This window comes from Monodon monoceros, unplaced genomic scaffold (genome assembly GCF_005190385.1).
Source record: "Monodon monoceros isolate NGI ecotype Baffin Bay Population unplaced genomic scaffold, NGI_Narwhal_1 Super_Scaffold_6, whole genome shotgun sequence".
NCBI lineage: Eukaryota > Metazoa > Chordata > Mammalia > Artiodactyla > Monodontidae > Monodon > Monodon monoceros.
Genome location: NW_021703783.1, coordinates 69917470 through 69989558, shown reverse-complemented (window position 1 = coordinate 69989558; position 72089 = coordinate 69917470). Strand labels below are relative to the sequence as shown.

The 72089-nt window shown below is 40.0% G+C and overlaps 1 pseudogene; it reads left to right on the top strand.

The window, feature by feature from the left end:
* The first annotated feature begins 38396 nt into the window (after positions 1 to 38396).
* LOC114886186 lies at positions 38397 to 67662 on the top strand (annotated as a pseudogene).
* The last annotated feature ends 4427 nt before the right edge of the window (positions 67663 to 72089 follow it).

Sequence of the window (72089 nt, the reverse complement as noted above, 5' to 3'; positions counted from 1 at the left end):
CATAAGCAGTGACTATTTGTAATTTCACAAGGTTCAACACAATGAAATTTGCATGAAATTTTCATGCTCACCCCACTGACATTGCAAAAATTTGCAAGAAAATACTATATTTTAGGCTCATTAAAAGTAACTTGCTCTTGCTTGAAACACACAGCTACAATATTGTGTTTTTTGGTGATTATATACAAAGAGTTAAAATCTTCTCAACCTTTATTCATTCATTTAATCTCAAATATTTACTAAGTATCTACTATCTGCCAAGATAGGTGGTGGCAAGGAAGATACAGGTTCAGCCATAAGGGACACACATTTTGCTGTACCTTCTTCTACCCTCTTTATTATTTTATAGCTTTGCAAAGTGTTTGCGTTTCCACCTTCAGCAAATTTATTAACTGATTAACTCTTGGTCCCTACTGCTTCACATGTAGGCCAAGCCCTCCCTTCCTCCTTGCAAACAAACTTCAGTTACACAGATGACCTTTTTTTTTTTTTACTGTAGTTCCCAAGTTCACTGAGTGGACACAATCTTCTGTCAGTGATGCAGTGTTTCCACATTGTTAAGGGATGTCATTTTGTGGTTTTCCCAAGTGTAATTACTACCTGCCTCGGTCTTAGCTGAATGTCACTGAGTCTCAATTCTTAAATTTTGGAAGTAGATTAAAGCATTTAATTTTCACAGCAAACACACACACACACACACACACACACACACACACAATCTTGAAGCGTGAAAATATAGTCCTCAGAATTCAAGTCTCATGTGTGATCAAAATCACCAATAATATAAAAGACACATACAAGTGATTTGTACACATTTCTAGGATATTGGTAATTTCCAATATATTTTAAATATTACATTGGCCTTTCAGAGATCCAGTGGATTTTACCAGTCCTGAATTAAGCTGGAGTGTACTCCTGGACTATTGACTTGGGGTGGAGAACTATTGATACTTGTATCTTTTGTTAATTTTCCTCTGCTCCCAAGTAGAGAAATAATTCTGGGAACTTTCTATCATCAGGTTTATACTGGAAATGTCATGATGCTCAGGAAACAATATGATGCTAATCAAGGATAATTAGTGTTAATTTTGTCCAGAACAGATAGAAGACAGAAGCTGTGAGTGGTGAAGAACATCTCATCCCATTACTTCATTTTACAAATGAGGAAATGGAATTCCAGAAAACTTAAATGACTAGTTCAAAGTTACTTAATTGTTAGCTAAAAATCCAAATCCACTGATTCAAATTCCCAGCACAATGCTCTTTCTACTAGAGCTTTTCCCATTTTACATGGGAAAGGGATTAAATTTATATTCTATTTCTCACATGAGCTTCCTTTTAAATCAAAGATCTATTTATTCAATTGTCTTTTTTCTGCCCTACCACTATCTGTCTTAAACTCCATTTAACCTCAGCTAGGGTTGGATGATCTACACCAGTGGTCCTCAAGGTCGAGCATGCATCAGAATCACCTGGAGGCCTGGTTAAAGCAGATTCCTGGGCTCAACCCTGAGTTTCTGATTCGGCAGGTCTGGAGTGTGTGTATGTGTGTGAGAATTTGCATTTCTAAGGAGTTTCCAGGTGATGCTTATGTTGCTGGTTGGGAATTACACTTTGAGAAAAACATGAAGCAGGCTTAACAATTCCTCTAAGGATTGTTAGAGGGTTTCTAATGGTTGTAACTCCTTTTGCTCACTCCTTTGGCCTCTAAAAGTATAATAAAAACACCCCATCCAGGGCTTCCCTAGTGGCACAGTGGTTGAGAGTCCTCCTGCCGATGCAGGGGACACGGGTTCGTGCCCCGGTCCGGGAAGATCCCACATGCCGCGGAGCGGCTGGGCCCGTGAGCCATGGCCGCTGAGCCTGCGCGTCCGGAGCCTGTGCACGGCAGCAGGAGAGGCCACAACAGTGAGAGGCCCGCGTACCACGAAAAAAAAAACCCAAAACAAAAAAACCCCCACCCCATCCAAAAGCTCTGTTGCTTTCTGTAGTCTCCCAGCATTTGCTTCCACATCAAGACTGGTGTGAAAATGACTCTGTGTCTTCGCAGAAGGCTAGCTGTGTCAGTCTGGAATAAGATGGTAGCTATTTAGCACTTCTGATTAGCACTCAGAGCTCCCAAGATCCAGCCTCCTGACTGGTGCTTCTTTCTCTTTCCCTCAACAAAATCATTGATGTTAAAAGTGCTGATGATAAGAAGATACCCATAAAAATATGTCTTATGTACCTCCTCATGTCTTCAATCCTTAAAGAGGGAGAGAATTAAAATACCACTGTTGTAGCAGTCAGGATTCTTAGTCACAGAAATAGAATTGAGGTTAGCCAGTGTAAACAGAAAGAGATTTAATGTAAGGTATCAGGTAGCTTACAGAATGTGAGTTGGCTGAGGAGAACCTGGATCCCATGCAGAACCCTCAGGGGAATGTGGGGTTTAGCTTTCCAGTTTTATTCCACAGCGAGGCATGTCAGAAGGAGATCAGGATGGCTGCCGAGTGAGCCACACTGCAGCATCTGCCACAATCACTATGACCAAGCTTTACTCTCAAGCTAGACGCTGATAAAAGATCAGGTCTTGGTTTTACAATACTCACATAATGATTTATGACGTAGCCTAATATTAAAGGAGAGATTGTAGGGAACTGACAAGTAAAGTGAAATTTTTGTAAATAATTCTGCTGGTACGCTGGCAGAAAGTTTAGGGATTTCTGGTCCTTGGGTTCCTGGGATTTCAGAATTCACAGAGACCTTTTATTTGAAGAAACACCTTTCTAAAGACAATCTGGTGGCTGTTACAACCCAATACTGACTAATTTCTTGGCTTATATTTTACACCGTGTTTATAGTTTATACTAGGTTTCTGTCGTGTGAGCGTATTTATTGAAATCGACATTTTTGAAAAGCACATTGGCTATAATATGTTCAGGGTAAAGATTCATTCTACCGTTATTTTACAGGATATGTTAGATTAAAAACATCATTGGCCTTAGTAATCAGCAGGTTTTATGAACTATGAAACTAGAGATGTCTTAGTTTATAATTAAAACTATTTCTCTGTAAATGGAACCTTAATGCTGTGGGCTAGGTCACTAATAAATAGAATCCGAGGCTGAAGCATCCTGCTTGGATTCCTCATTTTATTCCATGGCAGCATTCATTGATGGCTGTACCACTGGATAAACCATTTAAGCTGCTAAAACAAAGACTCACAATGCAGTGAGAAGTTATTTTTCTCTTATGTGCCTGTCTAGAAGTAGGCACTGCAAAGCTGGTATATTCACTCTGCTATATTTAACATACAGCTTCCATTTCTGTGTCCATGTTGGCTATAACAACTCTCTCCCAGACAGTAGGAAGGGAAAAAGAGGAAAGGCATATCCCTTCTAGTTAAGAATAAAACCTAGAAGTTATACATACCACTCATGGCTCACATGTCGTTCGTCAGAACTTAGGCACAGAGCCACGCTTAGTTGCAGTGGAGGTCAGAAATTGTCATCTATAGTTGGAAGGCCTTGAACCCATTGAAAATCTGGGTGGGGGATTTTAATACCAGAAAGAAGCAGCAAATGGAATTGGTGGATGTCTAGCAGTCTTTGCTGCAATGCCCTACTTGAAACTGTGGGTTGGTTTTCTGCGTATGGGGGTGGACTCGACTGTGGCCATCTGTGCTGGAAGTGAAATTCCTTGAAAGGGTCAATAAGGGGAGTGTATTAAACTGATTTCCTGGTAAATAGATCAGGAAATAATAGCATCTCAGTGTTGAAAGGGATCTCGATCACCACGCAGTCCAACCACTCACTTGAGAATCTCAACGGAAGCACCTCTCTTTTAGACTTGCCCAATATTACGTGTGAAAACTAAGGATTTATCCAAAGTCACAGAATTATTGGTGACAAGACTAGAATCTAGAGAACCTGGTAAATTTAATTTTCCTTCTATTGCTCCTGAATGGACCTTTCTGAGCTTGGTTTCCATCACGCCGTGGTCAGAGAAGAGATATTTGTGTTAATTATAAGCTACAACAATCTATGTATTTTTAGAGTACTGTGACATGCTGTAGAATAATTGAGCTAGTATACTGAATTGTAATGCCTCCTTTCAGTTATTGAAACAGTGGAGTCTTGTTAGAATGCAGTTCATGATTACACATCTCTGGATGAGCAAACAAGTTGGTGAAAAGGGTATTGAAGTAGAATTCAATGACAGGACCTAATCTTGGCTATCTACTATCTATATGACTCTGAGGAAATCATTTAACATCTTTGAGACCTGGCTTATTTTTAAGATAGGACTAAAATTGAACTAGATGGTAAATGACTTAACCATTGGCATAATGGTTCTGACCAGTCAGAACAGATGTCAGTCATGAAAAGCTTGACCGAGGGAACTGGTGTATCCTAGAAAGGCGTCACCCAGCTTTTAGCTCTATGAATTTTCTCTTGAAACTGAATGGTATACTGTAAAAAGCTGCCACATTAGTCTGCATCCCTAGTATGCACCCTCACCTTTGGTACTTATGTGGTAAAGAGTACATTGAGGCTTCCACCTAATGACTAGATGTTATTTTTCGACCTCAAATTTCAAATAAATATCAGAAAAAGTAACAAACCTCTGTAAGATTGTTATGGAACAATGAGCAAGTATCATCTGGTTAAAAACCCCAGAGTTTCCCAGGTCCTTTGTAAAATAAAGTATAAAATAATGTAGAGACTGGCTTCTAAAATGGCAAGAAATCCATTTGGCCATAAAAGGATAGAGCTCACTTCAAAATCCTGTCACATATCATTACATTTCTAAAGACCTCATCTCCAAAGAGAGGACAATTGTGGGCCTGTAGGTGAGCCTGAATATAATCTTTAGTAAGGTCTAGAGATAATTGTTGCAAAGAGAACAGAATCCGTTTAGGATAAATTGGACAGAGTAATCCTAAATTATGGCCTTGAAGTTCCCACTTCACTTATAGGAATGAGATAAGGCAAAACACTCCAGTTAATGGAACAGGAGCTACTAATTTCCTGAAAAAGACAAAAGGAGGGGAGTGTATTGCTCTTACATGGAACAAACAATTTTCTTCAGTCTCCACGCTAACAATAAGACTGTGTCAAGGGAGAAAGTGATAGGAGAGGTAGCCTCAGATCAAAACAAAGAATAAAGGAAAGCCAGACAATGACTCTTATCAGTTCCAAAGGTGAGTTCACCTTCCTGGCTTTCAGCTGTCTTGCTCATTGATGGCTCCTGACCACAGGGTTGAGTCTGTTCTCTGCTCTTCTGTATGCATGTGTGCATGCACCCATTTTAATCATTTGTAAATAGTGTTTCCTCTATGGTATTTTTTTCCTAGCTCCTGAAAAAGCAGTGCCTCTCTCCCATGAACATGGAACTGTCATCACCATCTCATCTTATTTACACGTGGAAAGTGGACATATGAATAGCACTGGCTTTTTTGGAACTGAAAACAAGCATTCTTCTATGCTATAGCAGCATTAAAGGTCAGATGATTTGCAGAGCTGGGGACGGTGCTCAAGTCCCAGAATCCCACTGATCAGGGCGGTGCTCCTGGGAGATGGAGCCCTTGTCAACCCAGCTCATCTTCTGGCCTTCCTAGCAATCCTAGCACCACCCCTACCCCTTTCCCAAGGCTCTTACCAGGCCTGTGCTTCTGCAGCCTGTGGAAGAAGTGGAATCTTTCTACTGGACAAAGAAAAAGAGGCAAAATTCTACCATGACCTCTGGCAGCACTTCATAGATCTTTCTTCTAGAACATCTAGAAAATAGTCTCTCAGTTTCTCCACTAATAGGCCTGATTTTCTGAGGCTTTTTCACTCTGGTCTGGATAAAGAGTACAGGAGAAAGATGGGACTCTTGTTAAGAGGCCAGGGTATCTGGCCTTGTTCACATCCAGGCTTCCTGGACCTATCACCTCCTTTCCCAGTATCCTTTGAATGTATCATGTAGATAGGTGGGGTCTTGTGTTTCCCTTGCAATTCTTTTGAGATGAAATGAACCCTCTCTCTCATGCTCTCCCTCCTTGCCTCCCTCCCTCTCTTCCTTCCATCCTCTCTTTCTGTGCATCTTTTTGTCACAGATTTTTCTTTGTCTTTCTCTTGCACATGCCACTGGGAAAAAGTCTTGATTGCCTTATTGAGTTCCTTCTACATTTCAGAACAATCTTGGGAAGCTGTGTTTTTGTGGGGCAACTCGGGAACTTGAGCTGTCTGCAAGGCCTTCCCTCCTCCAGAGTGGACCATAAATTCCATAATCAAGATGGCTTTGGGCCCTTTTCCCAGATCACTCTAAAACTATATGGTTCCATACTAGGCTTGGTCCATATTGTCAGGAAGGGACTGATATTAGCCTGACATTTAGGAGGTAAGTAGGATGACAGTTATGTAGAGGAAGAAGGAAAGGCTTTCAGAATATGCGTAATGTAGTAGTGGGACAGAAAGAAAGAGAGCTTTGGGATTATTCCACCCTGGGTTCACATCTCAAGTTTGTCACTTGCTATGACACTGGGAAGGTTACTGTAACTTCTCTGAGCATCGATTTCCTTATCTGAAAAATCGAGGCAATGATAGCTAATATCATAGGATTGTTAAAGGCCCAAACCCTGCCTTGAGAAGATGCGTAATCAATGTGAACACCTCAGTTCTCCCTCTTAATTCTCTTGTCACCTTTTTTCCTATTAATTGCACCTGCTACTTATTAAAGGCTTGCTTTTTGCCCCACTGCTCTGAGCATTTTGTCTGATTTAATTCTCAAAGCAATCCCATGAGCTAGCTATACTTTCAAGTGACTGGTAGAAAGCTGTGACTTTTGGGGGGTTAAATAATTTGCTTGAGGATACCCAGCTGGACTCCTCTTCCCTGTGGCAGGCTGATCCCAGAACTGTCATGCTGAGCCACCAGGCACACTGCCTGCTGCAGCATATTTGGGGCAAGCATTTCCTTTGGTACCTAAAAGCAGAGAGTCAAATGGGACAGCCGTAGCTTTCACACAGACATAAGAATTAAAATAGCTCTGTTGTGATCAATGTGAAGAAGTTAATGTTTCATCAAGGTCTGCTATTGAGTTGACCAAGTGCTCTGTACTTGAAGGAGTTGTTCTCAGCTTAGGCTCACTTTCTGCCGGTTGTGGGATCAGTCACCACAGGTGGAAGGCGTGATTGCTGGTGCTGCTATGTGAAAGCTGGGTGGCGCCCAGACCCAGGCACCTGGAGGAATTTTTTTCATGGGTTGATGCCTCAAGGTAACTTTCAAGTCTGTGAAAGTCAGACGATGATATGGACAACTTAGAAATAACTTTATTTATTGCAGATTGAAAAAACGGTTTGGAAACTGAGGGCTACTTTCTTTTTTTGAACTGCAAGACCTAGTATTTATAAGAAAAATTAAAATGTCTCCCAAGGAGGTAAATCCCTTTTCTAAATTTTCTCTGCTAATGCATTTATTATATCAACACAGGAGCTGATAAATCAAGAAGTATGAGACTACTAGTTGCTGTGCTAGTTTCTATGTTCTGTGATAACAGAAAATGCTCAAAGATCTGATTTCTGAACTATTACCTACATGGGGGAAAGAAGCAGCAATGACTTGTAGGCAGCAGTTTAATATGGTTCTTATGTCAGACTGCTGAAATTAAAGCTGAATCCCACTTCCACACTGTGCCCCGTAGTCTTAATTCTCTTTTCTGAATTTTCTCTCCTGGATTTCCCCCAGAATCTCTGTTCGAAGATGAAGATGAGTTTGTATGTGGTGTGTGCATGTATGCTGTGTGTGATGTGGTATGCATATGCATTTGTAAGTGGTTTGGGGTGTATATATGTGTGTTGTGTGTGTGAATGTGTGTCATGCTGTATATATTTGTATGTGGTGTGTGGTTATGTGTGTCATATGTATATGTATGTTTGTTGTGTGTGTATGTGGTGTGTGTTTGTATAGTATATTTGCATGCATTGTACGTCTGGTGTTTGTGTATTTGTACATGGGGCATATGACTGTGTGTGTGTGTGATGTATTAATATTTGTGCACAGTATGTATATGCTTGTGATGTGTATGTATATGTATCTGTATGTGGGGTTTGTGCATGTGTGTGTGGTTGTGTGTGGTGTGTAAGTGTGCATGTGTGGTCAATTTGTACGTATGCTTGTGTGTGGTGTAGGTGTGGGGTTGTGAACTTGTAAGGGCTGTGTGGGGTATGTCTATGTGCACTGTGGGTATGCTTATGTGTGTTATGTGTTTATATTTGCCTTTGGGGTGTGCATTTGCATTTGAGGTGGTGTGTATATGTGTGTGGTGAATTTATATGCAGTGTGTGTATATGTCTGTGGTGTGTGGTGTGTGTTTGCAAGTGTTGTATGTTCATGTGTATTATGTGAACAGATGTGTGGAAAGGATGGTGTGTATAATGTGTATGTGTATGCATTTGTATATAGTACATGTGTCTATAATGTATTTATATGTAGCCTGTGTATGCATGTGCCATGTGTTTGTGAGGGGGTATGTGTATATGATGTGCGTGGAATATATGTGGGTGTTTGCATACATATGTGGTGTCTCTTGGTGTGTATGTGTAGTATGTTTATATGTGGTGTGTGTGGTGTGTGCATTGTGTGTATGATGTATGTGTATGTGTGTGGTGGCACGCACACATTGTAGCTGTGTGTGTATGTGCGTTTGTGAGAGAGGGAGTATGTAGTAGAGCTACAGGTAGCCTTTTATCCTTTAGTTGTTGCAAGTTCACTGAAGGGCTATTCAAAACCATTGTTGCAATGGATTCTGTCTTGAAATAAGTTAAATAAGGTCATAGCCAAGAAATAAAAGCTCCTTTTTCTTGGCTCTTCCAAAGTCATGATAGGTTTTGGGCAGGAAGGTCTGACCAGTAGGCCTCCTTCCCCCACACCCTCACCCCGCCCATCCTCCGGAGCTGGGTTATGTTGGAAGGAAGTGGGGAGAGGGGAGGCCACTATAGAAGTGTTAAAAAAAAAATCACAGAGTTACTCATTGATTTGTATATGTGTTTCATTGCAAGTCGGAGACAACATTAGATTTGCATTGGCAATAGCCCTTCTTCCAAGTGGACCGATGCTTCGAAGTTGATTTTGTTTGGCTCAAATTGGGCCTTCAAAATTGGCTAGGGTCATATTTCCCAATCTGGAAATAAACTTGTCCGCCCGCAAGTGGCATAGCAAGGAACTCCCAACAGCCTCCTTTTAAGCTCCCTCATCTTAATATCTAAAAATAAAAATCCTACCTCTGGCAGTTAAAAACTCCAATTTCCATTTCTTAAGATCATTTTTTTTATTAGGCTTCTGAAAAATAAAGCTGTCATGGATCTGAGGCGCAGAGACAGAATGTGAAGACAAACACCGCTTGCTAAACATTTGTGCCATTTGTCCCTACATGCACTCTATTCGAAGAGTCGGTCTAAAATGTAATTTTGAAACTGAAGCAGCAAACCTTTTCTCAGAATTCTCTGGCAGAGAAGCTGAGGTAGCTTCAGTTAGCAGTGCACCAAATCCTAATTACTCCCTCCGGAGCCCATCATTAGGCAAAAACCTGCATAATGTTCTATCTCCTGAACGACGCAGATGCTGATATATTTCTTGTTTTGTTGTTTCCTGCCATTTGGAGAGGTTGCTATTTGTCACACACTGAGCCGAGGAGGAGAGGACAGCAAAGTGCATTTCAGTTACTTGGACAATTTTTGTAAATAACCAATAGACGTGGCTGTTTTGAAAGGCTTTCTTCTTCTGTGTCACTGCATCCTGAGGCTGCCTGACACTCTTATGACTCGCAGCCTCTCAGCTGTGGTTGTTCAAAAGGGCTTCAGGGGCCATGCCAGATGTATGGGAGCTGAATGGTCAGGGTTTGACTTCTACCTGCTCAAATTCCCATTATCTTCAGTAGAACAGCTTCATTTGAAATATATTTTATTATGCTGGGATTTTATGTAACATTTAATTCAAGGAAACAAGTAGATAAACCAACTTCACTATAACCTTAAAAGGTGTAGGGACTCTGTGAGTATTGCATAGTGACCTGGGGACTGCCTCATATGTAAGCATGGCCAGGGGCCAACTCATAAAATATTCCTAACAGTCACCAATGCCCTGACCCAGCAACAATAGCCATTCTCTGATTCAAAATCTCTTTACTGCCTCAATTCTTCGCTATCAGAAACTTGAGTAACTCACATGAAACTGGAAAGATAGACAAGAGGTAGACAATGAGGGGGCTTACAAACCAGGTTAAAAGGATGGAGTTTATCTTCAAAGTCATAAAGTTCCATAGGTGCAGTTTCAGCAGGTTTGAGTTTTAGGGAGATTATTGTGGCTGCTGGGTGGAAAATTAATTGAAGAACAGCAAGAATGGAGACGGAAAGACCAAATATGATGCTAGTGACTTTTTCTTTTCTCTCCATTTTTAATTAAAAAAATGTTATCTCTATGATGGATGGGAAGGGTAAGTAAGAATAGTGCCAACAGAGTACTTGTGAAAGAAAGTTATTTATTCATTCAGCTATTCATTTATTTACTCAATTTATTCAACAAATACTTGATACCTACTATATGTCTGGCATTTTTCTAGGTATTGGGGACAAAAGCTATCGACCTCGGGGAGCTTATATTCTAGAATGGAGGAGACAGGCAGTAAACAAATAAGTTAAATGTACAGTATGTTAGATGGTGATATCGACTGAAAAGAAAAGGAGAGATGCAGCATGCAAAGAGTGGGGAGGCTGGAATTTTTTAAAAGGTTATGATGGTCACTGAAGGCCTAAGAAGGTGAAATCTCAGCAAAGACCCGGTAGAGGTGAGATGGAGAGTTGGCTGTGTGATTATATAGAGACCATTTCAGGCAGTGGGAACAGCAGGATCACAGACTCCAAGAGAACTTCGGCCCTGGAGTGCTCAAGGAAGGGCAAAGAGCTCAGTAAGGCCGCAGTTGCAGATGCAAAGGGGCAAAGGGGTAGGAGATGAGCTCAGAGAAGTCAGGGAAGGGGTACACAGCATTTTGGCTTTACTCTGAGTGAGCTGGAGGTTGTCAGAGGGTTTTGAGTGGAGGAGAGACATGATCTAACATATGATTTCACAGGATCATTCTAGCTGCTGTGCTCAGAATAGATTTTTGGGGGCAAGAGTAAGTCGGGGAGATCGGTTAGGAGGAAATAGCAATAATATAGCTAAGAGGTGTTGGTGTTTTGGATCAGAGAAAATGAGAAATGGAAGTAGGATTCGGGATATACGTTACAGGTAGAGCTGACAGGATATACTAAAGGATTGGATTTAGGGTATGAGAGGAAAGGGGGGTCAGAAATGGAAGAATAGAATTGCCATTAATTGAGATGGGCAAGAGGGAGGGTGGATCGGGCTTGGTGGGAGGTGGGGAGATCAGAAATCCAGTTTGAGGGATGTTAAGTTTGAGACACCTATCATACAAGAAGGCATTGGGTTATCTGACTGGAGTTTAGCAGAGAGGTCTGAGCTGGAGTTTGAAATTTGTGAAATCTCAGCATATAGGTGATATTTAAAGCCACAAACTACCTGTGATCACTAGGGAGAGGTTGCAGCTTAGAGAAGAGGTGAAAGTGAGCCTAGGTAATGAGCTTCTGAAATTATTTCCTCATTTTTTCATCTTCCTATAAGTAATTCTTATTCCAGCATAACAGTTTTATTTTCTGATTCAAAATATAAATTAATATTATTTTTCTACATATTTGGTTTAAATAGAATTCATAGGTAACCTAGGAACCTAATGCACACTTTTCAACAATGTTTCTATAGGAACATATACTCTGAACTCCAAGTAAGTGTCTTTTAAATTACCTTTGGAACCTTATCCACTTTTAATCTGGAAACTGCCTGTTCCAATGAAGAAAAGAATATACATTTTTATCATCCTTTACATCTTTCCATTTGATCAAATATCCTTCATAGTCATCATTCATATTTCTAATACAAACAAAATATTTCTTTGAATTTTAATATAATATACTATTAATATTTTTGTTATCAGGTTTTTAAATTTTTATTATTTTCCTTTTCATTGGTCTTTGTCTGACCTCATACCCACCCCCACTGATGTACATTAGGTACTTTCTAATTTTACTGATAAAATAATTTCTATTTTAAGTGATGACTACTAATTTTTATATGTTATGGAAATATATCCACTTCCTCCCATTGCATGCCTATTTATCTCAAATTAATACCAGATCAGGCACTTGACTGGTGCAGTCTTTGGGGTGATGACTCTGTTTCCTCTTCTGTCGTTGGTTCCAGATTGTTCATGACTTGAGGAACAGGAAGAGGGATGAGTAGCCATTTAGGTGATGGAAATTGAATGAAGCAGCAATATAGTCTGTTTCTTATTCTTTGTTCAATTTTCTGGAACCCCTCAAAGACACTGCATCATCTCCTCTGGCTGAGCCTTTTTACACAAGGACTAGGTTGAATTGTTCCCTGTTCTCTGTAGGTAAACCATTTTGTTTTTAAAGTCCTTCTTCATAGTGCATTTCAGGGATGCCTTTTCTGATTGCCATTGTGGCAATGGGCTATCTAATCAAAAGGATCTCCCAGATTAGCTTTTTTCCTGTTAATCAGAAGCATGTTTTACCCTTATGCTATCAGGATTAATCTCTTTGAAAAGCACTGAGCTTCAGTATTTGCAAGGCATGTCTCCAAATCGCATCCTTTCAGTTACACCATTAACTGAGTTAATCTTTGGGTAGGGTGAAATGTCATCAGTTTCAACAGAGGATTTTGCAATCTCTTTCACTTGTTTCGGTCCAACAGTTTTCCTCCTGACTGGGGTAAATGATCACTAGGTCCTGCAGTAAAATTCTTTGGCTCCACTGAACTGGAAAGCTTTGATTTCTATTTGCACTTCTGGTTCACGTTTTCTTTGCCATTATTATTTTATATCTTCAGAAGTAATTGGAAAATATTGTATGAAGTGTTATTCTTTTGCAATAGAACATATGACAAGACATTTGGAGATCTGGAATGTAGCCCCATAAGTCAGGGTACAAATACCCTCTTTATGTTTCAGTTTAAGTGGGGCTTGCTTTGCCTTCTCTACTCCCATTATGGTGTAGGTTACATGAGGTGATTCAGGCTCAGATTTGGAAGAGCCTTAAGGGGTACTTTATCTCAATCTCTGAAGTAAGATCCCCTTTAGAACATCTTTCATTAGTGGTTGTCTGTTTTTGCTTGAACATCTTCAGACATGAAATTTTCCATTCAGTTAATGGAAAGCAATAATTGTTAATTACACATATTTTGAGAGGTAGGGGGGAAACTCAACCCAAGATTGCTCCTCCTAATTCACTTAGATATTCTTTGAGAAGCCAGTCACCAATGTAACAAGATATTGTTGCCACTGGTTGAAGGTCATCACAGGTAATGATGACTTGGGGAAGATGTGAGTACCTCTTTTTCCCAGAGAAAGTTGCACTCTTCACCACTTGTGGAATCAGGACTTGTCAGCGTTTTTCCCCATTATTTGGCACACTTATAATTTTTTGAATTTCCACATCACATGGAGATAGGAGTGCCCCTTCTAAAGGCAGAAATGACAGGTGAGTAAAGAAAATTGCTGGTGACACTTTAAAGAAAGAGGAAAGAGAAAGGAGGAAGAAAAGAACAGCAAAGGAAGAGATGAAGAGGAAAAAATGAGAAAAGAAAGATGTGTAAAGGAAAAGGAGGGAAAGAAAATAAAAAAATAGAAAATTAAAAGCAAAATGTCTCTTATATGCCAAGTTGGTCCCTTCCATCAGTGTTGCAATGAGAAGTACATGGAGGTGCGGTTCTTTGTTTGACCCTCTGGCTTGAGTGGCTATGACTCTGCTCAGATCTTCAAAAACTTTCTTTCCATGTTACTAAACCTTGGTATTTATGACTGCTCATTTCTTCTCCTTTTGGATAACAGGAAGGGAGCTGAGGGACTCTATCCACACTCTTTTCGGTCTACAACTTTAAAAATGTTACCTTGTATAAGCCTGTAGCATGAAAAGTAGCTACAACAAAAACTGGTCCCATTTCATGAGATAAAAATAAGGCATTTATTTGAAAATCTAATACTTAAGCTCTGGAAAATTCTGTACATTTTTTGGTGGTTCCATTGTTAGCCAGAATTGTTAAATTCTACAGTCACTTTGTTATGAAAGGAACTGGCTGTTTTTTGACAGAGTGTCGATGAGCATGTTATTGGTACTGGTCATTTCTAAGTTATTGACCACTTTTCTTTTCTGTGAATCTTTGTGGTTGGAAGGGCTGCTACATATTTCCCATGGCTTACTTTCCTAGGCAAGTCTCAGGTAGAGAAGTTATCTTTTCTTGGGCAGAATCATTTATTTATAGCTTAAGTTATCTGGTACTATATCCATCCATCCATCCATCCATTCATCCATTACGTATATTTATTTCACTCTCATTTCTTTTCAAAAGGACTGTGATTTTTTTTGGATGTCCTAAGCTTGTTGAGATCTGGACCTTCCATGTTTTATCTAATGATCCAACAAGAATTGTTTGTTACTTCTCTCTTCTATTATAAATGATCACCGTATAGATCAAACTCTTGAGCAAGTGTAAAGTTTGTGCAAGCTTAAAAAATACTAATTCTAATTCATTCATTCATTACTTTAATATATTTATTGACTGTATTTTATGTGACAGACACAGGTAAGATACAAAGATGCACAAGGTAATGTTTTGTCTGCTTAATGAACTTACAGGTTTCATGGCGTAGGGGTATGGAAATTGTTACTTATGAAATAATATAGTAAGAACTATTAAAAAATGAGTACAAGATGCTATGGAAAACAGAAAAGTAATTAACATGGACTTAGAGTAAAAATTTTTCCACAGAGATGACATTGAAGCTGAGATTTGAAAGATGAAGGATTTTCACTGATGACTCAAAAGGGTAAAGGGTTTCCCTGGTAGAAACATCATGACCAAAAAGTACAGAGGCAAGAGAGAGCATGGTGTGTTTGGAGAACAGCAAAAGGATGGCATGACTGGAGTGCTGGGTGCGCATGTAGATGAAAAATAAAACTTGACCTTTTATATCCTGCTGAAAACTAAAATTCTTATCCTACAAGTAATGAGGAACCATTACAATAATGAAGAAACATTGTTTTACCCAAGACAATGTCCTTATTAGATCTGTGTTTTAGAAAGATAATAAATGACGGTGTGGAAGATGAAATGATAAGTAAGAGGAGAGGCAAAATAGCCAGTTCATTCAGTCGCTATGAATGAGAGATGCTGAGGACTGAATTAAGAAGCAATGGAGATAAAGAGATGGATTCAAGAGATATCGAGGAGGTGGACTTTTTACTTAATTAAATATAGGTAGTGGAAAAGAGGGAGGGGATGCCATTTGATTACCAGGTGGGGTGGTGGGTAGGGAAATAAAAATAAGGAATACAACTGGGTAGAGTTGAGAAAAGACAGAGTTGAGTTCAGCCTTGAAATGTTGAGTTCAGGGTGTTGGTTGAATATCTAAGTGGAGATGCCCAGGAGCCAGTAGTTTTATTATTGCTTCATTGCCGACACAACCTGTCTATTCATCTTCTTCATTAGACCACCTCCACATCATTGCAAGTAAATGCAAATCATTTCTTGAAACTTAATTATCCCTTTTTTTGGGGTCCTCTGTGGGCACAAATAGGAGGATCCCTTTCTCTGCTCTCACTCTGCTTTACTGAAGAAAATCAGTTAGGTGTTCTCCACCTTGCCAGTTACCCTCTTCATTTCCATAAGGGGGTGCTATGAGATGATTTGTGTCCCCCCCAAATTTCATAGCTTGCAGTCCTAATCCCCACACAGTAGCTCAGAAAGTGACTGTATTTGGAGATCAGCCTTTAAAGAAGTAATTATGTTTAAATGAGGTATTAGGATGGGCTCTAATCCAATATGACTGGTGTCCTTTCAAGATGAGCACAGACACACAGAGAGGAAGACCATGTGAAGACAGGTAAGGAGAGAGACCCTTAGAAGAAACAACACCAATCATGCTGGCCCTCGATCTTGGGCTTCCAGCCTCAAAAACTGAAAGCTGTGAGGAAAAAAATGACTGTTATTTGAGCCACCCAGTCTGAGATACATTTTTATGGTAGTCTCAGTAAACCAACACGGGGGAGGACTAGGGAAGAGCTGAGGGTACTTACGTGTTAATGAATTTTATATAAGCAGAGAGAATGAAGTGTGTGCTTGTGAGAGCTTGCAGAGAGAAGATCCTCTCTGAGAAGATCTTATGCTGTGTTTTGGCCTGGCAATTCAGTAGGGGCCACTACAAGGGAGTGAAGAGTGAGGTAAAAGAAAGATGCCACTGAGTCCTCTCGGGAGAAATAAACACTCTGTGTGTGTGTGTGTGTGTGTGTGTGTGTGTGTGTGTGTGTGTGTAAAGTATTATGCTAACATTATATTACTGTAAGTTAAGTACATTTCATCCTTTCTAACATTGTATTTGACTAGGTCAGAAAGGCCAGGTTGAAAGGAAAAAAATTTAAGTACCTTCAGCTTTTATAGTTAATAGTAAGAAATATTTTTGTCTTATTAAGAGTAGAATATAAGCTTCACACTTAGGTGACAGAGACACCTGAGCAGATGAAGGTGTCTTCGGTTCATAGTAAATGACAACTAGCTCTTTTTTCCCTCCTACGATCAGATACACATGTATATTCAGAACAAAATTACCTGTGCAATAGAGGATGTGCAAGGAAACTTGAGAAAGAACAAAATACATAATATACTGCCTTTACCTAGATCCAATTATCTCAAGATTGCCAGGCTCTTTGTAAGTCATAGTACTCATACCACACCCCAATTTTGTTGCAAAGTGGCCCTGCCCTCATCTGTCAGGTGGTGGATCTGAAAGATTGAGGTCAAATGGCTTCGACTAGGAGGCAAGGTAGAGACTGTCATTAGGAAGAAAATACATAACTACAAACTCCACAGGTGTACTGTAACCTCACATTTGAGCTGGAAGGTTATTATACATCTGACTGTGTGCTTGGGGAATGAACTGAAAAGGACAGATTTGTTTTCTCAAACAAGTCAGTGAGAGCCAATAGGGAGGCAGGGTATTAACATTCCACATAGAATGTGATCTCTTGAGCACCTGGATTATTTCCAACACGGACAGGTGCTTTGATAATAATACATCTATTTGAAGTAGGGGGCAGATGGTAAGAATGGGTATTATTATTTAAAAATCTGAATGGCTAAAGAGTCTTATCTTAGTTTGGGCTGGGTGGCTTAAATAACAGACTATTTCTCACAGTTTTAGAGACTGGAAGTCCAAGATCAAGGTGCAGTATGATCAGGTTCTCGTGAAGACCCTCTTCCTGGTTTACAGACAGCCATCTTCCCATTGTGTCCTCATATGGCAGAGTGGAGGAAGAGCTCTGGTCTCTCACTCTAAGGACACTAATTCCATTTATGAGGGCTCCAACTTCATGACCTCATTGCTTCCCAAAGGCCTCATCTGTAAATGCCATCACATTAGAGTTTAGGGTTTCAACAGATGAATTTGAGGGGGGGGTGCGTGGACACAAACATTCAGTCCATAGCAAGTCTTCACTAACTTCTCTTCTCTGTCTCTGCTTAATGCTTCTCTTCTCTGTCTCAGCAGGATATAAAAGGTCAACTTCTCTTCTCTTCTCTGTCTCTGCAGCCATTCATAAGGATTGACTACTTAGTGACTGTCTACCCCTCCTCCATGGGAGGGAGCATTATTTAAAGATGGATGTGACAGAATTCTGATCCTTTAAGCATTTTAACTTTAACCTGGGGAAAGGGCATATATGCCCAAGAAACGCATTCTGGTCTCTTTCCCATTCCTCTCCTTTTTTCCTCCTCCTCCTCCAACTTCAGCTCCACCTTTTTTCATTGAAGCTATCAAAGATTGTAAGGTGCATTTAGCTTAATCATCCAGTTCAACATTACTCATCTAGTTAACATAGATTGATTAGGAGGTGTTCTCTTTTTCTTTCTACACCATTTCTGATAACACAGTCTACTGCACCACATTTACTGACAAACCCAGCATGACAAAAGAAATCAACCAAGAGTCTGAATTTTGTGTTTATGGCTTGCTTCAGAATTGTTTTTGAACCCTGTGCTCATTTCCATCTCTTCCTAGAAGCCAGTTATTTTACAAGGATGTAACTGCAAATAAGTAGCTGCAAGGAAAGAACATTTTGTAAGGGTTAGACACATATATATATACCTGAAAGAAGCAGGAGATGAGAGTAAATCTAGTCGCTAGTTTGGCCCGGAGGTATAGGTAGGCACCATCTAGACATTGTATTGCTTTGATTGTTTTAATTATTGGAGAGTAGTAACTACCTATTTTCTTAGAAGGAACGTGAGCTGGTGGGAGTATAGGGGTGAGCTGCCCGCCACTGATCTTCGTTGGGCACTGGAAAGCATATATGATAATTACTTTAGAGCTTGTTTCTGAGAGTAGAGGCCCTGATCAGTATGTTTTAGAGCATTAGGGAAAAGGAAGAGAAACTAATGTCTATGAAACTTTCATATCCAGGCTCTGTGCAAGATTTTTTTCACATTATCTTATCCTCATAATAATGCCTAAAAATACATATTTTTAGATCAAATCATATTTTGCCTTTTATATAGGTCAAAATGGTTGACTATTGGCAATTTCACATGCTTCAATCTAATATAATCCTTATTTTTAATCATAAAAACACACCAACACACACCTGTTCTGCTCCCTGTCTCCTCCCTCAGCCCCCCATCCAAGCTTCCCACTTCATAGCAAGAAAGCAATTGTTCTCAAACTTCGAAGGGCAGGGCTTGTTAGAAAACAGATTGCTGGTCTCCAACCTCAGAGACTCTCAGTACGTCTGGGATGGGACCAGAGATATTGAATTTCTAACAAATACCCAGGTGATGCTGCTGCTTCTGGTCCAGGATCTCACCTTGGGAACTACTGGTATACAGGAATAACATCCTCAGAGATGCACCTTTAAGACTTACTCCTCCCCACTGCCCCCGCTTTGGGTTCCAAAACAACATTAGAAATCTGGATTTCCTTTAAACATATTTTCCATACCGGATGTTATCACTTTCACTTACCCTTAATTTATTTTTCCTTGGATATAATGCATAAAACAGAAACTGTATCACCTTAGTTTTTAAAGACCACAAAATTTTTCCGTATATACGAACATAATTCCAGAAAAACTATTTCAATAGATTAAGCGATACTAAAAGTCTAAAATTTAAAGTGTTGGAAGTTGAGGGAAGGGCAAGAGGACAAATAAAATTTGGTGGGTGAGACGATGCAGTGGAGATTCACGCATCCAGTTTGAGTTTATACTAGAAGTTATCCTTCAAGTCCTTGCCACTACTGAGATTCTATGAGCCAAAAGCCACTGAGAAAAACCAGCCGGGAATGATTATCTCTACTTTACAGATAAGGAAACAAATTCAGAAGAGTAAAATGGCTTTACCATGGCTGGTCCATGGAAGAACCCAGTTGGGGAAGTTAAAAGATAAACTGAGGTATATATTTTTTTATTGGAGTATAGTTGCTTTACAATGTTGTGTTAGTTTCTGCTGTACAATGAGGTGCATCAGCTATATGTATACATACATCCCCTCCCTCTTGTACTTCCCTCTCACTACCCTATCCCACCCAGCTGGGTCATCACAGAGCACCAAGCTGAGCTTCCTGTGCTCTACGGCAGGTTCCCACTAGCTATCTATTTTACACATGGTAGGGTACATATGTCAATCCCAATTTCCCAGTTCATCCCATCCCCCCTCCCGCCCTAGCCCAGTGTCCACACATCCATTCTCTATGTCTCCATCTCTATTCCTGCCCTGCAAATAGGTTCATCTGCACCATTTTTCTAAACTCCACATATATGTGTTAACATAAGATATTTGTTTTTCTCTTTCTGACTTACTTTACTCTGTATGACAGACTCTAGGTCCATCCACATTTCTGCAAAAGAACCCAATTTCATTCCTTTTTATGGCTGGGTAATATTCCATTGTATATCTGTACCACATCTTCTTTATCCATTCCTCTTTCAATGGACATTTAGGTTGCTTCCATGTCCTGGCTGTTGTAAATAGTGCTGCAATGAACATTGGGGTGCATGTGTCATTTTGAATTATGGTTTTCTCAGGGTATATGCCCAGTAGTGGGATTGCTGGGTCGTATGGTAGTTCTATTTTTAGTTTTTTAAGGAACCTCCATACTGTTCTCCATAGTGGCTGTATCAATTTACATTCCCACAAACAGTGCAAGAGGTTTCCCTTTTCTCCACACCCTCTCCAGCATTTATTGCTTGTAGATTTTTTAAATTAATTAACTAATTAATTAATTAATTAATTAAATTATTTTTGGCCGTGTTGGGTCTTCATTTCTGTGCGAGGGCTTTCTCTAGTTGTGGCAAGTGGGGGCCACTCTTCATCACGGTGCACGGGCCTCTCAATACCGTGGCCTTTCTTGTTGCGGAGCACAAGCTCCAGACGCACAGGCTCAGTAGTTGTGGCTCACAAGCTTAGTTGCTCCGCGGCATGTGGGATCCTCCCAGACCAGGGCCTGAACCCATGTCCCTGCATTGGCAGGCAGACTCCCAACCACTGTGCCACCAGGGAAGCCCTGTTTGTAGATTTTTTGATGATGGCCATTCTGACTGGTGTGAGGTGATACCTCATTGTAGTTTTGATTTGCATTTCTCTAATAATTAGTGATGTTGAGCATCTTTTCCTGTGCCTCTTGGCTATGTGTATGTCTTCTTTGGAGAAATGTCTATTTAGGTCTTCCACCATTTTTTTGATTGTTTGTTTGTTGTTTTTATATCGAGTTGCATGAGCTGTTTGTATATTTTGGAGATGAATCCCTTGTCAGTTGCTTCGTTTGCAAACACTTTCTCCAAATCTGAGGGTTGTCTTTGTGTCATGTTTACAGTTTCCTTTGCTGTGTAGAAGCTTTGGTCACCTAATCTATGATGAAGGAGGCAAAAATATACAATAGAGAAAAGACAGCCTCTTCAATAAGTGGTGCTGGGAAAACTGGACAGCTACATGTAAAAGAATGAAATTAGAATACTCCCTAACACCATACACAAAAATAAACTCCAAGTGGATTAAAGACCTAAATGTAAGACAGGACACTATAAAACTCAGAGGAAAGCATAGGAAAAACACTCTTTGATATAAATCCCAGCAAGACCTTTTTTGACCCACCTCCTAGAGTAATGGAAATAAAGCCAAAAATAAACAAATGAGACCTAATTAAATTCAAAACCTTCTGCACAGGAAAGGAAATTGAGGCATATTAAAAATGTGAAATTTATTTGAGCAAAAATTGTTTCCAGCCTGGCAGCACCAGCCTACCAGTGGTTAGGAGTGCTCTGCCGAGAGGAACCGGGGTAAGACTTTTATAGGCCACATGCAGAAGCAAGAAAGGAAATTATTTGATCGGCTACAGCTTACAGCCTGGTTGGCTATTTGTGATTGGTTATCCTTAGCATTTTGATTTCATAACCTTCAGGCATTTGCAGGCTTGGATTTTGGTTTGCTTAGATAATATACCACAGCATTAGAGCCACCTCAGTCTATTGACCTCCTTGCTTAATTTAACAGGAGTCAGGGCAAACCTCAGGGTGGTGCCAGAGGGGGAACAGAGCATAGGAGATGGGAACACAGTATATGTTTTGGGCTTTGATAGAGGAGGAAATGCTTTTCCTCTAACTTCCTCTCGCTTTCACCCATATTCAAACAAATATATTAGGAACAAATGTAAAATGTTATTTCCATCTTGATTCACCAAAAATCTCTAAAATTTTGGCATGAACAATCCAAGTAGTCATCAGATGCTCTATTTACTCCTAAACACTTAGGTATTCAGACATTGTTAGAAGCACCGACAGTATCTTCTTTGCTGTGTTCTCTGGACTCTCCCAAGGACTTAGGAGGTCTATTTTTCTTTCTTTGTTTCCCTGTGTCCTTGTACTTATCTCTCCTTCTCTTTCTTCCTTTATCTCATCCATTTTCTTTGTTCCTGCCTTTATCACACCAACTTCTTTTTTCTACCTAATTTGTTTTAACCCACCCAGCTCCGTTCTCTGTGTGTTTTCCACTTCAGTGAATGTAAGATGTTTCTTCATTTATCAGGACTTTCCCTAAAGTTTTTAGTGGGTTTTGCCCTAAATGGGAGGTGGTGGTAACTGGCTTTGCTCATCCTAAATAACTCCCTGGAAATGCCAAAGAGATGTTAATACTACTTAGCATTTACAAAGGACAAAGCAGCTAGAGAAATAATTAGTTAAACAATTATTTATTTTTTAAAATACAGAATGATCCCAGTGGTCCCCTTTCATGGAAGAATTGCCCTGTACAACCTGGACAGGTCACCTTACATCTCTGAATTTTAGCTTCTTCACCTGTGAAAGGGTGATAATAATATATTCTCACAGAGTTGTTATGAGGATAAAATAAAAAGTATGCCTCAACTGTCTATTATTATTATCCTCCAAACTACCAGAATAACAGTAGCCCATTCACTCATTCATTCAAGGATGTGTGCTAGTCACTGTAAACAGAACAATGAACAAGACGGTCTTTGATCTCATGGAGTTTATAGTCTATCAGAAGAGATAGAACAAAACAAATAATTGTAAAAATAATAAACTGTAATAAGCACAGCAAAAGAAAATGCACTGAGCAAAATGTGCAGTGAAGGAAAAGGACATTGTGCCATGAAAGTGTATAGTGGGGGGACCTGAATTGGCCAGGCATGGCTTCTCCACTGAAGTGACGTTTAAGCTCAGGTCCAAAAGATGAATGTGGGATTTGACTAGATAGTAAATGGGGAAGAGAGAGTTCCAGATGGAGGGAATAGCATGTGCAGAGGCCTAGAAGCTGCTGGAAAGAACTGGGCACATTCAAGGAAGTCATGAAAAGCCCATAAGAAAAGCCCATGAAAGCCAGGGAGAAAAGGGTCATGAGATAAAGTTGCAGAAGTGGGTGGGAGCAGAACCATCTGGGATCTTATGGGCCACAGGAAGGATTTTTTCCTTTCTCCCAAAAGCATCTGGTAGACTTTGAAAGGATTTAAGCTGGGAAATAATATAGTCAGATTTTCCTCTTGAATCTGCTGGGTTAGAATAGATTGGAGAAATGTAAGAATGGAAGAGGGATATCAGGTAGGAGGCTTCTAGGGTTGTCTAGATGAGATAGAGTGGCTTGAATTACAGAGGTAGGAGGGAGTGGGAATGGAACTTTAAGACACTTAACAAATAGACTTAGATTTTGTGAATCAAGCAGGTATAAGATGTGAAGATGAGGTTGAATAATGCAATTTCCAGTTGTCTGCTCCGAGTACTTGGCTGTGGTGGTGCCATTTACTCTTAGAAGGAGCACACTAAAGGGGAAGTTCATTTGTTCTGGCTTCGATATACTGACTTTGAGTTGCCTATAAAACATCCACATAAAGAGGTCTGATGAGCAAGAAGTTCAAGTATAGATCGGAACTGGACAAAAAGTACGAGAGTTGATGTTTTCTAAAGGATATTGAAACATAGGAGTAAATGAGATACCTCGGGGGAGAAGTACACAGCAAACCAGCTAGACCAGAATGATGGTGTATCCAGAGCAGAGCATAGTCACTTGTGTACGAGGAGAAGGGGTGAAGATGGAGGCTGTGTAATTGGACAGGGTGGATGGGTGAACGTGTCTTTGTTGGCAGAAGCCATTTTTGCTTTAAAGCTGTAGTTTCTAAGCTCACCAGAATCCCTTGGGTAGCTTATTTAGGGTGGGGTTCAAAAACTCATCCTTAAAGGACCCAGACCTCAGGCACAGTTAGTTCTCAGATAAGTTGGGGAAAGGGAAATATAATCCTTTCATATTCCCCTTCCCCATCACTGTATGTATCACATAAGTGTTTGCATATCTTTAAAATACATTTTCCAGGGAATTCCCTGGCAGTCCAGTGGTTAGGACTTGGTGCTCTCACTGCTGGGGCTCCGGGTTCCATCCCTGGTTGGCGAACTAAGACCCTGCACGCCTTGCTGCGGGGCCCAAAAAACAAACACAAAAACAAAAACCACAGTTTCCATAGCAAATTTACCACTTTATTTAAAAGCAGGAAGGAAAAGTCTATTTAAATGTAGCCAATAATTGTTGTTTAGATATAGAAAATTAAATATATTTTGTTGATTGCAGTGGGGAAAAAGTGTTGGTTAGATAATCATCCAGGTTTGAATCCCACTGAAAACATTTGTATATTACAGAACTCTATTCTGGTACCTCATGACTATTTAATTATGATCTTCATGCTTTTTATATTATTGCCTGTGACTCGAGATAATAAAGGACAATAATAAATGTAAAAATCTATCCATCCACCCACCCATCTATCCATCTAACCAAGGCAATATAATGTAGTAGTGAACAGCATGGACCCAGATAATTAGTCTATCTGGGTTCAAATCCCACCTCTGTCATTCACTGGCTCTGTGTGCTTGGGAAGGTCACAAGCTCTCCACGCTTCAGTTTCCATATTATAAAGTGGATGCAATAGTAATTTGTATCTCATAGGATTTTGTGAGAATTAAATGAGTTAATATATGTAAAGCATTTAGGATGAAGCCTGGATTATACTAAGTGGTTTGTACATTATTAGTACAGATAAAGACACAGGCATGGACCACATGATTCTATCCTTAAGGAGTTCACAGTCTAGTGGGACGCTGAGACAAGGAGATACTAGAATGGAAGCAGGACAAGCCTGATGAAGACACAAAGGAGGGGAGGCAAAGGGATTTAAGTCCCATCTGATTTGAGCCCTGAAGGATGAGGAGGATTGAAGCAAGGATTTGGGGAAAATGTGTTCTGAATTCCGTAAGAACTTTTGTCATACAGCTCATTCACAATTACAAAAACGCATTTACTTTGTGCTTTGCGATTTTCAAAGTGACTATGCGTATCTTAATTTATTTGAATCTTTTATCAGCCTTATGAAATCGATATTTTGGAGCACATTCTTCGGGTTAGTTGTGGGAGAGGAGTCTCATAAAGATAACACACGTTTTATAATCTCCAAGAATAAAGTTTAGTGGATTTTGGGGTTCCAGGTTTACATAAATGGAAATTGAAGTTTGGAACTAAAGGACTTGCCAAAGTCACACTTGTGCTACAAGAACGACGTGAACTCCAGTCTCTGATTATGTATGGTTTTTAGTCCTTTTATTACATATACGGTGGCCCCGAAGCAAGATAAAATCATCCATAATGGGCACAGAATATCTGAGGTCTTTTCCTCAAAATAATATTAGAAAATTGCATACTTTGGTTTTAGAAACTCCAACATATCAACATCATGCAGAAAAAGAATAAACAGGACTCTCTGAATGTGTTTTCTCTGGCTTTGCAATGCCAAAACATATCACTCACATCCTGGTAGAGTAAAACAAACAATCTTTCTGAGTCTCCTTATTCAGTGAGCTTCCACAACTAGGAGGCCAAGGCATTTCACAGGGACGTCAAGGGAAAAGGTTGGGATATGTCAGCCCTGGGGCAGGGGCGGCTGAAGTCACTACTTAGGGTTTGGAGCCAAGGACAACTGTCCAAATCCAAAGGCAAGCTCGGGTGGCAGGCAGTAAGGCAGGCTGGGGTTAGTCACAGAACAGACTGGGCACTGGAGAACCAGAAACCTACTGCCATGAGACAGGATCAGTTCAAGGGCACCCAAAGTCAAAGAGTCAGATAAGGCCACAGGGAGTGAGAGAATAAAAGGTTGGGCGAGGGATCAGGGAGGGCAACGCAGAAGGACTGATCAGTATCAGGGAAACTCAATCCCTGAATGGGTTTCCTGTTCCTACTTCTGAGGCTTTCTTCAACAATGGTTTGGTGGGACTCTGTCACAGCAGGGCTGGTCTAGACTGCACAGGTGAGAATGAGCTACAGTTCACTGGCTGAAATGAGGTGGGCTAGGAGGAGGGTTAGCCCTGCTCTGGTGAGTCAGTTACAGAGAGACAGATATGGTAGCAAAACCCCTTCAGCCACATGGGACGCCAGCCTCAGAAGCATGCATATACTGTTGAAGATTTGTATTTGGCCCAAACATCATCATTTCACTTCAAATGAAGCACCTTTAAAAAGTGTTTATTTTTCAAAAAGGTTCATAGCAAATGAATAGTAAGTGGCTTTTAGTGGGGGGAGGGGGGATGAAGTGAAACAAATATCCTTTTCAGTGAATCAGAAACATATACATCACACTGTCTTTGAAAAGTATATAGGTCTGAAAAAAAAGGGCCAAAACCTTTCTTTTGAAAAACCCAAATATTTGGAATTCTATACCATGCCCCCAACTGGAAACCAGTTTGAGATGCTGGGATAAAAGTAGATTTGAGCTAATTACCCTGAATTATGAAAGAACTAAGGGTGATGGGAACCCTCATATGGTGATTAAAAATGTGCTAGCCACTCCTCTGAGCAGCATATATGTGTTCATTTAATCCTTTCAGCAACCCTATAAGTCCTATCATTATCAATATTTTACCTTTGAGGTAATTGAAATACAGAGAAATTAAATGACGTGGCCAAGATCATACAGTTCATAGAATCCCTCAAAAGACGGATGCGGTAAAATGTAATCCCATTTGCTCTCTTCTTTCTCAGCAGTCATGCCAGGAGCCAGGGGCATTTTTGAGGTTGATAACTCCAAATTTGTGCTTCCATGTAGCTAAGAGGTTCGATTTTCTGTCCTGCGGTTAGCCTAAAATACAGGCATACTTCATGGCTAAAATAGTGATGACTATGCTGAGTAGTGAAATTTTGTAAACCTTTTAAGCTTTAGTGTCATAAATGAAGATACATATGTGTCAGATAGAATGATCGCTGCTATTATTTTGCTCCAAACTTCCTTCCCACGCAGTTACTGGGTTAGACTAGGGGTTAAGAACAGGGGCTGGGGTTAATTCCTAGCCAAACTTACTAGTGATGCAACTTGGAAAGTTATTTAACCTACAAGGAGCTGGTGTTTCATTTTCTGCACAGTGGGGATAATAATAGTCCCTATCTTACAGGCTTGTTGGTGGCCTTAAACACGATGCATACTAAATGCCTTGCACAGGACCCAACATTAAGTGTTCAGTACGCGCCAGTTATTATGGTTGGTTTTTATTATTCTGAAGATGAAAACAGAGGAAATCAGGGAGGAAAGAATCTTTAAACTTCATCATATCTCTGGCTCTCTTCTCTCTTAAAAATTCTACTCAAGATGCAGTTAGGACTTTGACATTTTTAAGATGGGAAAGGCCAATGTAACCTTTCTCTCTTGTTTTGCCCATCTGAAAAAATGACAGTTTCTTACTGGATTAATGGGATCACTGATCCAGGAGAGAAGAGTTGATGAATAGAAGGGACAGACAAGAGGCAGGAATGAAAGATAAGAATTTTGGGGGGAAGGGAAGCTGACTAGGAAAGAGTAGGGAAACACTGATAGTAACACCTTGTTTTAGGAACTTAGAGGAGCTGGCAGTGGTGCTGTGGATGGAATGTGATGTTGAATAATTTTATAGGTGATGACATCTACATTATCATCTACATCAGGGAACCAAACTTCCTAAGCAGGGTTTAATAGAGACTTGTTTTATACCGACTTCATTATGTAACACATATTTTAAGATGTTTTCATGAATTCTCCACAGGTAGTTAATTTTGTGGAATATTATTAATTGGTATATTCCCTTCCTCTTTCTCACCAATATTGGCAATATCGAGAAAATAGAAAAAGTATACTAAGATATTTATTAGAAAATACTATGTTTAAAAGGGAACTTACCTATACACCAGTAATATTCCATTAGAAAATATAATAGAAAAAAAATCTCATTCGAAAATTAAAATAACATGAAAAGTCTCCATAAGACTTTTGTGGAGAAAACTGCAAACCTTTACTGAAAGAAATAAAAAAAGGCCCAACTAAATAGTAGATTTGACCATTGAAGGATTGAGGAAAACTAGGTGTTTTTAAATGTTAATTCTCCTCCAAATAATCTACAAATTCAATGTAAACCTAATCAAAATACAAGAAGGATTTAAAAATGAAATTTAACAGGATGATTCTAAAAGTTTTATGAGGGAAAATGTGCAAGAATAACTAAGGCAATTTTGAAAAGGAATTACAGAGCAAGGGCTTGCCAATAGCACCTGTTAGAAAATAAAAAAAAGTTGTATTCATTGAAACAGTGTGTTGCTGGTGCAGGAATAGATAAGTCAATGAAACAGAATAGAGGTTAGAAACATATATTATATACAAATTTGGTACATTATGGCTCTGGTGTTTAGGTCAGAGTTGAAAGGGTAGGTTATTCAATAAATCAGCTCTCCATTTGGAAAAAAATAATCAGATGTCTGTCTCACAAGATAAACTCAGTTGGATTAAAGACATAAGTACTTAAACTATGTAACAAAAGAAAATTCTTAAGTGTAGGGAAAACATTCATAAAAGCAAAAACCATAAAGGAAAATACTTATAAATTTCATTAATAATAACTTATAAACCCCTGTACCACAAAGTTCAATAAAAAGTTAGAAAATAACTAATAGATTGGAAGAAAATATTTGCAACACATATAACAGACTGAGGGTTCACATTAGAAATATATGCTTGTAAGAAAAATAAGTGACAGAAAAGGGGATGGGGGAAGCTATGAAAAGACAATTCACAGACGTAGACATACAAATGCCAATAAAGTCATGAATAGATGTCTGATCTCACTAGTAATCAAAAAGTAAAAATTAAGATAATGTGCCATTTAAAAAATCAATTTGGAGAAATTGAAAAAAATTGATGATGTCCAATACTGGTAAGGTAGTAGTTTGACATATTCTCATACACTATTGTTTGGAGTGATAATTATCACAGCTGATAAGAAAGGTGATTTATTGCCACTTATCAAAGCTAAACAATCACATTCCCCATGACATCCAAATATCACCCCTTGTTTTCTACCCTGGAGAAACATTTGCAAATGTACAGAAAGGGGGGCATGTTCACTATTGTGTTGTTTGTAATAGCGAAAGCATCAGAAAAAAACATCTAAATTTCTATTTAATTAAAAAAGTTGAGGGGCTTCCCTGGTGGCAGAGTGGTTAAGAATCCGCCTGCCAATGTAGGGGACACAGGTTCAAGCCCTGTTCCGGGAAGATCCCACATGCCTCGGAGCAACTAAGCCCGTGCACCACAACTACTGAGTCCGCACGCCTACAGCACTTGCTCCGCAACAAGAGAAGCCACCGCCATGAGAAGCCCACACACCGCAACAAAGAGTAGCCCCTGCTCGTCACAACTAGGGAAAGCCCACCTGCAGCAATGAAGACCCAACACAGCCAAAAAAAAAAAAAAGTTGAACTGTAGTATTTTCATACTGTGGAATTCTAAGAAGTTAAAAGGGATGAGTTAGTTATATTTGTAGCAAGATGTTCAGATCTCTAAGCTCATTTGTTAAGTTAATGACCCAAGTTGCTGAATGATGAGTAGAGTACAGTAGATGCCATTTATTAAAAACAAAAGAAAACACTTGGCATTGTCAGTCCTTTTGATTTTGGCATTCTTAGAGGTGATGTTGCCACACTATGGTTGAATTTGCATTTCTCTGATAACTAACGATGATGAACACCTGTTTATAGGTCACTTGAACATCTTTTCTGAAAAGCCAATCAGGTCATTTGCTTATTTTGAATTGGGTGGTCTATTTCTTTTGTAAAAGTTTTTGATTGTAGGACTGATTCATAATTCTTTCTCCAGAAAGTCTCTTGTCAATGATATGTAATTACAGAATCTTCTCCCATTATGTACCTTGACTATTCACTCTCTTAATGTTAGCAAGAAAGTAAATTAACTGAAACTCTCATACATTGCTAGTGGAACTGCAAACTGGTATGACACTTTGGAAACTGTTCTGGAAGAACCCATAAAATTAAACATATGTGCACTTATGACCCAGTGGCTCCACTCTTGGGTGTATGAGTGGAACACAAATGAGATCTTATATACACTAAAAGACATGTACAAGAACATTTATAATGCTTTAAAAGCTCCAAACGGGAATCATCTCAAATGTTCACCAACAGTAGTAGACTAGAGAATAAATTGTGGTATATTTGTACAACAAAATATTACATAGCAATGATAGAGAACAAATAACTACCATGTGCAAAAATACAGACGGTCTCATGGATCTATTAAGCAAAAGAACGTAAGCACAAAGTGTGCATATTGATGATTCCATTTATATGAATTTCAAAACCAGGCCACACTAATCTATGATGACAGAAGTCAGACTAGTGGTTCCCTTGGAGAAGTTATTGATTAGGAGGGGACAGGGGGCATTTTGGAGATCTAGAAATATTCTGATGTGAGCGTATACCTACGTATGTAAGTATATGTAAAAATCCATCAACATGTGCACTAAAGATTTGTGGAACATATTTTATATAATTTAAACTTCATAAAAAAGTTTTTAAATTTTTAGAAAAACCTCATGAGATAGACACTATTATTATCCACATCATACAGATGGTGTATCTCTTTTGCTTTCTGCTAGAGTTTGTGGGAAGACCTATTCCCAGGCTCTGATAATACACAGCTAATAGTACAGTCCAGGTAACCCAAAGCAGCCTCTTTTCAATTCAGGATACACAGTGATGAAAGGCTCCTAGGCAGTAGTACCCCCTCCTGCCCCATCCCAGGCCTTTCTCTGTGGGCCTCAGCTCTTCAATCCTCAGGAAACCTACAAAGTCTTTTTCTCTCTTTGGGTTTAGGCCAACCTGGCCTCCCTTCTGTGGGTCAGAGAATGAGGGAATTAATAATACAGAAAATCTCTGTTGTCCTCACACAGGCCAGGCTCCTAACCACTCTGAAGCAAAAGAAGCTACTGAAAGGTTTTCTGAACCATCTAAAATGTTCTATATCATCTTGCAACCAGTCTATTATAGTGCTTATATTCTAATTTTTTGAAAATCCATAATCACAAACAGCAGTGATGAGGGGGTTCTTTAGGCCTAACAGTTGGATCTGACCTGAGGCAAAACTAACCTGTGGTAATAGAAGTGAGAATTGTGGCTACCTGTGGGGTCAGGGGATACTGACTTGGAAAGAACATGAGGGAGTCTCCTGGGCTGTGGAAAGCTTCAAAATATTAATTGGTATAGTGGCTACACATATGTAAAAATTCACTGAGCTGAATTCTTAAGATTTTATATACCTTACTGCATGTAAAATATACTTCAGTTGTAAAACAAAGCAAAACAAAAACCCCAAAAGTAATGATAAAATAATATATAGTGATGAAATAATAACAAGTATTGAAAATTATAGAAAGATCTGGAATGATAAAAATCAAATTCCTAACAAGTTACTTATGGAGGGGTTAGGGAGAGAGAGGTAAAGAGAGAGAATGCGCTTAGTGGTTAAAGGGATCTCACCTTCCTCCTAGTATGTACTTTTTTCTAATACAAAAGTGAGAAAGTGCTACGTAACATATATCAAACATGTAGATAGACGGTGTACTGCATATAGGCACTGAGGATTTCTGAATCCTTTCTACTATTAAATGCTCATCACCTTACCTACAACCACTGACACAAAATGTTATTATACCTGGAACACATTAACTCCTCCGAGTACAATCTATTTCTTAGGTATTTTCTCATAACTCCATTCCATGTGCTGACTTTGTCTTGGTCCTGATATAAATATAGGTCCCAAGATATAAGCTAGGCATATTTTCATTATAACATGTTACTTAATCTGTCATAGGAGGTAACCCCCGTCATAGCCAGTCCTCATTCAACCTTGGAGATAGGTAGAAAAAAAAGAATCTTCTCTGCTCTGGCCTTCCATTTATGCAGTTGGTAGTCAGCATTGAAAGAACTGATTAAATGAAAACACCTCTTTCGATATTTATTTTTCTTTAAGTTAAAATTCAGAGAAAAATTATTTTTACGTTATCAAACCAGCATATGTAAATTTCACAAAAGGCTGCTTTTTAATAAAATAACTTTAGAGATAATAGAATGTGTATTTACAGTTTTTGCATCTGTGAACTTTTTTTTTTTTTTCGGTACGCGGGCCTCTCACTGTTGTGGCCTCTCCCGTTGCGGAGCACAGGCTCCGGACGCGCAGGCTCAGCGGCCATGGCTCACGGGCCCAGCCGCTCCGTGGCATGTGGGATCTTCCCGGACCAGGGCACGAACCCATGTCCCCTGCATCGGCAGGCGGACTCTCAACCACTGCGCCACCAGGGAAGCCCACACCTGTGAACTTTAATTATGGTTTATATTTGAGGGTTGGCTGTAAGTTCTCTAAACCACCTTGTGTCTGAATTGGAGAATTAGGGTGAGGGTTAGGATCAATATTAGGATGCCTTTTATCTTTTATTGTCTGGAGTTTCAGTAAATTGGATTCTAAACATACATTTAAATCTTGAATATTTCTTTTTTAAAAAATAAATTTATAAATTTATTTATTTACTTATTTATTTATTGGCTGAGTTGGGTCTTTGTTGCTGCGCACCGGCTTTCTCTAGTTGCGGCGAGCGGGGGCTACTGCTGATTGTGGTGTGCGGGCTTCTCATTGCGGTGGCTTCTCTTGTTGCGGAGCACAGGCTCTAGGTGCGTGGGCTTCAGTAGTTGTGGCACACGGGCTCAGTAGTTGTGGCTCGCGGGCTTTAGAGCACAGGCTCAGTAGTTGTGGCGCACGGGCTTAGTTGCTCCGTGGCATGTGGGATCTTCCTGGACCAGGGCTCGAACCTGTGTCCCCTGCATTGGCAGGAGGATTCTTAACCACTGCACCGCTAGGGGAGCCCTGGAATATTTCTTGTATCCAATGTCTGTCCTACATTAAGGTGGATATCAGACAATGTGCCCTGAGTTTTGGGCCAGAAAATCTCATCATGATAGGCATGGAAACAGCTAAATTAACTAGATTTTTCCAAATTGCCTCTTCTCTGTGCATAAGAAAATGCTCATTAGCGCCCAGATACTCTCTCTGTGTGAGCTATAACACTACTGGAAACAGAGGACAGGGCTCTTTGCCTGTATGTGCACATGGTAGAGTCCATGTATCTTAGGGTCAGGTTTGCCAGCCTGTGATCTGAGGGCCACTGAAGTGGAATGACAGGACCTGATTTGCACATTGCTTCCCGTGTTCTTTCTTCTTCCTCCCTTATGTTTTCCCTCCTCTCTTTACCTTTCCCTGCTTGTTTCCTCTCCTTTTGTTTTTTTCTTAAACAGACTTTATTTTTCAGGTTCACAGTAAAATTCGCCGGAAGGTCCAGAGTTCCCACATATTCCCTACACCGCCCCCCCATGCACAGCCTCCCTCATTATCAACATCCCCCACCAGACTGGTCCATTTGTTACAATCAATGAAGCTACACAGACACATCGTAATCACTCAAAGTCCACAGTTTACACTGGGGTTCACTCTTGCTGTTGTACATTCTACGGCTTATTTCCTTTAAAAAAATTCTCTCTTGCCTTATACCTGATGGCTAAAGTGTTGGCAGGTCCTCATCTATGCCAGGTGCACTGGAATCACAGACCTTTTTACAGAGCCATCATGCCCGAGTATGATCCCATTCTGATCCTTTCAGAGGTTCCCTCATGGGAAATATTTATATTTTGCCACTTATATTCCCCGAGTGCAGTTTCTCATCACCTTGGATTGTAGAAACTCTAAGAAATGCATTCACTTATTCCTCAAATACTAATGACAATTGAGGGCTGAGGATAGAATAGGAAAACAACAGAGCCCTTGGCCAAACAGAGATTACATTCTAGTGTTCCGGCGGCTAAGTAAACAAGCACTTGCGCTGCAGAATGACCAGCCCTGGAGGGTCTTTAGTGGTCCCTCCTGGCTCGATTCATCTGGCACATAACTGCAAAATTAATAAAACACTCGGGCTCCATCAATGAGATGTGCAGCCCCAGATTCCCATGTTGCTTGGAAATTTCCTGTAGAGTCAATATTGAAATTTTACTCCTGTTCTAGAGTGACTGTAGAACTCTGCAGCTACACTGGAAGCCAGTGGGACATTAGTGTAAGTCTTCAGCAGACTATCAAGGGACCCCTCCTGGAGTAAGGAAGAGAATAAAAATGATGTATCTTTCATATAATGTGACTCCTTGGTGGCTGTTTCCTCTCTCTCAGGGTGAAACTAATAGTCAAATATAAAAGATATGCAAATCATTGGCCGCTTCCAATGATTTCACCTGAAGTTTTCACTGTGTGCGGTAGTCCTTTCTGCCTACTGTACCACATCTTTTTCTCACTGGACCAGCTGGAGCTAATCTCTTTGAGCCAAACATTTTTAGGAAGGAATCACTGGCCATCCCTACATGCCCTCTTTTAACTTGAGCACTAGTGTGGCCTCTGACAGCCCTCTTTGTCATGGTCCACAGAAATGGGCTAGAGAATATCCTTTTTTTACTTATAGTGTGCATGTAAAGGTGATGGCAGGATTAGAGGATATTAAGAATACTGCAAGATTTATGCTGGCATGCAGAGATGACTGGTGTTTGCCTTTCCTGGTTTTAGCTGGATAGCAAAGATCAGGATGATTTCATCTAGCTGTTGGAGGGACACATGTATGTTGAAAGAAATGTGTGTGTGTGTGTGTGTGTGTGTGTGTGTGTGTGTGTGTGTATGTGTCTTTGGAAGAGGACTGGAAAGAGTTTTTAAAAGGAAAATAGAAAAGTCTTTCAGAATAGTGACATTCTATTCTCAAACCATTTCCTTTCATTTCAAATAAAGGGCAAATGGAAAAGTCCTTGCAATTATTAGAGGGCCTACCCAAAGACACATGTACTAAAAGAGGAACTCAGAAAAATTTAGTGGCCAGTGTGAGGCCTATTTCGACTATGAAGCTAGACTGATAAGTATGTAGCCAGTCAGGTGATCAGTGTAGTATATCAGGGGCTGGTCAGCAAGATTAGCCAGAGATATTGACAATGAGACAGCCCAGGCTGATGCCAAGGAATCCTTGAGTGGAGAAGAATCCCTCATTTGGGGTCTTTAGCCAGTGTGGGTCAGGTAAAATATTCAGGCAAAACCTAGGTTGTATATTGATTTTTTTTTTTCAGGCTCCTATAATTAAACTTATTTCTAACAAAATCTCCCAAGTGGTGGCAACTTAAGCTTAGTCAATTCCAAGTAAACTCAGTAAATGTTACGTTTTTCCTTCCTGTTTTCTTCTCGATTTTGCACTTACATTTTGGAGTCACATGTAACCTCAAAGCACCAGGGAACATTTATCATGCGCCCTTATCCCCACTTCGGGGTTTCCCGTAGCCCATTGCAACTCAATGCCACATCCATGTGGCTCCTGGATACTCGCCATGTCACTGGGCCCTCTATGAAGCTGCTGTAGGCCCTTCTGCTTAGATTACCTCACAGCCCCTGTAGTCTACTGTGGTCATGCTGCGCTGGGGGTTGCCCCTCACCTGGGAAACAAAGCCTGTGCTCTTCTGCTCTCAGAATCCCAAAGGGACCTAGGGTTTCTATACTGTTATCTCACTGCCCTGACTTAGGTTGAGGGGAGGGGCCAGATACACAGCTTTTTTTTCATACACAGCTTTTTCTCAGAGGCACTGAACAGCATAAAAACTTCTTACTTTTTCTTTGATTCTTCTCTCTTATTTTCCTCACTCTGTAGGATGTTATCTCTCAGTGGGATGGGGCAGAGGTTGGGATGGATGATTTCCTCTTATAATTAGAATTATTCATGCACATCTTTTTGTTAAGAGCTAAAAATAATATGCCAGGAGTCCTTCAGCAGCTTGTTTGTTTTTTTTTTCCTTTCATACTATTGTCTCTGTTATGAGTGTCAATTTTTTTGAAATCCAAAAGTCAAGAATTGACTGCTTTTAAGCAACAAGAATTTACTGTATAGCACAGGGAATTATATTCAATATCTGTAATAACCTGTAATGGAAAAGAATCAGAAAAAAACAACTAAATCAGTATGCTGTACACCTGAAACGGACACAAGATTGTAAATCAACTATACTTCAATTAAAGAAAAAGAACTGACAGCTTAGTTTTGTTGAATCATCATCCACACAGATGTGTGGAATTCTCCAACTGTTGCCTGATATGCAACAACAGAAACTGCTGAGAGTAAACAACACAACCATGAATATGCCAAATGCTATCATGTTACTTAGGCACGCATGTGTGTACGTGCACACCTAAATATCATAGCAAACGATCCCAGGTCAATTCTTGGTGAATTACCCTTTATGTTTCCCAAAGTGTCCAGTTGAAAAACAAACCCAACTATTACAAATCAGTCATAGATGAATTTGTGGAGTTAATTACCTGATCACCATCTTAGTGCTTGGCATGCAGTATTGCCAAAATGCCGAAGAGTCACAGTTTATTTATTTATTTAGCCATGCCCTGCGGCTTGAGGGATCTTAGTTCCCCTACCAGGGATCGAACCCACGTCCCCTGCAATGGAAGTGCAGAGTCCTAACCACTGGATCGCCAGAGAAGTCCCCTGAAGAGTCACAATTTAAAACAGATCTTAGAGGCCAGCCTGATTGCAGCTCTAGTGTGAATCCCCTCTACATCGTTCTCAGTTGGCCCAGGAAGGAGGACTGGCCATCTTTGTGAAACTAAGTGTCATGTACTTAGGGGCAGGACTGGCTGTACACAGAGTAGGTAAATCCCAGTGTGATTTTATTAAAACAGTTTTGTTATGTTTTCTGGGTACAGAATAATATTTTCTCATTGCAAAAAAAATAATCGGAAAATGCAGATAAGTGTTTGGATAAAAAAAGCGTATTAGGTGTAATCATACCATTCAGATATAACTCTGTTAATATTTTGTTGTAGATTTTTTTCCTATGCATACCCAGGATGTATGTATGTTCATACATATACAGAAACATAACACATATTTATACAAAACAAAATCCAATCATATTGTATGTACAGTCTGCAACCCTCATTTCCCCTTAAACTATGTATTATGAACATTTTTACACGTCAACACATGTGGATCTATAACAGGTTTTTTATAGAAATAACAAATTACGTAACCAATCTCCTACTGACAAACATTTAGGTTGTTTTCAATTTTCATGCTGAAACAGTGCTGTTGCAAAAATCCTCAAACATTCTAAAAGTGGAATCTCTGGGTCAAAGGAATGGACAGTTTATCACCAAACTGCCACCAAATAGTTTATCAGTTTAGACTTGAGGCAACAATGAGTGCCAATGTCATGGTCCACACAGTGGATTTGAAGGCCAAGCCAGTCTGTCTAAATGTCAGCATAACCATAACCGAGCATGGTCACCTTCCCCCATCTGCCAGGCATTACAAGTTCACTCATAAGGACCTTCTTAGAAATTAGAGGGTGTTTTCCAGGAGAACATGACGGGAATGTGTCTGCGATCAGAATAAGTGGTTTCAGAACACTCATATAGCAAGCCTGTGTGTGTGTGTGTGTGTGTGTGTGTGTGTGTGTGTGTGTGCGTGCGTGCAGGCAGGCACATGCTTAAAGGGAGCAGCAGTGATCACAAGTACGGGTACAGTGTAGATATGTTCAAGCTTTTTCTAGGACAGTCTTAATTTTATTATCTCCTTAGGAAATCATTTAATTCTCAATAAATGTATTTACATAAGATGTATTACATAATCTCTTTATATAACTGCATTTACCAATTTATAAAGTTTTTTTATCAGCTTATTTGTTTTGCCTTTTAACTCAGGACATACCATCATTGCGCTATGGCTGCTGTCCTCAGAGCATAGATAACGTCCTATCTCAGGAAGGCTGGGCACCCCCCATAAAATGAAATCTCTAGTTCTGAACCATCAGCAGTTGTTGAAGGAGGCAGGCTCCTGCAGCCTGCTGCTTGTCTCCCACTCTCCGTGTCAGAGTGTGGACCACCCGGTGAGCCCCAATCAAGGCTCCCATCCTTCTCTGAGGTAGTCTTCCCCTATCTGCTCTCAAGTTTCTCTCCTTTTATTTCTCCCTTCTCAGGGTAAAGCGTGGGAGTAACAAATGAGAAAATGCACCATTTTTCTAGAGATTGAATGGAGACTGGGGGATGTTTTTGTTTAAACCTCACTAATCTATTCCAAACAGGTGGCCTTAGGCTTTCTCTCCCACATCCCTACCCCACCCTGTCCTGCTCCAGTCTGCGTTTATTGTCACAGATTGTCTGGCTTCTTTCTCTTCTTTCTTCCATTTAAAAAGATAACCATGTCCCAAAAAGAAAGGACCTGAAAAAATCCTATGGTAGGTGTGGTGGGTACTGCTAAGTCTTGAAAGCTCTTAACTGTGACAGACCAAAACAGTGTAATCATAACATGGGGGAGATTTGCAATGGCGAGAAAAATGAAATATAGAGAGAGGGAAAAGAGTGACAGTGACAGGGAGACAGATGCATCTGAGGGGCTGCTACACAAGCTGTTCACGCCCAGGGCGGGGTGGACAGGGAAAGATGGCTGTCTGTTCAGTAGTGATTTTCAGGACAGTGCAATGACTCTTCTGCAGAGAATAAGGAGCATGGCGAAGAAACAAAGGTCAAAGTTGTTCCCCGAGACAAACCAAGAAGAAAACCATCCATCCTCTTTGGCTATAATCATTTCCAGAAGTCTTGTCTTTTTTTCTTCCCTTTCTTTTCTCAACCAGTATACAACAAACTAACCCGTGAAGGCATAGTTTCATTGTGTGCCTTTATTTCTAATTATATTCTAGAGTACTAAGGGGATGCATGGGGACCCTCCAATCTGGCTTTACTGCTATATCAGGGAGCACATTTCTTTTCATGTCACCGATGAACTGACAAGGGGTATTTTCTGTTGCTCATTTGGAGGCTGCCTGTGCCAGTGAAATAAGGGAGGTCGGTTATGATTTAGAGCTGTGTTTTGAAACTGTGGTAACCAGGATGTGACCTTCCCCCAAAGCTGGGCCCTTCAGGAGAGCTGAGGAGGGAGGGCCAGCTGGTCCTGGGAAGAGAGGGTGCCTCCCAGAAGGGGCCCAGCAGAAGAGAGAAAAGTCATTCTGTTTTTCTTCCGAGCAGCAGCTTTATCTTTGTCCCCTGACCCCTCATACTGTCACATCCTCCTCCTTCCCTTGGTGACACAGCATTGATAAAAGATAACAGAAGAAGGGTTCCATAGATAGCAAAGAGCACCTGCACATATCTTTTGTAATCCTCAAAACAATGCTCTGGGGTATGACACCTTTCCCCCATTGTCTTGATAAGGAAACTAAGCTCAGAGACTTAAATGACATACCTGGGGTCACTCAGGTGGTAGGAAGCAGAGGCAGCACTAAAACCCAAGTATCTGACTGCAAGTCCAGAGTCTTCCAGTCTATCACCGGGATGCACCAGCTCCTCCATATGATTTTACGAAGTTTCTTGGCAATCTAGACCATATTGGCTTTTATGCCACTTATATTTCAAATAGCTCCAAGAAAATTTCAAAAAACAAGGAAAACTTAAAAGGGTAAAAGAACTAAGCTTACAGATTCCCATGCATTCACTATTCTTATCACCAAACAGAGCAAATAAAGACACAGGGCTTGTCATTCATGCAGGTCAAATCACAAATGGTGGTTGAAATTTAAAAGAACAAGAAAGGAATTGAACAGAGAAGATACAAGTCAAGATGGGGTGGGATGTGGTGGTGGGGAGAACGCAGACATTAGAGAATTCTGGTTCTGGAATCAGATTACCTGAGTTTCAAACCCAGTCTCATTGCTTTCTAACAATATGTCATCAGGCAAGTTGGTTCGCCTCTATAAGCCTTGGTGCTCTCATCTGTTAAATGGTGATAACAATAGTATTTACCTCAGGGGTGTTAGATGAAATAATCCTTGTAGACATAAAGCTGACTTTGTATAAATGATAGCTATTCTGATTTTTACATGAAGGAGCAGGCAGGGTCTGGTGTGAAGAGCCAGAATCCATGCCCTCTTCTCCATCTAGGTACATTTGGGGTCTTATAGGCAAGTTCTAAGGGTGTCCTTTCTGGAAGGGAAGGAAGTCACAGAAGGAATTTCTTGGCCTTTAACGGAAATAGTGAAAAAGGAGAAAAAAAAATCAAATGCACATATGTCCAATTTGCCTTGCTGCCAAACAGGTGATGCCCTGGGATGGAGGAAAGATGTCAGAAAGATAGAAAGTTCTTTCATCATCCCCCACCTCTCCAGCCCCCGCAGATCCACTGGGAGAAGGGAGGTTTCTGGTTGCCACTGTGATCGCCGGATCCTCTGGCGCCCAGTGGTTGCAGCCTGTGTATCTCAAGCTGTCCTCCCTTTGCCTCCGGTTCGTTGAGCAAAGTCCCTGCCGCCTGAAGCTCACCTGCTGCCCGAGGTCTCTTTTGCCCTCTGCCTGGTGCGGGTTAAACCTCGACTCCTGGCAGCTGCTGTCCCAGCCTCTGGGGAGGGCAGAGGCCCCCAAACAGCCTTCCTGTGCCAGGACCAGGTGGGCTTGGGAGGCGGGTCTGGGCTCAGGCTAACCCTGCCACCGCCTGCTCGCCTACAGCGTCTCTCCCCTGCTAGGCAGCTGCGCGCCTGCATTTGCCAAGAGGAAGAAGTGGGGGCCGAAAAGGCAAACACCTAAGAATTATTTCATCTTGTTCTTAAGATCCGCGGGAACGCACCCCAGGAAGCCTATGAATTATTCATTAAGCCTAATGGCGCGGTCACAAGGGAGCATTGCTAAGATGCAATTAAGTGGTGCTTTAATTTGAGAAATATTTATCAGGGTGTAGCGTACAACGTTCATTCATATCTTTGTGAAAAACAATTTGATGGTAACTAAGGAGAAGAAAAACCAAAGCGGTTAGTAGAAAAAAAGCCTATTCTATGAGCAGCTTTCCTGGGCGGCTTGCCACTGGCTCCTGCCTTGCATCCTGATGTAAAGGATCGATTTTGAGCAGAGCACAATAGGTATCATTTGCCAAGGATTTGCTCTGGCCTGGAACTGCATTAAGGAGCGTTTGCACATGTATCATTGAATACTCACGCCACTGTCCCAATACAGTCTGAATCTCTTCCACAGGACCTCACACTGGTTCAGTATATTGATGGTATTATGCTGACTGGACGTGGTAAGGAGGAAGTAGAAACTATTCCAGCCACTTGGTAAGACACTTGTCTGCTAGGAGGTGAATCCCACGAAAATTCAGGGGCCTTCCACCTCAGTGAAGTTTCTAGGCATGCAGTGGTCTGAGCTATGTCAAGTTTATCCCTTCTAAGGTTAAAGTCTCCATTCCTGCAACCAAAAAATGACTTATCACGGGCCTCTTTGGATTATTGGAGGCAATATATATCTCATTTGAGTGTGCTACATCAGCCGAGAAAGCTGCTACCATCGAGCGGGGCTCAGAACAAGAAAGGGTTTTCCAACGGGTCCAGGCTTCTGTGTAAGCTGCCCTGCCATTGTCCCGCCAGCTAGGACATAAATTCCATGCTGTGTTCTACACGGAGAGAGATTTTGTCTATTTTACTGCCTATTTTACTGTATTTCTAGGGCCTCAAACATTACCCAGCCCAAAGCACTCAAAAAGTATGCGCTGAGTGACTGAACATCCTATGAGGTAGCTGCTATTATTCTCCTCATTTTAGTGACAGAGAGATGGAGATTTCTAGAGATCAAGTTGCTCAAGATTGCAAAGAGTGAAAGACAGAACCTGAAACCAAACCCAGGCCAGCTGGGTTCAGTAGGACTCCCATTTTCAGCCAAGGAGCAAAGAGAAGCCCACACATCTTCTCTGAAATCATTCATTTGCTCAGCTCAGGTTCTGAGATCATCTTCTCTGGCTCTTGTGTGCAGCTCCTGGATAAAAGGCATACACAGAGCAAAATCTGAGATTCCTCCACAACCCATCTGCTCTGCAGAGGGCGCTCTAGGCAAATCTGGAAAATCAATGACTTCATTGGTGAAGTCCCTTTCTATGCCCTTCTTACTCATTTTTCGCACCCTGGGCTCCGTTTATTTACCTGTTGCTTGGTTCTTAACATAGATAGGAATTTTCCCTGTTGTATGGTTTTCTTAATAATCTGTTAACTTTTATTGAATATTCTTTCTTGTGTTGTGTACAGTGCTAGATATTTACCATATGTTTTCTTATTTAACCAAGGAGAGCTCAAACAGACCCCAACACTTGGGGGAACTTGTAGTACTGGGTTGGCCAAAAGGTTCCTTCAGTTTTTAAGTAAAAATAAAAGACACATTTTTCATTTTCACCAAGAACTTTATTGAACAATGAATGTATTCACCATTTTGTTCCACTGCCTTCTGTCATTTTTCAGGCAACATCATAATTCCATCTTCCCAAAACTTTTTATCTTTTGAGCAAAGAAACTTTCCAGGTGCCTTTTACAGTCTTCCAGGGAATTGAAATTTTTTCCATTTTAAGAGAATTTTGTAAAGACCTATAAATGGAAATCTGAAGGTGCAATATCTGGTGAATAGGGTGATGAATCAGAACTTCCCAGCCAAGCTGTAACAGTTTTTGCCTGGTCATCAAAGAATTATGTGGTCTTGCATTATCCTCAGGGAAAATTATGTGTTTTCTGTTGACTAATTCTGGACGCTTTTCGTCGAGTGCTGCTTTCAGTCGGTCTAATTGGGAGCAGTACTTGTTGGAATTAATCATTTGGTTTTCCAGAAGGAGCTCATAATAGAGGACTCCCTTCCAAGCCCACCATATACACAACATCACCTTCTTTGGATGAAGACCGGCCTTTGGTGTGGTTGGTGGTGGTTAATTTCGCTTGCCCTGTGATCTCTTCCATTCCACATTACTGTACAGTATCCACTTTTCATCGCCCGTTATAATTTGTTTTAAAAACGGAACGTTTTTGTTACATTTAAGTAGAGAATCGCATGTGGAAATACGGTCAAGAAGGCTTTTTTCACTTAACTTCTGTGGAACCCAAACATCAAGACGATTAACATAACCACGTTTGTGCAAATGATCTTCAACCCTTGATTTGGACATTTTGAGTAGGTTGGCTATCTCCCGCGTGGTATAGCGTTGATTGTTCTCAGTTAATGTCTCGATCTGATCACTACCAACTTCAACTGGTCTACCCAACCGTGGAGCATTGTCCAGTGAGAAATCTCCAGCAGGAAACTTTGCAAACCAATTTTAACACCTTCGATCAATCACAGCACCTTCTCCATACACTGCACAAATCGTTTTTTGCATTTCAGTTGCGATTTTACCTTCCTTGAACTAATAAAGCATGATATGCTGAAGATGTTGCTTTTTTTCTTCCATCTTCAATGTTAAAATGGCTACACAAAAATTCACCAATTTTGATAAGTTTTTTAAAAAATTCACGCTGATATGACAGCTGTCACAATACAACCTAACAAACTTGTTTAGAATGAAGTTAAAGGCAACCAAGCACTACTAGAGCCATCTTACAGAAAAAAACAAGCAAACCTTTTGGCCAACCCAATATTTCTCAAACCATGTTGCAATGAATAATGTTAAACCAGGACTCTGCTGTGCTTGGAGAAATCTGAGCATTAAGGTAACTTGTGAATATTCATCCATACATCACATGGACCCAGCTCATAACCAAATGGATAGTAAAGAATATGGTGGTTACTTGGCTAAGAAAGACAGTCTCAGTCTCTCTTTCTCCCTGATCCCCATTATTTTAATTTATTTTAAAATGCAGTCTGGGGGCACAAGTTACCAGTGGTGATCATCTGTATAAATCAGACTTGTTAGAGGACTTTATTTCCTGATCACTCTCCCTGGCAAGTTACTGTAATGACTTGGAAACATTTCTAGTGTATGATAATAAACAGTTGATTTTTATTTCTCAAAATTCACTTTTCCCTAAAAAGCATTTCCTGTTTCTCACCACCAACCTCTTATTAGCATCCCTTTAATACTTACATGATTAAAAGTAATATTAATAAGAAAAATAAAGCAAGCTCTTAGTAGTGTCAGGTACCATTTTAATATTATATTACAAATAGTAACTCATTTAATACATCTGGCATCTCTGTGATTGTAGTTTGTATTATTACCATGCGATACATGAGGAAACTGAGTCAGAGAGAGATTAAGTAGCAAAGCCAAGATTTGAACTCAGACAATATCGCTCCAAATTTTGTGTTCTTAACACCTATGCTATGAGATATAATTTTATCACATCAAATCTGTAGTAGTGACTCTTATATGCTATGCATTGCTAGATAGCTGGGACGACCTGCTATTTAGTGTCTCTAAAACTTTGTAAATATAGTCAGGAGTTTATGTATTTCTTTATTTGGCTGCACCACCTAACTTGCGAGATCTTAGTTTCCTGACCAGGGATCAAACCTGTGCTCCCTGCAGTGGAAGCAGAGTCCTAACCACTGGACTGCCAGGGCATTCCCAATATAGTCAGGAATTAATTGTTATTTATTAAAACTATCTTAAGAGTTATTGATTATGGATACAGTTTCCAGAAGTATTGCTGATAATGTCTTTTATTTCTAATAAGTATCTATTTTTTTGTAAAAAGCATGTCTGTATGTTAGTGCTAATTCTCCATTATTTCGAGAAAGAGTATGGCTCACCCTATTTGATAGACGAATAAACTATGAACAAGAGAGCCTACATAACTCATCCAAAGTCATTCAGCTATTTACGGGCAGAGGTAGGACATGAACCCAAGTTAGACTGAGTCCAAAGCTGACATCCATTCCACTATATCTTACTGTCTTGAGCTATACTTTGGTACAAAGACGAGTTCCCGTGCATATGAGAAAAAAGTTGAGTGGATTATGGGATGGTCTAAGGCTAAATCAATATTTTTCAGACTTTTGTGTCCATCACCAGAAGAGCCAGTTAAAAATTCAGTTGCTTTGGCCTAGAAATTCTGCTTCAGTATGGAGTCTTTATGTCTAGGAACTTTAGTTCCTAAGAGTTTATTGGCAAATTATTTTTCAAGGATCTGGGATAGCATTTCCCAATCCTGATTTATTTGATGCAGCTGAATCCATTAGTATGTAAACAATATATTCTGTTGATTAAAAATAAACTAGTTTCCTCAATTTGTTATAGGAATGTGGTATGGGGGGCATGGTGGGGAGACTTGGAGGTTTTCTGAGAAGGCAGGACTTTAAATCTTGGGTTCTTCTGCTCTGGTGGGTTCTTGAGCACACCCCTCCCCCCCACTCATCAATCCCCAGGGATCTCTTCTTTTTCTGAAAACCTACATCATTGGTTCTCAAAATGTGGTTACTGGAAGAGCAGTCTGAGCATCACCTAGGAAAGTATGAGAAATAAAAATTCCCAACTCCACCCCAGATATACTGAATTAGAAGCTCTGGAGGTGAAGCCAACTATATATGGTTTTAGGGGCCCTCCAGATGATTTGAAATTATGCTAAACATGTAGAACCAATGGCCTGCGTTATTTGCTACCAAGCCACCCATTTGGCACTGCATTAGTTTCCTAGGGCTGCCATAACACAGCACCATAATCTGCATGCCTTAAACAACAGAAATCCATTGTCTTACAGTTTCTGGAGACTAGAAGTCTAAGATCAAGATGTTGGCAGGGTTGGTTCCTTCTGAATGCTGTGAGAGAGAACCTGTTCTGTGCCTCTCACCTAGCTTCTCGAGGTTTACTGGCAATCTTTGGCGTTCTTTTGCTTGTAGATGCATCACCTAGATCTCTGCCTTCATTTTCACATAGCATTCTCCCTCTTTGCATGTTTATGTCCAAATTTTCCCTTTTTTTCATAAGGACACCAGTTATATTGGGTAAGGGGTCTACCCTACCTCATTTTAATGTAACTAATTACATCTGCAATGACCTTATGTCCAAATAAGGTCACTTTCTGAGGTACTGGGGGTTAAGAGTTCAATGTATGTGTTTGTTTGTTTGTTCGTTTTTTTGCTAGAAAATATTTTTATTTTATCTCCCATTTGATTGTTTGCTTAGCTAACTATAGAATTCTCAGTCCAAACTCATTATCTTTCCTAACATTCAAAGTATAGTTCTGTTGTCTTCTAATGTATGTGTTTTAAGGGGAACACAATTCAGCCCATCAGCCCAAAACAGGCAGTTTTATTGATAACTGACTTGCTCTGTTGACATAGGAGATGGACACAGGCAAGCTATCCTCTTACCTGGTAAAAGTCTTTAACTCAACCTTTCACGCACCTAACTTGATGTCCTAAAGCTCTACATCTGAATCCATTTTGCTTCAAAGATTGTCAATTTTTAGTGTAAATACATGTCATCTTTTTAAATTAAATTGTCAGATTATAAAATGGTTTAAAAGCAAATATACTGTCAAACATTGCTGATATCCCTGCTTTAGAATACTGATGACAATGATAATAATAGCTAACATTATTGAGAGCTTACTATGTTCTCGGAAGTGTATTAAGTACTTTATGTACATATTTTCCTTACAACAATTTTATGACCCTATTATATCAATTTAGAGCAGAGGATGCCAAGGCTTAAAATGCTTAAATAGCTTGCACAAACCCATACAGCTATTAAAGAGTATTCTTGAGATTCCAACTAAGTTGGTTTATCAACTGTTCAGCTAATAACTGTACAATACAGTGAATAGAGTAAGAACATAAAAAATGGCCCCTTATTGCAATGTTTTATGGCTTTTACAATTTCATGTGGGTGAGTGATGGCCTGCATTTGAGGTAGGTTGACCCTGCAGTGTTAATTGGAATGTCAAGTGAACATGCTGTGCTGGTCTACTTGAAAACATTGCCCCTGGGGTTCAACATAACATCTCAGTGATGCAGAATTAAATTGTTAAAAAAGGCACCTTACTCTCTGGTTCTGAGTTTGACTTTTTTAGATTCCATATATAAGTGAGATCATACAGTATTTGTCTTTCTATGTCTGGCTTATTTCACTTTGTGTGATGTCCTCAATAAAGCTGGAAAAAATTAAATAAAAAATAAAAAGCCACCCTAACTGTTGGAGATATGATAAACCATGCGAAATGACCTACATAGACCATGAAAGAAATGTCACAGTTCTTTTGTGTTGTGGTAAAAAGGTCGCAAAATTTTCAAGATAACTAAAGGCAAATAAAAAACAATGAGAGACTTAGGTTACATGACAGATTATGCAAGCATCTACCTTTCTCCCAGCTCTAACTACCTAAACCTCTCTACCTCATCTCTGGTTGACTATAAGGTAAACATAATTTTCTTTTCCCCTTCACTAAAATCAAAAACACTTTTACGTTCCCCAATGAGATTCCAGCAACGCTGCTTAAAATTCCTGTGACATATTAAGCAGACTTATTTATAAAGTTCTTCTCTTTGGGGTTTTCCCCACAGATTGTTTTAGTGAATTTCCCACAATTGAATGAACTGTTGATGTTAGCATGCTCGTCCAGTTTAGACATTAAGGAGGTCAAAGCCTTTGGTCTATTTGGAATTGAGTAGACATGTTCTGAGAAGGTTCTCAGAAAATAGTACCTTGGAGCAGTGCTTCTCAAACTTTTATGTGTACTTCAGTCACCCAGAGTTCTAGTTATGCAGAATCTTGGGTTCTACCCAAACAGTGAAATTTTGCATTTCTAACAAGCTCCCAGGTGATGCAGGTAGTGCTGGTCCGTGGACCACACTTTGAGTAGCAAGGACTTGGAAGAGTGGTTTTCAAATCTGTCTACACGTCAGAATCACTGGGGCAACTTTTCTCTCTCTCTTTTTAAAACAATGTAACAGTTCTATTGAGATATAATTCACATACCATAAATTCACTCATTCAAATTGCACAATTCAATAGCTTTAGTACATTCACAGAGTTGTGCAACCATCAGCACAAGCAATTTTAGAATATTTTAATCACCTTCCCCCAAAACTTTGTGCCCATTAGAAGTGTATTCCCCTGTTCCCTCCACCAGCATCCTCCCCCCACCATATTTTAGGCACCCATTAATCTACTTTCTGTCTCTCTATATTTGCTGATTTTGGCCATTTCCTATAAATGGAATCATACAATATGTGGTCTTTTGTGACTGGCTTCTTTCACTTAGCACAATGTTTTCAAGATTCATCCATGTTGCAGCATGTATCAGCACTTCTTTAGTTTTTATGGGCAAACGATATTCCATCGTATGGATTAACCACATTGTATGAACGAACTCACTGTTTGATGGACATTTGGCTATTATGAACAATGCTGCTACGGATATTCGTATACCAGTTGTTGTCTGGGCATGTGTTTTCAATTTTCTTGTATCTGTACCTAGGAGTAGAATTACTGTATCATGTAACTCTATTTTTAAACTTCTGGGGAACTGTCAAGACTGTTTTCCAAAGTTCCTGTACAATTTTATATTCCCACCAGCAGTGTATGAGGATTCCAATTTCACCATATCCTCACCAACCTTTGCCTTTTTTCATTTTAGTTATTGTAACGGTTGTGACGTGGTATTTCTTTGTGACTTCAGCTTGCATCTCCCTGATTGTTCATTTATTCCTAGACTCTGCCCCAGATCTACTGGATCAGAATCTCTGAGAATTTGGGTTTGGAGAAATCTATAGTTTTTACTAAACTCTTCAGGTGATTTTGATCATCAACCAGCTATCCGAAGTGCTTCGCATCCTAGCGGTTATCTCAAGGGAATTACTTTAGCCTTAAGGAGAAGTGATCTGTGTTGAAGATTTCAGAATTCTTTATGTCTCGTGACTTGATAAAGTAGATTAGAAAATGTATTTCTTTTAAGACACACAGATTAACAAATTGTAGATCTTCCAAATGAAATGGTCTCTTAAGGGCACATTGACAATTTTCCTGCTAGTAATAGATTTTTCAGCAGTGTGTGTATTCTTGGTAGAAATTTGATGTGGGAGTCTTCTCTGAAAATGATTACATGACTTTATAGTTTATTTATTTGAATGGCTAGTCTGTAACAGCTATGGTTTAAATGCCTACAGAACCCAGGAGCAATTAAGTGGGTAGCAGTTTAAAAAATACATGATATCTAAGACACTGGGTGATTTAGTGGATGTGTCAGGAAACTGGGAAAAGAAAATTCTTGTCCTGACTCTAATTTACCTTAGCTATTAGGCAAGTCACTTTCTCTTTTGTCAGTTGTCTCATATAGTGAGGTTAAAATACATTACAGAGAATAAAATACTGACTTGGATAATTGTTTGTTTGCATCCTGTTGCCCACTTTTGAAAGCTACCATTAAAGTAGATACCAGTTATTTATTGAGGGTCTGCTATTTGTCAGATCTTGTGTTAACTGCTTCCTACATTTCTCATTTAATCATTATACCACTCCAAGGTAGATATTATTACACCCACTTTATAGATAAGGAAATTAACATACTTAGCAGCTAAGAAACTGGCTGAAGATATACAACTATTAAGGGGTAGAGCTGGAATTTGAATCTGGTTGTTTTCAGACCTGGCTTTACATTTTTCAACTTGCCTTACAGAAAATATAACAACAACAAACAAACAAGCAATAATCAACCAAGCAAAAAAAGACTTCTCAAAAATGTGTTAAAAAAAATCTTATGTAACCCTACTACCCAGGAAGAAGTAGAGTTCACTTCCACTGTCCTGCTCAGTCTCTTTTCTCTGACTACACCGTGAAAGGAGGGGCTTTTGTGCTAATGCACGTCTGGCAGACAATGGACAAGTAAAGGGAGCTGTGATTAAATGGAGACAGTACAGATTTTGGAGATATATCGGGCATTATTTGAGACTTGCCTTAGCTGTGCGATTTTGGGCAAATTAATCTCTTGGGCCTCACCTTCCTCATCTGTTAATTGCTGGTTGCAATGCCTACCTCGTAAGCTTATGTAGTGATAATGAATAATGGTTAAAACATACATAACATAGAATAGGTATTCAATAATTGGTAGGTCGTAATAATGTTTACTGACTGAGATGTAACGGAAACATTGGTCCATGAGGGCCACGTGACACCCAGCTCCTTAGGCCAAAAATCTAGTAATTATCCTCAGTTGCTCTCTTTCCCTCATAACTTGTATTCACTCCATCACCAAATCTTGCCAACTCTATCTTCAAATATGTCCCCAACTGGACCACTTGTAATCTTCAAGCCTATCACACCAGGGCAAGCCTCTCTCACCTTTCACCTGGCATCCCAACTGGTCAGCTTCTAGGCTCTTACAGTCTATTTTCCACACTGTGGACTGAGAGATCTGTTAAAAACATAAACCAGCTTAAATCACTTCCTTGGTTAAAGTCCTCTAGAGGTTCTCCATTGCTCTTAGAATGGAACCCAAACTCCTCATCCAGCCAACATGGACCCCCACGATCTCCCACGGTCTTCCTTTCTGAACTCATCTTTATCACTTTCTCCATCATGCGCCAGCTTTCTTTTTGTTCCTCTCAGGATCACTAGCTCGTTTCCTCTCAGGTCTTTTTGACTTGCCATTGAAGTCATCGCCACATTCCTTCTCCCCAGTCCTGGCTCACTTTGTTCATTTCAAATGTACCTTCTTTTTCCTGATCACCCATCAAAAATTTCACTCCCACCCGTTTCCCTTTATCCATTAACATGTTTTATTTTTTTATACCATATATAATATTTTTTGATTGTTGACATATTTATTCACATATAGTTGAGGAAACTATTGCTTGTATAACATAGTACACTCCATTTAAACAATTGCTGGTATAGCGCTGATAACTAGGGAGTAGCATAGTTTGAAAGGTCAATTAATTGCATGCCAGAGAGAGTACAATAGAAGTCAGAGAATGGAAAATACAGTGGTCTAAAGTCTCAAGTTCACAAGGAGCCAGAAGCCAGGTTCTTGATTGACGCTGGTTAGAATCGAAATGGTAAGGGTTGGGAGACAGGTCAAGAAGAGCCAGTGAGGCAATAAATTCACGGTGAATGGGAGACCAGAAGAAGCTTGATATGACTGGAGAAGAGTACCTGATTTGAAGAAATGAGTGTAATGCCTAGAAAGGGTGATGGAGGCATGTTGCCGAGAGTCTCAAATCTCAACTGCTAGACAGAGACACTGATGAACATTCCAAGAGCAAATGGTCTTTATATTCTCTATTTTCAGCTGGTTTCACTTATGTCTTACTGAGCTTCTAACATATAATCCCATGGGAGAAGCCTTTCATCTAGAACTGCTTAAATACCAGCGATTTGCTTTGGTGAGTTTTGCGTTTAGTTAAATGTGTGTCTGACAGTACCACAACAGTCCAGCCATTAAAGACAGAAGCTAAGTTGGGCTCCTCTGAGATAGAAAACAACAAAAACAGCTAGAAGAACAACCATGTTTGCTTTGGGACAGGCACTGCCACTCTGCAGTTTTAAAAAGGACCTTTTCATTCATCTAGGAAGACTTACACTATGCAAGCACACTTCCAATAGTAATGCTATTATCATAAAGAAAGCAAAGAGTTTTCTCTTTTCAGCTGCAGGCATACAGTGCTTTGCTACAGGCTGCTCTGATCATGAGAGGATTATTTGTTGTGACAGGAAAACGTGTACACCTCTAACTCCTTCCTCAGCTCTCCTTTTCCTTTGGGGAGGGAAGTTTATCCTTTTCATACCTCTTGGAGAATCGAAGTATATGAAAATCAATGTGCCATGGATGAAGTTTTCCAAACTTCAAAAGCCAGGTGCCCTTGGGCACAGAAGGGACTGCCTGCCACCCAAGTGCTGCCAAGCATGCTCCTCCACCCTGGCCTCCTCCCAGCAGGCAGGTCCTAGGCTGTTTAATGTGTTTTGAGGGCATTTGGGAGCTAAAACAGATGTTTTACCAGAAGTTATTTCTTCCTATTTGGAGGAAGAATAAGGGAACAGCGTGTGTTGTTGAACTCATATGTTTGGGGATGGAAGGATGTTGGAAGCTATTGCTAAATCATTTCTTTCCTGAGGCGCCCGTCTACCGTGGGCTGGATCAGCTTTTCAGCTTGGACTTGAAAATCAAGTCTCGACAACAACCACCCATTCTGCTAGAGACCTGCTCTGTGTTTTTAATTTTAATTCTCTTGAGTATTTTGGTTTTGCGCTAAACTGTGAAGTCAGCGCCCATATGTGTTGGGTGGGAGGGAGAGCAATATTTTATATGCATATATAATATATATGCATGTATATGTATGTCTCTATATAAACTGTATATATAAAATATGTAAAATAGATACATCCACATATATATTTATAATATATTATGTACAATATGTATTCGGTATATATCTATATTATATGTATATATAAATTATGTAGTATGTATGTATATTTAAATGATTTTCTACAACCCTTGGGACCGTCCTGCAGTTTTCTTCTTTCTCCTCCTGTTTTCCATCAGCTCTGCTGAGGTTGTTTAAATGGGAATTCTCTGACTATTCCCCTTGACAGGATGAGGAGCACAGATGACTGAGTTTTGGCCGTTCTCGTGGTGGCAGGGCAGGAGACACTGCGACCTACAGGAAGCTTCCTCGCTGGAGAGTCCTGTCTGGGGCACTTCCAAAGGGTGGGCTGGCTGCCCACGAGGCCGGGAATGGAAGCTTTGGCTTGGCCTGAGTTCATGGGAATTTTCCCCTGGTTACCTAGGGAAGTTCTGCTTCCAGTTCAATTTAGTAAGTGAATTATGTCCTCTTCCCCCAAACTCAGGAGGAGTGGGGAGATGGACATGCTACATTTTGTGCCCAGTTCACTTTCATGAGGTAAGATGTGTCCCTTCTCACAATATTGCAGGGCTCCCCCTGTGACTGGGTCCCCCTGCAGTTTTTAACTCTCAGAGTTGTCCACACTGAGTCTCCAGCAATTCGTCATTCACAGTTCAAGTTTTCCTGCCCCCAGTACTGGCTGGATCCCCCGATGGTGTCTGCTCCAGAGCCTCTGTTCCTGTGAGCCGTGATTCCCTGTGTTTGCCTATCTCTCCAGTCTTGGGGGCAGCCTTTTCCTCTCTGTCCTCCACTCTCTTACAGATACAAGAAGACTTAATTTTTCAGTCTATTGAGCTTTTTTACTTGTCGTTAGGACAGAATGGTGACTTCCAAGCTCCTTACCTGCAGAACCAGAAACTGGAAGTCTTACTTCTATATGCCTGAATGTTGACTATTGAAGTTCATGGTAGCAGAATGAAGGGCTACAGGGTTAAACTCAAGGTAAGCATTTTCCTCCAGTTAAAGGTGCCAGGGAAGTTATTTCTGGGTAAAGGGGAGGAGGCAGTAGAAGTTGTTAGCGAAGTGAAGCATTTGGGTTCATATGGATTATAAATTGTGAAATACACAGATAGTTGAGAGTTGCCTGAACTTGAAATCTGACTCCAGTTGTGATTTGCTTCTTGGGGGCCACTGAAATAGGCAATGAGAGTGACCCACTGAAAGAACTAAGAAAAGTTAACTTTTGATATTTCCATTAAGCAGAAGTTTTTTCTTCCATAGCTGAATCCTTAGGAGCTGGGCAATTCTTTCTGATAATGAATGTTTTCCCTACTGCTGGTTACATCCTTATAGCATGTGTTGGCTTGTGTTCTCTGATGATGTAAGTGTCGGGGAAAGGCCATTACTGTGGAGGATAAAGACCATAGATATTCCCCCTCGTCCCTGTCAATTGTTTAGATGTTCATCTCAGTGTTCTGGGAGACCCAGTAGGAAGTTCTGGGAAATAATTCTGGGATAAAAGAAGTTTTAAACAATGCCCATTTCAAACACCAGAACACTGTAAATAAACCAAGCCTCCCATTTACTTCCCTTTTAGCCATAAATACATCTTTTCCTCTTCTGGATCTTATTGGTTCCCTCTTATAGGACCTCAAGCCTGCAACATCCTTGGCAGATTTAGTTTAACTCCATTCTTCATCTAGTCTTTCCTCAGTCATCTGGCCTTCCTATTGCTCTCTTGATCCCGAAAACTTAGCCTCTGTGCACCAGTGTCAAACTGAATCTTGGCGATATTCGAGTTTTGGGTGAAGTAGAAAAGAATAGCTTTACTGCTTTGCCCAGCAAAGGGGGACACAGCAGGCTCACGTCTCTCAAAACTGTGTGTCCCAATCTGGGAGGATTTGGTGAGGAGTGTTATAGCAATAGTTCAAGGGTGCGTTGCCAATAATGATTAGGGTGTGTGCAGGGCCTGCACTCATTTAATCTGGCCTCAGGTGGTCTCTTAAAGAGCTTCTATGGTTCTTTTAATCTGGAATGAAGAATGCTAACATCTTCCATTGTTGGGGGTTTTAGTTCTGTAAAGAGCTCAAAGGTATTGTTATGTGTATCGCTTGAAGCAGAACCAGGACCCTGCCCCAAGGCTGCACTATTGTTTCTTGACTGCTCCTCCCTTGTCTCTGCATCCTCTCCTTCCCTGATTAGCAACTGTTTGAATCTGCCCTTTGGAACTCAGGGAAGGTCATGGAGGCTGAAGTCTATTCCCTACAAACAAGAAACAGGGGACACGGAAAGGCTTCTGTGCCCAGGAGCCCCACAAGGTCCTGCTCAGTTTCACTCTTAGGCTATACACTCCTTCTTGCAATTGCTTGAGCAACAGACATCTGAATTTTAATGGGCATACTTGTTGATGTTCATGTGCACTGGTATTTAAGAACTACCATCTTAATCTATTGATTGTACTTTCTTAATATATTTCATTCCCTTCTCTATAAAAGATAGAAGCAGGAATCTATATTGGTTAAGAACAAGAACGCTGGAGCCCTGACATTTAGTAGCTGGGCCAGTTCCTTAAACTCTGTGCTTCCATCTCTTTATCTGTAAAATGAGAATAATAAGAGTACCTCGTCCACAGAGGCTAAGAAAGATTAAATGAGTAAATATGTGTAAAGTATTTAGAAGACTGTCTTGCATACAACCAGCTATTATATTGCATAACAACTATTATCATTACTGAATCCTTCCTATCAACATTGAAAGCTATGCAAGACTCTCCTATTATCCTCTGTAGACCCTTTATCTCTCTCTTTCTGTAGTCACAATAATATCACCTTCCCTTTTTTATTATTTCCTCCACCAGATACTGTTCCCTTTCCCCAGCAGGGCTTTAGTACCAGATAAGATGCTTTTCTCAGCTCCACCCTTTAACCTAGTTATTTTCTACTCATTCTTCCATTGTCAGCTCACTGGTCCCTTTTGTAGGGAACCTTCAGACTAAGCAAATACCCCTGTTATGTGCTTTAAAATCCTCCACAGCATTTATCACAATTGTAATTTTATATTTATGTGTACAACTATTTGACTAATGTCTGTCTCCTCAACTAGACTGAAAGCTCCAAAAGATGTGGGATTCTGCTGATATTTCCATAAATGTTTCCCCAATGCTGAGCACTGGGCCTGGCACATAGTAGGTTCTCATAGGTCTTTGGTACATGAGTGATGAACAAATATGAATGTACATAAAAATCCTAAGGAGAGAGACAAGGCAGGGCTGCTGGTAAGTACTTCAACATTATTTAAGGAGTCTACCTTTGATATAAGACAGACCTAAGGACCAGTCTTCACTCTGCCATTGCCAGCTATGTAATCTCGGGCAAGATTCTTAACTTTTCAAGGGGTTCCCTTTCCTCATCTGTAGAATGGCCATACCACTCTAGGGAAGTACAGTGTCTACCATACAGAGTTGTTATGGGGATTAAAGACCTATGCATGCATAGGTCTTACTACAATGCTTGGGCCAAAGCAAATGCCCTATAAATGTTCATTATGATGCAATGATAATGACCTTCCTCCTGTTAACAAAACTCCCTAGAGGTCCCCAGTCTTCTCAGTGGCTAATTTCAACCATGCAATCCTTAAGTGATCTATTATGCATTTCCCATCCCATCTTTACTCACAGCAAGGAGACTGCGATGCCTTGGGTATCTCCTGCACAAAGTGGTCAGAGTTTGCTCTACCCCTTGCCTACTCTTGCTGTCTGTCACTGCTTCGACCTGCTCAGCGTGCCTGGTATTTTTTTCTGCTGCTAACGCCAAGGCATGCACCTCTATGCACATTCATCAATTGGCAGGGCCTTTGCCAGAACTACTCTGTCATCTTCAGTGCCACCCCTGCCACTTCCTTTCCTCAGCAGGGTTGGGCTCCCTCTTTCCTTTACTGCAGTTGGCAGAATAGAAAAAGGAATGAAGCCTGACCCCCTCGGAGCGAGATGAGCGATCTGTGAGGCACAGCTTTTCTAATGCGTCCTTTGTCGTTTGCGCTTTGAGGTTTCCTCTCTCCAGGGCATGACTCGGAGGGCCCAGGCAAGTAATGTCACGATCTTCCCGGAGATCCTAGATGGCGGCTCTGTCTCCCTATATCAGTGAGGTTGGGGGCAGTGAGAGTGACAGGAAGGAGTGTCAACCCTAGGAAACTTGGAGCAACTATTGTGCAAGCTCTCTCTCACCTCTAGGACATGCACCTTTTTTCTCTCCCCCCAACCCCTAGGCCAACTTTCTCTCATGAAGAAAATCCTTCTTCCTCTTACAAAGTAGTCTTGCCCTGGTCCAAGGGCATTTGCAGATCAGCCAGGGCCATTCAGAGGGGCCCTGAGCAGTTTTAAAGTCCTAGGATGCCCCCACTTTATACAATAAGTTTTATGTTATATTTTTTATTTTCACACTAAGGAACATTTGGTTCATCCCTTCCCTTGACACCTTATCCACAACACTCTCCTTTCCATTTATTTGGTGAGGGTTTTTTTGTTTTGTTTTGTTTTTTGCAGTAGCAATGGGAGTGGGTAAGGCAGGTAGATTATACGCTCTTTTGCTTCTCTGAAGTGGCCTTGAAACAGTTTGAAAATCACAATTTGAGGAACACATCAGGGAGGAAATTCACTCTTGCCAGACCTCCTGTGAGGAATGAATAGCAATAGAAATAGTCAAGTGATCAGTGTTCTACCTAAATTTTGTTAATCTTTTCCCAAGGTAAAGTGCATACAATTATTTTTTACAGGATGCTTTGCTGATTTTTCTTTCAAGGACAAAAGATTTGTAGTCTGAGCAGCTGGATCACTTCCTCCCACTATTTTGTCCTTGGAGACATTTGGCCCATTAAAAGGAGCCCACGGATTCCATTTCAACAGATGCATCTCACATTTATTCAGGATATAAGTGATAGGGTGACTCATTGTGCTGCTAATACAATTACAGTCTTTGTTGTTTTAGAATCATATCTTGATTCCATATAGGCAAAGAGATTTATCATTATACTCTGTTGTAAGGAAAGACTAAAAGGACAATATATGTGTAACATTGTCAGAGAAACTGGAATGTTCCTACTTGAGAATAAAATGAACAGTTTTGTCATTTGATTCACAGCCTTAGGTGAATGCACATAGAATGTGGGCTTTCTGAAACTCAGTATAAAGTCAGGGACTCCTGGGTTTGTAACACTGGAAAACCTATAATGAGGTGCTCTGGGTAGCTGGTTGCTGAGAAATAAAAAAGAGAGAAAGAACTCTTATTCACTTTCTTATATGTTTTGTACAAATTCTATCTCTACGTGAGTAAAATGCAAGTACTGGTAAGTACAGTATTTGAATTTTACTTTTGATCACTTTTGGACAAACATGTACATACATTTAAATTCTCCAAAGCAAATTTTTGAAAAAGTTTTATTATTTTTAACGCAATTCTGTTTCTCCTTCAACAATGTCTGTCCCTTCCCTTTCTTTCTTCTACTACTTTTAGCTCCCAGTTTCTGTAGGGGTTCTTGAGGCAGCAGGAAGAGTGAATACAGCTGCCTACTCTTCCTCAAACTACTTTCCTGGGGCCAAAAATTTCATTCAGGAAGTGAAAGAAACAAGGTACATACCTGACCGGGGATGGGATGGGGGGGTGGGGGTGGGGGGAGGGGGGTCTTGTCACTGATAAGCAGGAAAAACATCCTTGTGAGTTTTCTCTAAGGTCTGAATTTAGAAGTAATTTAAGCAGATGAGAATTTGAATCTCAGCTGTGCTATTTACCAGTTGGGTGACCCAAAGCAGATTATCCTCTTAGTGAGAAGTAGTTTACATAATATGGCATCACAGTTCTACTCTCCTTAGAGGATCATCAAAGGATTCTGAATGATGTCACACTGACTGGTGCATACTTAGTACACAGTAAATGTTAGCTATTCTTTTTCTTTTAATTATTATACTCTCAGGACTAATTGGTAGCCAAATGCATGAGAGTTATGGACTATTTGGAAGCCAGCTCCAGTTAACCGAGTGAGAAAAGAGATGGAATATAGTTTTTGACATATGACCTATTATTTGATCTCTGGTAGGCTAGTTAACCTCAAATCCGAGGAACTATATACCAATCATAGGACTGGGTTTTGATTAAGGTTATATTAACCATGATTTGATTCAACAATGAACAGACAATAAGAGCATGTCATAGGTTAAAGGAATTAGGAAGAAGTAAGAGAATCCTTGACTTAAGATAGGCAAAATGTTGATATTTTGTGCTCAAGAGGCAGTGTTGTATAACAGAAAGCCATATACTTTGGAACTAGAGAGAGATGGGTTCAGATTCCAACTCTAAGAGGTACCAGTTGTGTAAATTTAAGGAAAATGTTTCCTTTTGTTTTTTTCCCTGTAATATGTGGATAAGCATACTTACTTTGGAGTATCAAAAAGATTGAATGGATAGCTCATTTTAAAGTACTTACTAATACCATGCTAGACATATAGTAATTTCTCAATAAATGTTAGTGCTTTTTCTTCTCCCTGTTCTCACCTCTTTAATGATGCATAAAGCTATGATTTGACACCAACTCTAAATTTAGCTCCTACTCTGTCCTAAAGAGCGTTTTCTCTGCTGGCTCATGATCTGATTTGCTCATTGCCTGAGAAGCCCTCTCCCCTCGCTGGCTTTGTCTGCTCAAGCTTGACACAGCCCATCTTAACTAAGTGTTAGAAGAAGTCAGATTTTTGTCTCAGATGAATTTCTAATCGATGACATATAATTCTACCTAGAATTGCATTGGTTGGGGAATGTCTCTTCAGCTACACCATATAGGTGAACCTTTACGTATATATTACCTGTAACAGCCACTTGGGATTTATTTTTTTTTTGAAAGTAGGTAAAGCATAAATCATGAATTAATAAAATACTCTGACAATGAAGCTGCTTCTGCATCTGACTAAGGGGATTAATTCTCCATAGCCATGACTGAAAGAAATCAGATTATAGTTTCAACAAAATAGTAAACTGTGGTTGTTTCTTTCTTTCCCTCTCAGTTTGATGTTCTGGTGATTTTGTATTACAATCCACAATCTGGTGCCTGCTTTTAAAATGAAGTTTTATTAGTACACAGCTGCACTCATTCATTGATGTATTGTCCATAGATGCCTTCAGGCTACAAGGTAGAGGTGAGTAGTTGCACAGAGAATAAACCATGTGTGGCCCCCAAAGCTGAAAGTATTTACTATCTGGCCTTTTACAAGAAAAGTTTGCTGACACTTGTTGTGAAGAATTAGAAAACTATTTATGTGTTAACCTACGCTTGGGCTCTCTTTAGATGGAACCTGGGGCATAGGGTGAATGGTTTCTAGAATAGGACACAGTAGGTCTATGACAAATGGCAATTGAATTAAATATCTACAAAGCATTAGTGTTGAAAAAATGTTAGTAGCAATTCTTAGCATAATGACATTAATTGGTTCTCACTGAACACAGAAGAGTGATCTCTATTGTTAAAGAAAGGTTTGGCATCATTGAAAATGGACACTCTCATGAATCCAGCTGAGGCGAAGGAAGGGTGAAAACTTCGTAACTAGAGGTCGCTGAGCTCCACCCAACTGTCTGGTGAATTCCCATGGTGTCAGGCCACTGTGAAGCCTTGCTCATGAATGGAAGGCCATTTAAAAATTTTTCCTGCTAGTAAATCTTCAACACGAAGCCTTCCTGCCTTTTCTCTATCCAAACATCTCATTTTCCCCAGGATCAGTGTGACTCTGTCCAGTCCCTCTCACAATGCTGTGGCAAAGAAATGGAAAAACTATTCAAGTTGAAAAATTACACCAACTGGTAAAATTTAGCTGGCTCAGTACACTTAAAATGTCACGCATTTGTAGCTTCATTGAACGACTTTATTTATCCAGAAGGAGCTCCAACTTCTGGTCTAATGGGGCTTTGGTGGCTAACTCTATCCAGCCAGAGCTGTATGTTGACTCTTTGTGTTCAGTTGACCCTCTCCCAAGCCTGGGAGTGTGGGAACCAGTACCTGGGCAGAGCTGAGCCTAGACCACACACTCATTTCACAGAGTCCATTAAACGGTTATCATATGATGCTATGTTACTCCTCCTGTTGACCTTGCCCTGAACGGCTGTGTGTCGAATTACTAATTATCCCTGCAGCTTTGCTACGTAAATGCCAGTTAATTTCCACCTCCACTTTTGGAAGCCACACTGCTCAGACAGAGCCACTGCAATAACCTCAGGAGCTAGCCGTTTCTTGCCAAGGCAGTGGGATGCCATCTACCACCACTGTAACCATTACCACCAAGAAATGTTTTCTTAAGTACACAACAATAGCTAAAGACCAGAAAAAAAAAAAAGAAAGAAAGAAAAGAAAAAGAAAAAGCCTTGCATTCACTATTCAGCTCTGGACCGTTCTCATGCTTCAGTTTCATGCCTGGTCGACACTGGACACTTGCCTGTGCTGTATGGAAATAACAAGTCACCATCTGGGGGTTTCATCATCTTACTCAGAGGCAGGCGTGTCTCTAAGGATTATGCTTTGCCTACTTGGCACGGAAATCCTGCTTTAGCTTCAGTGATTAGCAAATGTAGGGACTGATTTCCCTCAGTCTAGACCCCAAAGACTGGCCCAGACAGACACAGGAATTCCCATGAAAACCCTCTAGGCTGCAGGCCATGATTTACCTTCTGTTGTAATATTCTTGCTAGGATATTGCTAGTAAGGTTTTGCAAATCTTTCAGTTTAAATTGACCCATTAATCTGGGATTACAAAGTGTTAAAATCACGATCATATTTGAAGAAGATAACTCGGGAGCACTGCAGGTCACACAGGAGTGGGCAGTGGGTGTGCGCTGGAAGAACAGTTAGGAGGCCGATGATCACTTTTTTGATTTAAGCATTATTTTCTATGTTAAAATTATTTGTAGCCGTCAGAAAATAATGGACTACATGGATCTCTCACATATGGCTAAATTCAAAGGGCTTTGATTTTAAAATAAGAACTCAGGTTTAATTGATTCTTTCGTCAATCAACACTAAAATCAAGGCAAGGGTCTTAACCTAAGTAGTGTTTGTTGTTTTATTGGGTGGTTTTTTTTGGTGAATTTCCTAGCTGGCTTTTGAATTACTGATGTGTAGTTACCTACACCAAGAAATAAACAAAAAGATGCTTATTTTTATGAATACAAAGGGCAGTATTACTTTATTCATTTCTTCTTTAAACATTTATTGGGCTTCTGCCACATACCCGGCCCTATGCTAGGTGCTGGAAATACAACAATGAGAAAAATTACATTCTGTTCCTCCCTCATGAGGTGATAGTACCTCCTGAGACATGATCAATTAGAATAGATGTAAATTCACACATTAAGCAACTAAAAACATAATAACTTTACAAATGACTGTTTGGTGACACTATTTCCTCTACATTAAGACACCAATTTTTTCTAGTTTATTACAATTCAGCAAAGCTTTTTTTTTTTTCTATCAATGTCTTTTAATTAGGAAGATAACTCTACTTTTTGGAGAAAACTTTGGAATACTTTTCTGTTTGGAAATACACTTCCCATCATTAGTTTTTATTTCAAAACTCTTCTATTATGATTGAAGTTATACTTTCTCCCAACCTATCTTTCTGGCCTTATCTTTCATTATTCCCCCTTCCTGCTCAATGCTCTAGTCAAACCAAGCAGCTTCTCTTCTACTAAGATGCCTGATCTTTTCCCATCTCCCTATCTTTGCTCACCATGTCTTCTTTGCCTGAAATGCCCTTCCTCCACCTACCAACATCTCCACCTGCCTAATCCTACTCAGTTCCAAGAGCCGGCCTCTATGCCATCTCCTTTATGAAGATGTGCCTGCAGAAGAGGGAGTTAAGCTTTCTGTTCTCCTCTGAACAATTAGAGCACTTTTTACTTCTCAGCAATAATGCAGGGCCAATAACATGTGTGTATATTTCTCTTCTTTTCTATTGGCGTGTCAGCTTACAGAAAGCAGGAATAATACCTTACTTTTATTACATTACTTATAAAAACTTTTAATTTATTTATATATTGTAATAGGTAATTATAATTACATGTAATATAATTCTACTACATGTGATTATAATAATATATACTTATCATATTAATATAATATATAATTATACAATTATAATTATATTTTTATTTGTAGTAAATAAGTTTTATTATCTCAGTTACCCATGGCACCAATATTTCTTGAGAATTTCCTATGTGTCAAGTTCCACGCAAGGCTCTGGAGATATAGATACCCTTACTCCCCATCTTACTGGTGGGCATTAAATACATGGATGCTATAAATATGGTATTTGTGTGATACCAAATTAATGCTCAAATACTCTTCAGATCTGGCCCAATTCTTGACCTGTGTTGGAGTTGAGGTCCCAGAGGCCATGGGGAATGAATTTTTTTTAGGGGTTTACACTCTCTGACAGTGCTTGTTTTCAGTGGTATCTGACTCTTTATACACCTTGCATCATGAAAATTTGGTTAGGTCAACACTGGCTCACCAGGAGAGAAGAGTTGGGCAACTCTTCAAACTAGCAGCTGCAATTTGCAGTCAGGCCCAGGGGTGTAGCTTCTGCTACTGTCCAGGCTGCCTAACTGCCTTTTCCAGTCATGCAGTAGAGTGGCAAAGTTGGAAAAGTATAGGCTGCTTTGGTGTTAGACTTGCCTTTAGTATAGACACAGCTTCACCCATAACTAGAGGGAAAGCTTTGGGGGGGGTGCCTACTTCATCTGTAAAATAAGATAGTAATACCCTCCTCAGTGAAGATAAGTAAAATATGTAAACTCTAGTGTCCATAACTATGCCCATAAACTATGTATGGTCTGTAGGCCAAATCTGACCTGCTGCTTGTTTTACAAATAAAGTTTTGTTGGAACACAGGGACACCAAGTTATTATGTATTTTCTATGTGTCTGCGTAACATAGGCAGCACTGAATAGTCACAACCAAGACGGTATGGCTCATGAAGCCTAAAATATTTACTATCTGGCCTTTTATAGACAAAGTTTGCTGATCCCTGGACTAGAACACAGCCCTGCACCTGGAAGATAGTCAATAAATATTAATTGTCATAATTATTCTCTTTTTCACCAGACCTAATCTGGGTAAGAGTGGAAAAGAAAGGCTGGAGAAGAGTTGGCAGGAGAGGGACTAGGGTGGCTAATCTTCTCTTTCCACTTATTGGAAATTCAAATTGGAATTGAACTTGAGTCTGGGACTGAAACTTAATAGAGACCTGAAGAAGTAAAATTTCTTTCTTTTTTTTTTTTTCCCCTTATTGAAAACTGTCCAAAACTTTTTCTGGACAGTTTTCTGGTCCCAAAACTTTTTCTTTCCTCTTGGAAAGCACTATATGTCACTGTGGAAGTTAACAGTTTGTTCTTAATAATGGTTATCATTGGTAGAGATCATGAAAATCTTCCATCAGAGCATAGCACTGCCATTCCAGGCAGTTTTTGCCTGTGTTGGTATTGATTTCAATTAAAACAAGTTATCTGAATCACTGGGCTTCCTGTTGGCTGCACTCATTGCCCAGTGATGCAAATGGAAAGCCTGTTTCAAACCTATGATATCTGGTTACTTACAACAAGGCCCAGGCAGCTGGGGTATAAACAAACCTCAAGCACCAATCAGTGTAGAAGGAAATGATCTTCATTTGCCCTACATGATGTCATCCATCTTGAGCCTGACAATTTTCTAACAATTATTGACTGTGAGGCCAGGCAAATCTTACAAATTCATCTTATTCCTTATCAGGGCAGGTAGTCAAGCATATCCCAAAACATTTGATTTGGTTCAATTCCTTGTGTAGATATCCTTTCCTTCTCTCTCTCTCTCTCTCTTTTTTCCCCTCCATTATGTCAATCTCTGTGAGAGGAGTTTGTGTGTTTGCACAAAGCATAGCATGATGGTGTTCTGTGTCTGTGTGTTTATTCTGCGAGTGAGCATTTGAAAGGCTTTTCTCTTCTACTTGTTAGCTTACAAATAGCCTAACCCAGTGATCAGACACCTTCATTTCACATAATGATTCAGCAATTTGTGTCAGAACGGTTCTTTATAATAGCAAAACAGACCATCATTTCCAAAGATACATGGCACATGAGGCCAAATGTATAGAACATGTAATTTGTGCTTTTGTAAATTCACATATTTGAATCACTGCCTTTAAGGCTTGTGTACTAGATCAAGTCACCTAGCTAGAAAGTGAGCCTAAGTCACTGTGGAACAGATTGACTGTTTTTTTCCCAAATTGCCTTCTTTCAGACACGTAGCTAGACGATATTTCCTAGCCTCCTTTGCAGTTAGGTGCAGCCTTGTGTCAGAGTTGTGGTCACTGAATGAGGTAGAAGGGATATACACCTTTTTCAGGCCTAGGCCATAAAATCCTCCTAAATGCAATCCTCTAATCTCTTTACTGATCTTACAGCTGAATAGAGAGGACTCCAAGGACATACAGGAGGGAGACCGTGGCGAGATGGAAGGGGCCTGGGTTCCTGAATGTGAATGTGGAGCAGATCTCCTAGCCCCACACTTGCCATCACCAGCCCATATTGCACTGTGATGAGATCTTTTGTGCCACTCTTACCATCACCCTACACTGGACTGTGATGAGAACAAGCAAACATTTATTGTAAGTCACTGAATTTTGGGGTTGTCTGTTATAACAGTGAGTCTAGCCTGACGAATGTACTGGCTGTCATTCTTCTGTGTAGCATTGTTAATTTTTAGTCATCATCTTCACAAATGCAATCACTTTCATGACATTATATTTTGCTGTATTGTACGAAATAGATGATATGCTATAAAGGTGTTTAGAAATGTGAAGATGTGTGGGCATATTCACTGAAAATAAAAAAGCTCTTATGTAGTTTTTCCTCCACAACTTTCCTGTGCTGGAGCTAACGTGTTCAATGTCAAGGTAACAATAAGGGCTTGATGTCTTAGTTTCGTTTTGTAAGCAGAACTCTTTTTTGTAGAAATACCTGTTTTCCCTGGATGGGTCCATTACTCTATATTAATTGAGCCAACTGTATATGAAATATCGAGCCTAATTATTGGGCAGAAAATGGCAAATTATTTTGTCTTTGTTGGGCTGAACATTTATTTGTATCTTAGAGGGAAGTGAGTATGGCATTAAGGAGGAAAGGATGAAGAAGTAATTTTGCAGGTGAGGAATCTGCAAAAGGTTTAGTGTTACTCTGTGATTTTCCTCTGCCACTGGCTGGCCTGATCCAGGTGAGGCAGCAGTTTTAGGCTTGATCACAGAGTGAGAATTTTGCAGTGCATAGTGTCAGACCTAGAATGGACACACACATGAGCAAGAAGCAAAGCGCTATTGTTAAAACCAGGAAGATGTTGGGAACATTTGTTTCTGCTACTTATCCCGAGCTGACTGATGCTTGGGGGCTCAGAGAGTTTAGCTAACTTAACCTAAGATCACAGACTAATAAATTGTGGAGCCAGGATTTGAATCCAGGAAGCCTAATTCCAGAACCTATGCATATAACCACTCTTGTGTAGGAGGAAGAATTTCCTGGACTTTGTGTGTGGCATAGACTGGAATAGGGAGAGGCTAGAGACAAGGAGCCTATTTAGGAAGACTCTAAATATGAAGTTATAGGAATCTGGAAGAGGGTGCATATTTAGGGACTCTGATTTACATAGAGTAGCTGCTTCACAAACAACACTTGAAAAGGTGAATGAGTGAGCTTTTTTCACTACAGGTGCCAGTAAGTGCTGCTGTCGCCACCACTTTCTGGGTAGTCATTTTTTTTACTGTACTTCTTTGCTTTGCCCACACATCATTGCTGGCGGAGTCACTGAGTCACAGCTTCCCTGAGGATGATCGCCGCCCCCCACCAATGGCTCAGCCTGCACTCTCCAAACAGATGGAAGGCACCCTGCCCTTTTGCTAGATCCTCAGTCAGCACTGTCACAGCTCTTTATTGCCTTTTCCCATCCTTTCCTTTGCGGGTTCAGCGCTGTTAACTGAAATTTAATTCACTCTTCCTTCATGCTACATATAACGTCCCAGCAGAAAGTCTCTTCTCTGATAAGTCCTCTTGCCCTTTCTCTCACCCTTTCTTTTGCATTTGGTGCTAAGGACGGCATAGGGGGTTATTGAAAGATAAAAAGAGTCTCTCTTCAGTTTCACAAATGCAATTCTTTTCTGATTTGGTGATATTTAGAACCTGGGAACATTAGTCTACATTCCCAGTCTGTGCTCCCCGCTGCCTAAATCCTCATGCTAGAAAAGCAGTCAGCAAACTTAAAACCCACGATTGCTCTAAGTAGGTCTAAGCAAGTCCCATATTTCATCGGCAGTTGGAAATGGAGAACAAAGGAAGGAAAGGAAAAGTGGTAGGACAAAGGGAATGGGGTGAAGAAAGAGGAAAGTGTGGAGAAAGCTTGCTTGTACTAAAAGCATGCATTCTTATCTTCAAGATGTTCACTTAATGCCATTTTTTTTTTCTTATGTGATAGAAGCTAATGTCACTTTCTGGGGATAAAATGGTAGGATATCTTTGAAAGTAATTTTTACAGGAATGAACAATTTTGTAAAATTTCTGACACAGGCTTGTATAACCAAGATGAATTTTTTTAAAAAAGGATGGTTTAATGTGAAAAATCTATTTCTGGTAGGTATTATGCCTCTCATAACATGGTCATCTTTTAAATGACAGTAATTAAAGTGCAGTGGGGCTGCGCATGAGTGGTAGCCAGCAGCATTGGGAAGATGGGAAGAGCAAAAAAAAAAAGAAACGATCACTTTGGTTCCAGAAAACCTCCTAAAAAGAGGAAGGCGTATCAGGCCCTCAAAGCCACCCAAGAGAAGCAGGCACTTTTGCAAGAAAAGGAGCAGAGGAAATGAAAAGAGCTCCAGTTTAAGTGACTAGAATGGTTCCTAAATGATTCCTGGCAGCAACTACATGACAGGGTGCACCTTAAATGGTTAGAAGGGAAATCCCATGGCTTGAAAGTGCCAGGTAAACCTTTCTTGGCCTTTGTTGTAGGCATCCAAAGGATTAATGTGGTGAGTTTACTGGTGCAGAGTACCATTGCAAGACTTTGCCTAAGTAAGATTTTCAGTGGTATCTTTGTGTAAGTAAACCCTCATGCCATAAAAACGCTTTGGTATAGTGGACTCTTATGTGGCCTGGGGAATTTGCAAATCTAAAGTCTGTTTGGGAACTCAGTTTGAAACACGGACAAGCCAAGGTCAAGAATAAAATCATCCCTCTGACAGACAACACAGTGATTGAGGAGCACCTGGGGAAGTTTGGTGTCATTTGCTTGGAAGACCTCATTCATGAAATCGCCTTCCCAGGGAAGAATTTTCAGGCGATCTCAGGGTTCTTGTGCCCTTTCCAACTCTCAGTGGCCCATCACACTACCAAGAATAGGGTGGGCTTCCTCAAGCAAGTGAGCTCACCTGGTTATGGAGGCAAACACATCAATTGGCTCATCCAGCAGCTGAACTAAACTTGGAATCTCTTAAAGTACAAGTGCATTGCAAGAATGTGTTTTTGTTTTATGTAATTGTTACCCAGTATCTTCAAAGAAGGTTATTTTCTGCTATATCCTCAGAAACTGGAGGGGAAGTGTCAGGGAAAAGATGGCGATGTTCACAGCAGGCACTTTTCATCCCACCCCAGTTCCAAGGAAAAGTTCCTGTGTATTTTCCACATTAGCCACCATGCACCTCTGAAACCAGCAAAGGACTCATGCCATGGAGGAGGGAGTCCTGTTTTGTCATATCTTCTTTCCTGGGCTTTAATGTTGGTGAATGAATACCCAAGCATGAATACAAGACAGCAGTGGACCAAACCCAGGGGCATACTTGAACGTGGGGATTCCTATGGCCTTGTTTTGGGAAGAACTTGAAATACAATTAAGAAAGAAGTACACACACATATAAAAATTATGACAATTAACCTGGAACAAATATTCAGGAAGGCTGAAGTGAAGTCTATGAAATCATGAATGGTGTAGCTTCATAATAAACAATAGCTCAGTTTCATAGATATTTATTTAGTTTATGGATTTCAACTCATGTACTAAGCCCTGAGAATACAGAGATAAAAGAGACACAGTCCTGCAGTGAACTGGGGACTCATACGGTAATTCATGTAGAACAGAGGTAGTGGTGGGCTTCCTAAATGATGTGAAGGATGTAGTAAGTCTTGAGTGAGTAGATCTTCAGAAGAAAACATTGCAGTCAGAAAAAAGGAAGGGCCTCTGAGGAACTATGAGAATTGATAGAGCTTAAAACATGAAGCAGAGAGTGATGGGCAATGAGAGTTGAGAAGTAAGAACACCTTGCTACTTTTACATGGCAATTAGGACATTTAAAGATTATATTATTCCATGGAAAGGCTCACGTTCCAGTGGTGCTGGGAAAACTGAATAACTACATGTAAAAGAATGAAATTAGAACATTATCTAATACCATATACAAAAGTAAACTCAATATGGATTAAAGACCTAAATGTAAGACTGGATACTATAAAGCTCTTTGAGGAAAACATAGGCAGGTACCTCTTTGATATAAATTGCAGCAATATTTTTTTGGATCTGCTCCTAGAGTAATGAAAATAAAATCAGAAATAAACGAATGGGACCTAATTAAATTTAAAAGCTTTTACACAGCAAAGGAAACCAAAAACTAAACAAAAAGACAACCTACAGAATGAGAGAAAATATTTGCAAATGATGCAACTGATAAGGGATTTATTTCCAAAATATACAAACAGCTCATACAGCTCAATATAAAAAAAAAAAAACCCAATCAAAAAATGGGCAAAAGACCTAAATAGGTATTTTTCCAAAGCAGATATATAGATGGTCAACAGGCACGTGAAAAGATGCTCAACATCACTAATTAGTGGAGAAATGCAAATCAAAACCATGATGAGCTATCACTTTACACTGGTCAGAATGGCCATCATCAAAAAGTCTACAAGTAATAAATGCTGGAGAGGGTGTGGAGGAAAGGGAACCCTCCTACACCGTTGCTGGGAATGTAAATTAGTGCGGCCACTATGGAGAACAGTACAAAGGTTCCTTAAAAAACTAAAAATAGAGTTACCATATGATCCAGCAATCCCATTTCTGGGCATATATCTGGAGAAAACTCTAACCCGAAAAGATACATGCACCGCAATGATCATAGCAGCACTATTTACAATAGCCAAGACATGGAAGCAATTTAAATGTCCACAAATAGATGAATGGGTAAAGAAGATGTGTATATTCCAATATACAATGGAATATTACTCATAAAAAGGAATGAAATAATGCTATTTGCAGCAACATGGATGGACCTAGAGATTATCACACCAAGTGAAGTAAGTCAGACAGAGAAAGACAAAATCAGATAAGATCACTTATATGTGGAATATAAAAAAATGATACAAATGAACTCATTTACAAAACAGAAATAGACTCACAGACATAGAAAACAAACTTATGGTCACCAAAGGGGAAAGGGGGGGAGGGAGAAATTTAGAATTTGGAATTAACAGATACACACTACTATATATAAAATAAACAAGAACCTACTGTATAGCACAGGGAACTATATTTAGTATTTTGTAATAACCTGAGATGGAAAAGAAGCTGAGAGAGAATATATATATATATGTATAACTGAATCACTTTTCTGTACACCTGAAACAGTGTAATTCAACTATACGTCAATTAAAAATTTTTTTAAATGAATAAGATCAATAAAAAAATCATATTTCAAATAAAACCCTAGAAGATTAATAATAAATTATCTGCATGTTATAGCACATGTTTGATGCCATTCTCAGCATATGGTTATTTCCTATATTCTTACATGTAAATGGTGTGAGTCTTGCTCCTTTAAATACTTAACTATGTGTGCAGTATTTGTACGTCAGAAAACACAAGAGATGTATCAGAGTAGTATATACTTAAGTATTAAATACAGGGCACAAAAACAGCTTCTTATGAATTCAAAGGAAGGAGAAAACCTTTGTAGGTTGAGTGACACCCTGTGGTTTGTCTTCCTCTTTTCACTCCTTTCCCCCTCTTCCCTTTCTTTCTTTCCTTCCACAATTAAGTACTGGTCTCTGTGTGCCAGGATGTATGCCAAGAACTGGGAATATAGTGGTTAGCAGAAATAGATGGCTATTAAACAATTCTCCCCCAAATATAATTATAATAATCATGTGTTCTCAAGAAAGCATACACCATAAAAGGGCATAAGCAAGGCTGAATGCCACAAAGGAAATCTTCCCGAAGAGTTTGTTAAACTCACACCTGAAGCATAATGAGAAGACAGAACGGATTCCTGAAGGAGGAGTAGGTGTAGACAGATGGTCAGGAGCAGGGGAGGACATGTGAGCCTCACGAAATGAAGTGACGAAAGACAAGGGCAGGAGAACTCCCAACGGACAGCTCAGAGGATTCATCTGATCCATAATGAGAGCATCAGTTGCTACACTATTCCTTCTTCAGTTAATCTATATGAAAACCTTTTCTGACACCATTGAAATCCATCCTTTCTTCATATCCTACTTTTTATTTGAGTGGTTTCTGTAGGACTTACAGGCTTTCTATTTTTTCTTTTCTCATGCTCCTTTATCAGGTAATTAATTTAGACCACACTCATTTAGAACTTATTTCGACACAATTTAGTTCAAAAAAGATTGCTATATACTTGGAAGAAACACAAATACATTTCTTTCCATTTCTTCTGTATTTTATCTTTTAATTCAGATATATCTCACACCAAATTAGGCTGCACTGAAGCTCCTGAAACAACTTTGACCATTTTAATATGGCAAGTTCCATGGCAACCCTTTCCGATCACCATTGCAAGTGTGGCTATAAGACTGTTTATTGGATGCCTTGGCTAGCTGGGGCCAAGGATTTGGACATAACCTTGTTGCTACTGCTGGCAGCTGTCCAGGTCCAAATATCTTGATGCTGATATTTCTCCCCTTCTATATTTAACAGATGGGCTTATTGAACTTCCTTCAGTGCTCACTAGCCAATGATCAGCAAGCTGAATATGATAGGCCTGGGGTGAATCACAACAGCTATTCTGAGGTTGCAGGATTCTTCCTTGCCCAAACCCAGGACGCAACTTTGTTGGGAAAAAATCACAGAGCCAAGATTACGATTGAGAACTCAGAAACCTCAAGTAGGCACTCAGAGCTGCTCAGGAATCAAATTATGTTTCTCCATCTCTGTGGGATGACTGTACCATATCATCTCCTTTTTCCTCAAACCTCCCACACATCCTCCTCCTACTGATGACCCAGACTCATATACTTCATTGAGAAAATAGAAGTCATTGAAAATGAACTCATCTTCCCACCACAAAACCTGCCAATTTGGTGCATTTGCATCCCAATTCTCCTTCCTCCACAATGAAGGAAGTGCTCCTCCTGTAAAAAGAAGGGATATTTTTCTACTTCTGCTCTGGATCCCACTACCTCTTGCGTTATCAAAGACTTTGCTCCTTGAGTTATTCATGCTTTCCCTCAGCAGTAACATCTCACTGTTCATTTAATTATCCCCTTTATCGTACAAGCATGCTGTACTATTTCCTCCTAAGACTTTGTTTTTTTCACATAACCATACATACTGTTTCAGTTCCTGCCTTATTTTCTGTTCTCCTTTGAACCAAACTCCAAATATATAACTGAACAAACTGCTTCCACCTCCTCATCTTTCTTCCACTCTTCAGCCAAGCCCAATGTGCTTCTACATCTCTTCTACCTGGAACCCCCTCTGGTAAGGTCAACAACAACCTTCAGGTTGTCAAATCCAGTGAACTTCTTCCCTGCTCATCTTCCTTGGCTTCTCAGCAATATTTGTCAAAGTTGACATTCTACTTGCTTGAAGCATGCTTATCTCTTGGTTTCCAGGATCAT